General features: G+C 41.6%; 3 protein-coding genes across 8 annotated transcripts in view; all 3 read right to left on the bottom strand.

The window, feature by feature from the left end:
• SORT1 (sortilin 1) overlaps positions 1-34,954 on the bottom strand; it is a 92,698-nt gene extending 57,744 nt beyond the window's left edge. The window contains exons 1-4 of one of the 5 annotated variants that reach the window (XM_033198341.1): positions 34,571-34,845; positions 34,182-34,315; positions 4,480-4,539; positions 2,360-2,433 (exon numbers count right to left, since the gene is read on the bottom strand). In XM_033198341.1, the coding sequence (XP_033054232.1) occupies positions 2,360-2,391 (32 nt within the window). In that variant the 5' untranslated portion in view covers positions 2,392-2,433; positions 4,480-4,539; positions 34,182-34,315; positions 34,571-34,845. Of the gene's footprint in view, positions 1-2,359; positions 2,434-4,479; positions 4,540-24,534; positions 24,689-34,181; positions 34,316-34,570 lie in introns of those variants that run through there. The other 4 variants (XM_033198339.1, XM_033198338.1, XM_033198337.1 and 1 more) reach the window with 4 other exon arrangements.
• Positions 25,144-26,946, bottom strand: LOC117075730 (protein SET-like). The gene has a single exon (XM_033198342.1). The coding sequence runs from the start codon at positions 26,866-26,868 to the stop codon at positions 25,999-26,001; it is 870 nt and encodes a 289-aa protein (XP_033054233.1). The 5' UTR covers positions 26,869-26,946; the 3' UTR covers positions 25,144-25,998.
• A 3,850-nt stretch (positions 34,955-38,804) lies between the features above and the next one.
• On the bottom strand, positions 38,805-65,016 carry PSMA5 (proteasome 20S subunit alpha 5). Of its 2 annotated transcripts, XM_033198343.1 has the most exons (9): positions 64,859-65,016; positions 60,096-60,162; positions 53,140-53,266; positions 50,854-50,921; positions 49,847-49,954; positions 49,648-49,706; positions 48,156-48,258; positions 47,089-47,175; positions 38,805-39,046 (listed from the first exon to the last, which is right to left on the bottom strand). In XM_033198343.1, exons 1-9 carry the CDS (start codon positions 64,885-64,887, stop codon positions 38,969-38,971), a joined length of 726 nt encoding a protein of 241 aa, XP_033054234.1. In that variant the 5' UTR covers positions 64,888-65,016; the 3' UTR covers positions 38,805-38,968. The 2 variants fall into 2 exon arrangements, with proteins under 2 accessions (XP_033054234.1, XP_033054235.1); XM_033198344.1 differs by lacking the exon at positions 60,096-60,162 and having other exon boundaries at positions 64,859-65,001.
• Positions 65,017-72,089: the final 7,073 nt, after the last annotated feature.

Here is a 72,089-nt window from a genome sequence, read left to right as displayed (position 1 = left end):
AGGGGAAGGTCAAGATAAGAAACGACAAATGAATTAAGATTACACTTGGCTGTATGAACTTTTTTCTTTCCTTTAAAATTTTCAAATGTCCTATAATATGATTATACTGCTTTTATAATGAAACACAGGTTGGTAAGAAAAACTATCATGAGGAGATATTTTATTTTTTTGAGAAAGGGTATCGCTCTCTCACCCAGGCTGGAGTGCAGTGATGTGATCATAGCTACTGCAGCTTCAACCTCCCGGACCCAAGAGATGCTCCTACCTCAGTCTCCCAAGTAGCTGGGACCACAGGTGTGCGACACCATGCCCAGCTGGGGAATGGGCAATTGTGAGGAGGGGAATTTATAAGAGCAAACATTCTTAAACACTGGAAAGAGTTACTGAAGCAAAGTTACACATTTAAAAATGCATTTTTCTCTCCCCAAATAGGATGCTTTTCATCTAAAATGGTTCAACTACTGTTCTGATTGAATAAACAAAGTCACCTATTATAGCTCTTTCTAGCACCAAGACTCTAAAATATAGTCGATCCTCTATCAAAAAAATTTTAATTATCCATCCAAAAATTATAAAGAAGCCAAGACATTCATTCATTTATTCGATTATTATTTACTGCCTGCCCACTACATGTTAGGCATTTGGCTAGATTCTGGGGAACCCAGTTAGTCAAGAACCTTGCCTTCATGGAATTTGCACTGTAGTTCTAAGATAGCAATTCCTTGTTGGCCTAAAGGTATTTGTTGCCTCTCTGGGACAACATCATTGTACTGAAGGGCAGAGACTTCTTGCTCCATGCCCAGGAGACGTAGTCAAAGTTCATACCTCATGGGGAAGAGAGGTTAGGCTAATCCATTTCAGAGCTTGAACGTGGGTTCACTCCCACTTGGGCCAAGAACAGCAGTCAAATAAAGAACCTTGAGAAAGTACCATGACTCCTGGGAGATACCCTGACCCTAGGGTAGTTTCTATATCATCTGCTGGGAGGTCATTATTTCTTTAGGTCCCTAGGGGAAAATGAGACAGACATAAATGATTGAGAAGACACAATCATTCAGCAATCTCTAGGAATTAGTTGGTCTTGAATCTTACTGTTAAGGAATGGAACCTATGTTTTAACCAAGTCATACCTTTAAGAAGACAACTCTAAAACTTCACCAATGTCACAGTATAGGTTGTGGTTCCAGAACACAAGTTACCATCATTATCACCAGTGTGAACACTACAAAGCATTTTGGTAGGTCTGACCTGACAGCCTCCTTCTTACGTAAAAATAATCTGCTTAGGCCTCAAAATGCTGTATAAATAATATTTGCTGGGAAAGTACAATGAAGATTTTTATTTCAGGAATATAAAAAACCATTTTGTGCTCAAACTTAATAGACTTTTTAAACTCCATACTACCTTCCCACAAATAAATATCCATATAAATGAACACAAACACACAGCACTATAGACTCTTTCTTCATCTTCCTTTATTGTTCTGCCCCTCAGTCAGGTCAAACCAACCTCCTTGGAACCAGGTCCCTTTTCATACTTATTTCAGTTGCTAATTAGATGTTAAGGCCAGGCACTGTGGCTCACACCTGTAATCCCAGCACTTCGGGAAGCCGAGGTAGGCAGATAGCTTGAGCCCAGGCGCTCAATACCAGCCTGGGCAACATGGTGAAACCCTGTCTATCCAAAATACAAAAATTACCCAGGCATAGAGGTACATGCCTGTAATCCCAGCTACTTGGGAGGCTGAGGTGGGAGGATGGCTTGAACCTGGGAGGGAGAGGTTGCAATGAGCCATGTTTGTGCCACTGCTCTCCAGCCTGAGTGACAGAGCCACACCGTCTCAAAAAAAAAAAAAAAAAGTAGACGTTAAAAAGTGTGCTGGGGGCTGGGCACAGTGGCTCCCGCCTGTAATCCCAACACTTTTGGAGGCTGAGGCAGGCAGATCACTCGAGCCCAGGAGCTCGGTACAAGCCTAGGCAACATGGGGAAACCCCATCTTTACAAAAAAATACAAAAAATTAGCTGGGCGTGGTGGCGTGTGCCTGCAGTCCTGGCTACTTGGGAGGCTGAAGTGGGAGGACGGCTTGAGCCAGGGAGGCAGAGGTTACAGTGAGCCAAGATGACGCCACTGCACTCCAGCCTGGGAGACAGAGTGAGACCCTGTCTCAAAACAACAACAACAACAACAACAACAACAACAACAACAACATGTGCTAAGTGTGACAGTCTGGTGAAAACTTAAGATGGCTAGAAGATCTTTTTTATCAACTGTTACACGCCATCATGTCTAGAAAAGGGAGAATCTACATTCTCAATATGTTACTTAGTCAAATGCTCCAACGCGTGTTATCGATCTCACCTTCGATATAGCTTGGACTGTCCGAAAGTCATAATTACCAGTGGTACATGGAAGGTAGTCAAGACTAGAATGACCTGGAGAGAGAAAAAAGCATTCCATAAATCAAAAAGATACTCCAATCACATGCTGATATGTGTTCAAGATTAAGCCAACACCTAAAAGACTTTTGATATCCCTACTTTGTAGTACTCCCCAAAGTCTAGAAGGATCTAGGTACTAGGGCTGAGAATGATGAGAAAGTCCTCAGCTCATTTTGTTGGGATGATCCCCATCACCTCCACTGAAGCAGTGAGGCTGACTACTCAAATACACATTAAAATAAAAGAAGGCTTTAACTATTTTGTATCCATACTATTGTAAGATACTCTCAGGCAAGAACCCTCTCCCTTTTCTCCTTACAGAGGTTGGAATAGTGTGGGTGTTCTCATAGAGGTCACTGTGTCATGTCTGTCTGTCTTTTTCTTCTCCTTGTTGTTGGTTCTTCATGAAATTCATTTTTTCAGTACTTTATCTACCAAAAACTGCATGAGGAAACGATTCTGGATGGATTACTTACTATAAGAGTCTAGGGAGTCTCAGAAAGCCATATGATAAATCTTGAAGACGGCTGGGCATGGTGGCCCATGCCTGTAATTACAGCACTTTGGGAGGCTGAGGTGGGCAGATCACTTAAGGTCAGGAGTTCGAGACCAGCCTGGCTAACATGGTGAAACCCTGTCTCTACTTAAAACACAAAAATTAGCTGGGCATGGTGGCACATGCCTGTAGTCCCAGCTTCTTGGGAGGTTGAGGCATAAGAATTGCCTGAACCTGGGAGGCGGACGTTGCTGCGAGCCAAGATTGCACCACTGCACTCCAGCCTGGGTGACAGAGCGAGACTCTGTCTCAAAAAAAAAAAAAAGAAAAAAAGAAATCTTGGAGATACCAACTATCTAAGATAAAAGGGTAAATCATGGAAATTAGGGTACAACTCAAATTCTAGAAAAAACTGAGCTATGCTTAAAGAAATTCTACTAGAAGTTTAAAAATTAATCAAAATAAATTTACAATTTGCTTTTCAGCACCAATATTTTATTTCTTTAGGCTTCTAATATAACTATCATGTGCCTCAATGCTATGACACATGCATTATGGAATACCAGGAGGCAGGAGATGTTGCCTCCACTCTTGTTCAAGCAGGATAATAAGACAGCCAGGCAACAAGTCCTGATTTAAGACCAGAGGCCAATGTATCCTCAGCATGCCCTTGTAGTGGAAGCCCAGCTGTATATCAGGAGGGATAAGGAGCTGACTGATCCTTCTTCCAGTCCCCCAGTCCTGACAGTACCTCCTTTGTGGTAGGGGCAAGGACAACAGATGAACAATCATGAGCCCATGGGCACCAGAGTCCCTCAACACACCTGTGGGAAAGGACACAGGAAGAATACAGTTTGGAGGAAAAGTGCCAGGATGTTTTTAATGGACATTTTCTGTTTCTATATAGGGGTTTTCCCAAGTATTGTGACCTTCCCTTCTCAATACAGAGCATTCTCTTTCCTCTTCCTTCTTGCTCATCTTGATGCTAAGCAGCCACCAAGGACTGAAAAGGTGTCCATCTTCCTACTGTGGAAGAAGGTGATTAGAAGACGTTCCTGGCCAGGCGCAGTGGTTCATACCTGTAATCCCAGCACTTTGGGAGGCTGAGGCGTGTGGATCACCTGATGTCAGGAGTTGGAGACCAGCCTGGCCAACATGGTGAAACCTCATCTCCACTAAAAATACAAAAAATTAGCTGTGCATGGTGGTGGGTGCCTGTAATCTCAGCTCCTTGGGAAGCTGAGGCAGGACAATCGCTTGAACCTGGGAGGCAGAGGTTGCAGTGAGCCGAGATCGCACCATTGCACTCCAGCTTGGGCAACAAGAGTGAAACTCCGTCCCCACCGCACCCTAAAAAAAGATGTTCTCAGTTCTAAAGCAAAACCAACACAACTACAACTTCCTGAAAGTCTGTCTTGCGGCATTTCCTGTGATTGAGGCTAAAGACAGTTTCAGGAAGAAATGATATTAGGTGCTTAACCGCCCCCCAAATCTGTTGTCATCTTCTTGCTGGGTTGAAATAACAGACTCAAAATATGACTTACCCCAGTGCTATCTCCAACCCAGGACAAGGATACTGAGCCTCTGAGATCATCAAACACATGCTATAAGGGGAAAAAAAATTAATTTAGAAATGACAGTACTCTCCTTCAATCTTTGGCTTCTTTAAATATCTGAACTTTATTACTGTTCAGAGTAATTAAGTTCATAATTATAAAGGGGATATGGATTCCCAGTACAAAATTTGGGAGAGATGAGATTTAACTACTTAATATGAATCACAAATAACCTGGAAATTTAAATTCTCTTTTACACAAAGTAAGCCAAGCAGATGAGTTTTCTTTACTGCACCAGATGGGGAGATGGGATAATCTAACTGCTTTCTCCAACAGAACTAAATATAAAGGTATAGCAAAGTATTTTTAGGATGCTTTAAAACAAGAGATCATAGCCCACACTGGCAAGCGTAATTGTAACCAAATCAGCATAATTTAAATTTTTCTGGGCATCTTTTACAGTATAGCTGAGAAGTTCATAACTGGATTCCTTTTACTTCTAGGCTAGCTCACTCAAAATGACAAGGGGCAGAAGCAAGAAGCAAATGCCTTTGTTTCACCTTTTTATTTAATAACCATAGTAATAATGATAATAATAAAACAACCTCACTAGAGTTGCAGTGAGAGTAAGGAGGTAAAAAAGGGAAAACTGGTATGTTATATTCAAAATATAGTAAGCATGTTAAAATATAGTTATAATCATCATTGTAGGTGGTTTTGGGTTTTGTTTTTTAAATACTTCCTTTCTCTACTTATACAATAATATATATTCATTAAAGGAGATGCAGACAATTATAACAAGGTATAATAAAAATAAGTCATTCACACAGAGCGAGACTCCGTCTCAAAAAAAAAAAAAAATAAGTCATTCACAATTCTACCACATAGAGATACTCAAGGTTAATATTATATGTATTAATACAATCTTCTGTTCTCTATCATTTTTGTAACTGATTAAAAAAAAAAAAAAACCAAAGAGGCAATAACTGCACTTGGCAAAAATTTCAAACCATATAGAAATTACATACTATATAGAATCTATATAGCAAAAAGTGAAGATCCTTCTCTTTTCCAGGCCACATGCTCACCACCCAAGCCCCATTTCTTGGACGGTTTAATAGTTCAGTATATATTTCTAATAATTGTTGATGATTACGCTTTTTTCTTAAGACTTATAATCTTACTAAGATTTTAAAATCTTAAACATGCCTTGCCCTCCCAGATATGAGAAGCTCCTTAGAAGCCAGGGAATGTAACTTTATACTTCTTGGTACTCCCTGTGCCTACCACAGGAATACTTTGCACACTCAGTAAGCATTTGTTGAAAATGATTACACATCCTTCCCAAACCACAAACTCAACCTCAAAATAGAACATGTCTAAAAATGGTTGGGATGTCAGCTACTCGGTCACTCAAGCCACCAATCCCAACATAGAAATCTAAAGAAACAGAACTCAAAACATGAACTGTTTTGTTTATCTTGGAATTTTCTCTTGTAGTCTTGAACGGGCTTCTGAATTCACCTATGTGATTTCCCCTCTGGACCATCAGTACCTTTGATGTCAAAAGAATCTCACACAATTTCTGTAAGTTAGTACCATCAGTGCCTCACGCAGGTCTTGCTCCGTAAATAATGGTTAACTCTCAAATGCTCGGCAGAGCTTCTCACAGCCTCTGCAGGACAGAAGGGTTATTCAGACATGCAGGCTTGCCAGGCATCTGAGAAAAAGTAGGGCTGCTAGAGCTTCTGAAACCAGAAGCTTAAAAGTGACAAAGCAGCGTGTCTTATACGATATTTCACACATAGCAAAACCACACATTCTCTTGAGTGAGCATAGTGTCTGAACTGACATCAATGAGGTCCTTCAGGAAAAACAGGAACATCCAGAGCTACCACAAGCACCAGGCAGATCACAAAGGCTAAGATCACAGTCATCTAAACATAGGTTATCTTTCCAAGGAAGGTCCTTGTCATAACTGACTAAGAGGAAAGAAAAAGTCCATCAATTATGGCACTGGAATTCGTGGTTGTCTTCACCAGGCTGTAAGATATCAGTCGTGAACCAATCAGAACTGCAACTTTTACTTTTCAGGCAATGTTCTACACAGCTGACCCAGTCAATGCAGACTGGCATTACCCACATTTTCCTATTGCTCAACTATAGAACGAGGATTATCACGTGTCACTGGCAACTCTCAGCTTCACTGAAACAACTGAAATGGTAATGGACCTCATTCATCATCCAAAGAGTTCCTTTGGAAATGTAGGCCAGATTTACTAGCAAAACTGTGGTTTTCTACTACCCTTAAGCTTCCCTCCCATCCGCTCCAAATAACCAGTGGAGATTTGCTTTTGAAAATGGGCAAACTCACTGAAAAACTCATCTACCTATAGCAAATGCAACCAATTTTTTTAATATTTCAGTCTCTAACATTCTTACACTGGTGAAAGTTTAAAAAGAAAAATGAAATGAGATGTTACAGCAGGCCCAAAGGTTAAGCAGAAAGAAAAGGTCATATGGAAAGGAGATAAATCCAGGAGAACTAGGGACCCAAGAGTACAGATTCAATCCTGGCCTTTCTATGGGAGAAAAAATATGGATGTCCAGGAAAGGGCGGACAACCTGGTCATGGTTAGGAGACAGAATTCACAAGTCAGCACAAAGCCATCAATCCTAATCCAGAATCATTTCTAATATTTAAGACAACATACATGTCATTCTACACTGCAGTGGCATCTTAGATCTTTCAAAATATGTATTACAGCACTTTTAATTGTAGCCACAAGAAACTTGCCTGTCCTCCCCACTAGACCTGACGTCCATCTGGTAAAGGAATCAAGCCTGTACATTTCAGCAGCTAACACACAGCACAGTGCACAGTGGGCACACACAATAAGTATTGAATTCTTGAAGAACTACTTATGAAGTTCTGAAAAAGAGGATGATGAAGTAAAAAGATAAGGCCAGGCCCACTTAACTTCCCCATGACAGACATGGGTATGAAATGCAAAAGTTCATTTCAGAGTGGACTTCTGCTTCTGGTCAAGATAGAGTGACAGGGATCACATTTACCTTTCTACCGGAAACAGCTAATAAAAAAAAAAAAAAAAACACACACACACACAGAATAGGCTGGGCGCGGTGGCTCATCCCCGTAATCCCAGCACTTTGGGAGGCTGACACAGGTGGATCACGAGGTCAGGGGTTCGAGTGAAACCCCGTCTCTACTAAAGATACAAAAAATTAGCCAGGCACGGTAGTGGGCCTGTAATCCCAGCCACTTGGGAGGCTGAGGCAGAGAATTGCTTGAACCCAAGAGGCGGAGGCTGCAGTGAGCCAAGATCGCGCCATTGCACTCTAGTCTGTGCGACAGGGTAAGACTCCATCTCAAACAAACAAACACACAGAATATATGAAATGACTGTTTCCAAGATATTGAACACCAGGCACAAAGGATGACGATTCCTGAAAGAAAAGGAACTGAACGAGGAGTACCCTACAGCTTACTGGCTTACTGCCTGGAGAGAATTTCAGGCACAGTACAGGGGAGGGGCAGAGTTCTCCCTAAACTGAAGAGAGGAAGCTGATAGTCTGGGGAGGCCAAAGAGGTTCACAGGGCAGAAGATTAGAGTAGAAAGACTTACAAAGAAAAAAATTTCTGGAGATCTGAGTAGTGGGTCTCCCCTGTCACCCCACCAAGTCTTCCGCTGAACACCGAACAGCACATGCATGTGAGGAAACTACCTGAGGCCAGGAAAATAATTACCTGAAAGGATGGCAGAGAACAATATTCAGACCTCATACAGGAACAGGAATAATCCTTGTTCCCAGCAACCATAATAGGAAACCTTGTATTTCAAGGAAATTGGGTAGAGTACTCAGAAACATTTACTCTGTGGTAAGGAAAAATAACCCCAGACTTAACGCTGTGCTAGTCCCGCCTAAAAAAAGCTTAAAAGCAAGACCCAAAAGGATCAAACTGTTTCCAGGTAATCAGTGTTCCAGAACAAAGTTCAAGAATATTTATAAGAATATAAAAATATCTAGCATCCAACAAGCAAAAACTCACAATATCCATCTGAAAAATCATCAGGTGGGTAGGTGCAGCAGCTCATGTCTATAATCCCAGCCCTTTGGGAAGCCAAGGTGGGAGGATCACTTGAGGCCAGGAGTTTGAAGCCAGCTTGGGCAATGTAGCAAGACCCCCATTTCCACAAAAACAATTTTTAAAAATCAGCTAGGCATGGTTACACATGCTTGTTAGCCCTCGCTACTTGGGACGCTGAGGCAGAAGGATCTCTTGAGCCCAGGAGTTTGAGGCTACAGTGAGCTATGATTATACCACTGTACTCCAGCCTGAGCAACAGAGCAAAACCCTGTCTCTTAAAATAAATTTTTAAAAATAACCAGGCGCCAGGCGCGGTGGCTCACGCCTGTAATCCTAGCACTTTGGGAGGCCAAGACGGGCAGATCACGAGGTCAGGAGATCGAGACCATCCTGGTTAACACGGTGAAACCCCATCTCTACTAAAATACAAAAAAAATTAGCCGGGTGTGGTGGCGGGCGCCTGTAGTCCCAGCTACTTGGGAGGCTGAGGCAGGAGAATGGTGTGAACCTGGGAGGGGGAGCTTGCAGTGAGCCAAGATCGCGCCACTGCACTCCAGCCTGGGCGACAGAGCGAGACTCCGTCCCAAAAAACAAAAACAACAACAACAACAAAAAAAAAACAAAAAAAATAACCAGGCATGCAAAGAAGAAATCAGGACCCATAATGAAGAGAAAAATCAAACTGACTCAGAAATAACAAAGCTAATTAGTAGATAAGGACACTGAAACAGTTGTAACTGTACTCCACAAGAAATTAGAGAATGAATTGAGAAAAAGAAAAAAAATTTTTGAAAGACTTAAATCAGGCTAGGCGTGGTGGCTCATGCCTATAATCTCAGCATTTTGGCAGGCCAAAGTGGGCGGATCACTTGAGGTCAGAAGTTCAACCAGCCTGGCCAACATGGTGAGATCCCGTCTCTACTAGAAATACTAAAATTACTAAAATACTAAAAATTAGCCGGGTGTGGTGGTGGGCACCTGTAATCCCAGCTACTCAGGAGGCTGAGGGAGGAGAATCACTTGAACTCAGAAGGCAGAGGTTGCAGTGAGCAGAGACTGCACCACTGCACTCCAGCTTGGGTAACAAGAGTGAAACACTGTTTCAAAAAAAAAGAAAAAGACTTAAATTAGACTTGTAGAAATGAGAATTACAATGTCTGAGATGAAAAGTAAGCTGGATAGGGCGCTGTGGCTCATACCTGTAATCCCAGCACTTTGGGAGGCTGAGGCGGGCAGATCACCTGAGTTCAGAAGTTCGAGACCAGCCTTGCCAACATAGTGAAAACTTGTTTCTACTAAAAATACAAAAACTAGCCAGGTGTGGTGACATACACCTGTAGTCCCAGCTACTCACAAGGCTGAGGCAGGAGAATTGCTTGAACCTGGGAGGTGGAGGCTGTATTGAGCCGAGATTGCACCACTGAACTCCACCTGAACAACAGAGTGAGACTCCGTCTCAAAAACAAACAAACAACCAAACAAACAAAACAAACAATGGATAGGCTGAACAGGAGATTAGACACTGTAGAAGAGATGAGTGTGAACCTGAAGCCACACCAACAGAAACTATCCAAAGTGAAACACAGAAATAAGAAAAGACAAAAAACGCACAGAGCCATCAATTTAGAAGATGTTCTAGTTTCTACAAATGTTCTTGAAGTTGTTCTACAGCTCAGCGATGGCTCTGTCATTCTTTTTGAAGTAGAACAACTTCAGGCAGCTGATTATATATGCAATCAGGGCATCTATCTAGAGGAGGCTGGGCTGGAGACAGAAAAAAAAGTTAAGATATAATAGCCAAAATTTCCCCAAATGTGATGAAAAGGATAAACCCAGAGATCCAAGAAGCTCAGAAACCCTAAGCTCAAGAAACATGGTGAAAAATACACCAAAGCACATCATATCATAGTCAAATAATCTAAAATCAGCAATAGAGAAAAATCTTAAAAGTATCCACAAAAAAGATGACATTACATACAGAGAAACAAAGAATGATAGCAGACTTTTCCTACAATACAAGCCAGACAGTAGAGTAACATATTTAAAGTACTGGGTAAAAAACAGTCAAACTGTAATTCTATAGCAAGTGAAACTATTTTTCAAAAATGCAGGTTTCACAATGAGATACCATCTCATACTAGAAAGTGACTACTATTATTAAAACATCAAAAAAAAAAAAAAAAAAACAGGTACTGGTGAGGCTGTGGAGAAAAGGGAATGATTATACACTGTTGGAGGGAATGTTCAGCCACTGTGAAAAGTGATTTGGAGATTTCTCAGAGAACTTAAAAGAGAACTATGATCTGACCCAGCAATCCCCTTACTGGGTATATATCCAAAAGAAAACAAATCATTCTACCAAAAAGACACATGCACTATGTTAATTATAGCTCTACTGACAATAGCAAAGACATGGAATCAACCTCGGTGCCCATCAGCAGTGGACTGGATAAAGAAAATACGGTCTATATACACCATGTAATACTACGGAGCCATAAAACGAATGACATACATCCTGTCCCTTGCAGCAACATGGATGCAGATGGAGGCCATTACGCTAAGCAAATTAACACAGAAACAGAAAACCAAATACCACATGCTCTCGCTTATAATGGGAGGTGAACACTGGGTACTCATGGACTATAAAGATGGCAACAATAGAAACGGGATTATTAGAGAAGGGACAGAGGTGAGTATTAAAAAACTAACCGTTGGGTGCTATGTTCACTACCTGAGTGATGGGAGCATTTGTATTCCAGCATCACACGATATACCCAGGTAACAAACCTGCACATGTACCCCTAAATCTAAAAGTTGAAAAAAACACACGTTTCAAAAAGGAAAAGTTCTGTGTTTCCGTCCATTGCTCCTCAGCATTCTACGGTGGGTGTTTCTTTTTGACAGCCACAGGGGACAGACTACACCAGTGCAAAAGATCTGAAAGACAGCCAAAGTCCCATTTTTCACTGCAAAACGAACCATTCTGGTTTGTAATTATCACAGCTCAAAGTGATCTCCTCTTCCTAAGCATTACCCTCACAGCATTTACGGACACTCCTTGTACTATAACTATTTATATTTATATATAAATGTAAACTATATGTACACATAAACTATACATGTAGAACTATTTACATATTTGTCTTCCTCTCAAATTATGCTATAACTTCTTAATGGCAGACACTATAATTTGGTATTGCCCATCAGACCTAGCACAAGGTCTTATACATATTAGATGCTCCACAAACATTTCCATAAAAGTCTATTCACAAACTCCTGCTACTAACATTCTTTCTTTTTCTTAGTATTTTTTTTTTTAACTCACGATAGCTGTTTGTCCTGAACTAACATTATTGATATGTGTGTAATCTTCCTTCTAACACGGTTATTGCTGTCTCAGTAAATAATGGTTGAATAGTTATTCCTATGCTCTTCCAGCCAGCCAAGACACTCTTATACACTGGTATGTGTTCTTAGCTGTCCACACATGATGGTGACCTTACTCCTCTCCTTCCCATTGTAGTTACCATTAGCTTCATGTAGCTAAACATTGGTAAAGATGCCCTGAACACATCTAAGTGTTTACAGGCATTGAGCAGGGGTAGTCTATATAGAAGAGAAATTCAAATTTCAAGTGAAAAAATAAAGGTATGAATACTGAGATTTAAGCAGAGTTTACAGAGTTAGGAGGCAGATATAAGCAAGAGCAAGGCAATGAGAGAAGGCAGCGGTGCAGGTAGAACATACAGGAAGATAACATGCAAGTATCTTGAAAATTTTCAAAGAACACAAAATCTATTAATATCACCCTCTAGTAACATGCTGACTATACAGTAAATGCTATTAAGACTTGTTATAACAAAAAAAGAATTTCAGGCTGAGTATGGTGGTTCATGCCTGTAATCCCAGCACACCGGGAGGCTGAGGTGGGAGGGTCACTTGAGTCCACAAGTTCAAGACCAGCCTGGGCAATATAGTGACCCCCATCTCTACAAAAAATTTAAAAATCAGCCAAGCATGGTGGTGCACACCTGTAGTTCTAGCTACTCAGGAAGCTGAAGTAGGAGGATCACTTGAGCCCAGGAATTCGAAGTTGCAGTAAGCTATGATCATGCCACTGCACTCTAGTCTAGACAACAGAGAGAGACCCTGTCTATATTTAAATAATAATAATAAGAATCTCAAGGTCAGAATAAAGAAAGTTAAGGTTGAAATAGAAGGAAAATAAAAATGGTGAAAAGGAAGTATCTTTAAGAAGACATTTTAGAAATAGTACTCCTGCTTGAAAGACCAAAGAAAGCTGAGAGAAGCCACTGGATCACTTAGACAAGAATGGTGTCTGACGATATATACAGCTGAAAATAATGAGTCAATAAGTTATGGCTCAATTGCTCTAATCAAGGCAAAGTAAGAAGAATAAAAGAAATATGAGCAGAGGATAAAGCTTTGTTGCTAGAAAGAACTGAAAGGCAGAATAATTCCTATAGGAAGGGAAAACCCAAAACCTCTGACACAATATTACCAAAGAATGTTCTATAATATTAAAATAATGAATCATACAAAAACATCTAGTACTATGTTCCAGAGTCCATCCAACAGAAGGTAGAGTGAATGTTTTATATATATAGCACTTTATATACACATAGCATATATATTAATATTTTGTCATATTATATTAATATAAATTTTTATATATAGCATATAAAACACTTTATATATATATATATAAATATATTATGTGTTAGTTGTATAAATGACAATTCAAATGGAGAGTGTGGGGAGAATTGAAGCATGTTTTGTTTCTGGTAAACAACAGCTGCAGCTGTAGGCCAGGCATGATGGCTCACACCTGTAATCTCAGCACCTTGGGAGGATGAGGCGGGTGGATCACCTGAGGTCAGGAGTTCAAGACTAGCCTGACCAATACAGTGAAATTCCATCTCTACTAAAAATACAAAAATTAGCCGGGCATGGTGGCACGCACCTGTAGGCCCAGCTACTCAGGAGGCTGAGGCAGAAGAATCACTTGAACCCAGGAGGCAGAGGTTGCAGTAAGCCGAGGTTGTGCCACTGCACTCCGGCCTGGGCGACAAAGCGAAACTCCATCTCAAAAAAAAAAAAGCTGTGTTGCTTTAATGTAGCACGCCTAAGAGGCAGATTATTTAGTACAAGGGTGTCCAATCTTTTGGCTTCCCCGGGCCACACTGGCAGACGAATCGTCTTGGGCCACACATAAAATACATTAACACTAACAATAGCTAATGAGCTTAAAAAGAAATCATACAAAAAAACTCATAACGTTTTAAGAAAGTTTATGGATTTGTATTGGGTCGCATTCAAAGCCACCCTGGGCCACATGTGGCCCGTGGGCTGTGGGTTGGACAAGCTTCATTTGGCACAAAGAGAACATGATCTGGTAACTACATATTGCTAAGGAGTCAGCTAAATGTATGATCTAGAAACACGTCAAAATTAAGGAAAACTATGTAAATATGTTGTTTCTCTGCTCAACAGTCCAAAAGCCAGTACCCTGAGGAGCCCAGAGCAAATACTGTAATTCAAATGACCTAATCCTACCCCAGGATAGGAAGCACAGAAGCCAAGAAGTTTAAGAGTAGTTGGGTAAAATGTCAGCTTGATTCTACCAGGAGCAGATGAGCACGAAATTATTGCCGCTTTTAGAAAAATTTATTAATCCTATTACAGAGTTACTGGAGCAGGAATAGACAAATCAATAGAGCAAAACAGATCCAGGAATGGATGAGGTTTCTTTTAGCACATGATAAAGCTAGCACTTCAAGTTAGTGGTATAAGAACACTGGAAAAACTGGCTATTTGGAAAAATAAAAAATAAAAAGCTGAATTCATAACTCCCTTCTTAAAATGCCTAAATTCCATATAGAGAGAAGATTTAAATGTAAAAAAACTAAATTATAAAAATACTAGAAATGACCAGGCACAGTGGCTCACACCTGTAATCCTAGCACTTTGGGAGGCCAAGGTGGGTGGATTGCTTGAGCTCAGGAGTTTGAGACCAGTCTGGGCAACATAGTGAGACCCTGTCTCTACCAAAAAAGAAAACAAACAAACAAAAAACAATAGCCAGGTGTGGTGGCATAGCATGTGTTTGTGGTCCCAGCTACTAAGGAGGTTGAGGTGGGAGGATTGCTTGAGCCTGGGAGTTCGAGGCTGTAGTGATCTGTGATGGCACCACTATACTCCAGCCTGGGTGACAGAGTGAGACTCTGGGTCAAAAAACGATACCAGAAGTGTAAGTGAATATTTTTATAACCTTGGAAATAGGAAGACCTTTACAAAAATGCTACAAAAATCAGAACCAATATTTAAGGATTTACTTTGACTACGTAAAAAGTTTATGCAAAACACCAAAGAGAAAGCTGAAAAAAACTGGGGAAAATTATTTGTAACATGACAAAGTATTAATGTAGAAAGGGTTTCAATTAATATAAAAGGGTTTCAATTAATATAAAATTATTTGTAACATAATAAAATATTAATATAGAAAGGTTTTCAAATCAATAAGAAACAGGCCAAAACCTCAAACAGGTTTTTGGAAAATAGGCAAAGAACATGAGCACCCAATTCATAGAAGGACAAAGAAATGGCCAATATACATATGAAAAGCTATTTAATCTCTTAAAAAAAAAAAAAAAAAAAAGGGCCGGTGCAGTGGCTCACACCTGTAATCCCAGCGCTTTGGGAGGCCAAGGCGGGAGGATCACTTAAGCCCAGGAATTTGAGACCAGCCTGGGCAACATGGCAAAACCCTGTCTCCACAAAAAATTAAAAAAAAAATTAGCCGGGTATGGTGGTGTGCACCTGTTGTCCCAGCTACTCAGGAGGCTGAGATGGGAGGGTGGCTTGAGCCCAGGAGGTAGAGGCTGCAGTGAGCCAAGAAAGAAAAAGAAAAAGAAAAATAATATGACATTTTTGCCTTTCAGACTGGCAAAGATTAAAAGACTTGACAAAATGTATCCAGTGACAGCATAGGGACCACAGTACCTTCTTCTATGGTGGGTGGGAGTACATAAATTGCTGTAATTTTTCCGGAGAGCTATTTGGTGATGCAAATAAAAACTGAAAACATCCATATCACATGACCGAGCAAATCCTATTCTTAGGAATTTGTCATAAGGGGATAATCACACACCTTTATAAAAGATGCCATATATTGGGGTGATTACTGCAGCTAACAACTACTGAACATTCCCTACATGTCATCTTCTGTGTTAGGTATCTTATACACGTTATTATTTAATCCACATAACCCCATGAGATATTACTATACCTGTATATTGCAAATGAAGAACTGGAGATTTGTTAAGTAAATTATGTTATACCATATAACAATTTATCAGGTGCTATTAAAAATGTTTCAAGAACAAGGAAAAAAAGAAACATTTAAAAAAATTTTAAAAAACAAAAACAAAAATGTTTCAGGTATTTACTGACATTGAAAGATATTCATAGCGCGCGGTGGCTCAAGCCTGTAATCCCAGCACTTTGGGAGGCCGAGACGGGCGGATCACGAGGTCAGGAGATCGAGACCATCCTGGCTAACACGGTGAAACCCCGTCTCTACTAAAAAAAAATACAAAAAATGAGCCGGGCGAGGTGGCGGGCGCCTGTAGTCCCAGCTACTCGGGAGGCTGAGGCAGGAGAATGGCGTGAACCCGGGAGGCGGAGCTTGCAGTGAGCTGAGATCCGGCCACTGCACTCCAGCCTGGGCGACAGAGCGAGACTCCGTCTCAAAAAAAAAAAAGAAAGATATTCATAGCATATTACTAAAAAGTAGGCTGCAAAACAGCATGTGACAACATATGTGCATATTTATGGTTAAAATGATATCTGGGACCGGGCACAGTGGCTCACACCTATAATCCTAGCACTTTGGGAGGCTGAGGCAGGACAATTGCTTAAGCTCAGGAGTTTAAGAACAGCCTGGGCAACATAGTGGGACTTTGCCTCCACAAAACCAACAACAACAATAGAAACTACCCAGGCCTGGTGGCAAGCACCTGTAGTCCCAGATACACTGTTTGAGCCCAGGAGGTCAAGGCTACAGTTAGCCATGATTGTGCCACTGCACTCTACTCTGGATGACAAAGCAACACTGTCTCTAAAAAAAAAAGATATCTGGAAGGATACCCTTTAAAATATCAATAGCAACCGTCGTATTATAGAATTGACACGGGTGCACTCTTCTTTATAGTTTTTCTAGAGTGCATGAATTACTCTCATTCTACCTCCAATTGGCAGAAATCATTTTTAAAATAAAACTATGTAAGTAAGCTATTTTTAGTTAAAAAAAAAAAAAAAGAAAAAGTATAAAGGAAAGGGTGATATAAAAAGTACATAGACCATGTTAATTAATTAATTTATTTTTTGGGGGCAAAGTCTCACTCTGTTACCCAGGCTGGAGTGCAGTGGTGTGATCTCAGCTCACTGCAACCTCCATCTTCCAGGTTCAAGCAAGTCTCATGCCTCAGCCTTCCCAGTAGCTAAGATTACAGGTGCATGCCACCACGCCTGGCTAATGTTTGTATTTTTAGTAAAGACGGGGTTTTACCATGTTGGCCAGGATGGTTTTGAACTCCTGACCTCAAGTGATCCGCCCACCTCAGCCTCCCAAAGTGCTGGGATTATAGGCGTGAACCACCGAGCCTGGATGCATGTTAGTTTATTCTTATTTATATTACACTAGCTAACAGATATACCAGAAGGTTATAGGATAGGTCAAGAGCCCCTGCTACACTGAGGTACAGGAACATAGGTGGTCCTGATGTAAGGTAGACCTCCTAATATCATTAATCACTGATACACTAAGCTGCCTTTTCAGAGTCACATTCAGAGCCTTTTGTCCATTACCTATTGAATAGTGATTTCTGGTGTCCCAGATGGTACCAACAGCCATCTACTGCCCTCGGTAGGGGAGCTCCGAAGCAGAAGTAACTGGCTGGCATTTATAGCTGCCATCTGACTGTCAAATAGATTTTCAGGAATTCATTATGTTAGAAAGCAGGGGACAGCTTGTACTACCTTCTCTAAAAGGCATCCACCTTGAGAGCTGATGATATAAGACTCATCCAAGAATTTATTGCCTACCATCTTAAAGCAGGAGGCCCCCACACTTCAGAGTTCATGAATTAGCACAATGTCCATTTCTGGGATCATCTGAATACTCCCTAGGTTCTGTTCACAAGATTCTTCATGGAAACAATCATCTTCACATCTAATTAAACTAGAAGCCAAATTAAATTACTGTTACCATAAGCTTGGAAAATTTAAAGTTGGGCCCAAGAGTCACTGTAGCTTGGAAAAAAATCTAGTCATGAGAAACTTCTATCTTTAGTTACACACATAATCAAAAATAAAACACTGAAAAAACTAACACTGGCACTACTGCGTGTGGGTCAGTTTTCCCAAGGCAAGGTCCAGCTTAAAAGCCACTTGCTGACGGCCTGACCATGTACCCATCAGGAGCAGCCTTTTTGACAAGCAAAGAAGGAGGTGAATTCAATGATGGCATTCTTCACATACATGCCCTCTTTCAACAAATATGTCTGCATGCCTACCATGTGCTGTGATGATACATGCTCTGAGCTACTGAAGATTATACCCTATCAACAGGCATCTTATGTACAGAAATCTAAAAAGAAAGGCTAAACACACTAGACTTTTAATCTACAGAAGTCAGCCTGTCACACTGAAAACAAAACTACGAAAGAACGTTAAGCCTCACCCAGTAACTAACTGGCTGGGATGGTAGGCACAAATCATTTTCTCTGTTGGGAATCCATTTCCTCAGGAGTAAAACTGAGGATTACGAAGGCAAGGCATTGGTGATCCCACAAAGACTGGGGATCTAGGATTAGTCTTCCAAAGCCCAGTGAGGCTTAGAACACAACCTGAGTGATGCTTTTGCAGGCAGGAAGAAAATCCTAACAGAATATAGCTCTGTTAAATTAGGCACTGCTAGAATCATAAAACACGAGCCAGAAATAAGATCACAAATGTCCCAGTTCTCATGGAGTCTATTCTTGGAAATGAAAAAATTAACTACAAAATAATGTACAAGTTTTCAAATCTATTTAATTATTCAGTTTTCTGAGGGAGCATGATACAGAGGAGAGTACACCAGGCTAATAATCAGTCAACCCGAATTTTATTTCCAGCTCTGCAAAAAGCTGCGTGAAACTGGGCAGCACAACCTGACATCATTACCAAAGTGAGGGGGCTAGAACGACAATCTTTCTAGTCTTTCTAAGCTTTAAAATTCTATGACTCATCAACAATTCAGCCACTCAGTTTGCTTTTCAACTGCTATGTATCTGGGTTTTTGTTGTTTTGGAGATCGGCTCCCTGCTCCACAATAGGCCAGTGTTCAAAGGAAAGGGGCAACAGCAACCTCCATGATTTAGATGCCTCAGCAACCTAGATACGCACTGAAAAGAAGCAAGGAGACCCCTGATGCCACTATTATGCATTAAAAATCTGTGCATTTGACTTCTAAGAGAAATCTGCAGACCATCACTCTAATTCAATTTATTAAACTGGTTAGAATTGTCTAATGTTAGAAATCTGCTTTCTTAGCATACAGAGGAAGCAAATCAAATTTGAGAGTGATATATGTAGAGACAGACAGGGACAACAGCAAGAGGAAGAGGATATTACAAGAGGAATTATAAAGGGAGTATCATTTCTGCAGGAAAAAAGCAAACAGGCAGACAATGGCATTAAGTTTATAATCTAGGACATTTGAAATGGGAGAAGATAGCCCATATATCTCAATAGCCCCTGTAGGTATTAAATATTATACCACATTAAAATACTGTGAGTCATGTCTTAGTCCATTTTCAGTTGCTATAAGAGAATATCCAAGACTGGGCAATTTATAAACAAATGATGTTTATTTAGCTCACAGTTCTGGAGGCTGTGAAGTCCAAAAGCATGGCATAGGCATCTGTAGAGGATCATCCCATGGCAGAAACTGGAAGCAAGCACAGGAGACACAGAAAAGAAATAGGAACAGGCCAGGCATGGTGGCTCACGCCTGTAATGGCAGCACTTTGGGAGGCCAAGGCAGGTGGATCACTTGAGGTCAGGAGTTTGAAACCAGCCTGGCCAACATGGTGAAAATCCATCTCTACTAAAAATACAAAAATTAGCCAGGCATGGTGGCACAAACCTGTAATTCCAGCTACTTGGGAGGCAGAGGCATGAGAATCCCTTGAACCTGGGAGGTGGAGGTTGCAGTGAGCTGAGATCACAACTCTGCACTGTAGCCTGGACAAAAGAGTGAGACTCTGTCTCAAAAAAAAAAAAAAGAAAAAGAAAAAGGAAAAGGAAAAGAAAAAGAAAAAAATAAAAGAAATAGGACCAAACTCTCCCCCTACTATAATTAACCCACTCCTGGGATAAAGGCCTTAATCCATTCATGAGTTGGTGCCCTCATGATATAATACCTCTTAAAGACCCACCACTTAATACTGTTACATTGACAATTAAGTTCCTAAAACATGAATTTGGGGAGGCACACTCAAACCACAGCAGTCCTGGTATAGCATAATTTATTATCTTCTTAGTGACCTAGACTCATATTGTTGACCAAGAAGCAGAGAAGTATATTAGAATGATTTCCATTAAAAAAGCAAGCAGACAAAAACCCTTTGGCACTTACAAAAGGGTAGGCTTAGTTTTTGAAAGTCACTTCCATGAAACAATTCATTTCTCAATAAATAGCTACATTTCATAATTTTTTGCATTTAACGGCTATATCTTAGCTCATTTTAAAGAAAAGAAAGTGACAAAGAGATATGCTCCAGTTGCCAGCTGACTGAGCCGAGAGAACCATGAAGGCTGGCTGCTTATCCCTTGGGTGTGGGCGCTAACCCCTTCCCCCATTCCCTCTGCTACAACCACACTGGCCTTCTTCCAGATCCTGGAGTATGCCAAGCTCTTTTAGACCCAGGCCTTATGAACATGTTGTTCTCTCTGCCTGAGATACTCTTCCTGGCAAAATTCTATTCAAGTATCAGTTTAAATAATTTCTCAGTGAATCTTTCCTAATGCCCCAGACCAAAAAAGACCTGTCAATTATTCTCCTGTGGTTACTATTTTTCTTCTTGGTAGTTACCACATTTATAATTATATATCGTTTAGTGCCATTTTCTCTATTGGTCCATAAAGTTCCATCAGGATAGAGGTCTGGTGTTCTACACCAGTTCCCAGGACCTGATACAGTGAGTGCCTCATGTGTGTAGGTGCTTGATAAACATTGCTGAATTAAAGAAAAACAATAATATTTAACCTTTACTAAGCACTTATTATATTAGTATTATATATATTAAGGTACTCACTGTTAATTTATAAAGAAAGCAGCAGGCTCAGAGACATTAAGTAATTTGCTCAAAGTCAAAAAGTTGGTAAGTGGCAGAGCAAGGCTTCAATATCATGTCTGTCTGACTCCAGATTACACATTTCATGACTACTCTTTCTTCAGCACTGTGGGAGGCAAAAGTGATGAAGGACTCATAGTACAAGCTGGACCCTACCTTTAAAGAGTTTATCATTGAGGGAATAAAACTTCTATAAATGAAACTGAACACAAGACGGAAGTGTTGTATTACATGGAATAGTCCAAAATTATAGGGGAGAACAGGAAAAACTAACAAGGGCTAGAAGGGCATTCAGACAGGAACAAAGCCAGGAAAACAAAGATGGAGAAGCAAAAACCACACAGGGAGCTGGAGGGACTGGTTAGAAGGTCACTTTAACTGGAACAGAGCGTTAACATAGGCCAGGAAGTGGTGAAATAGTAGGTTAAATAAATATGCACACAGGCCGGGTGTGTTGGCTCACACCTATAATCCTACCACTTTGGAAGGCCCAGGCAGAAGAATCATTTGAGCCCAGCAATTTGAGAACAGCCTAAGCAGCATAGTAAGACCTCATCTCTACTTGTTAATAATTGTTAAAAGTTTAAAAAAGCAATATGCACATAAGAAAAAATAATTCCATGAACATTCTAGTCCGCTATTCTTTCAAGCAAAGTTCCTGCGAAGTACCTATCACATTTCACCAATATTTCTTGAAACTTCACAGAGGTCAGTAAAGCGCAAAGCTAATAGTAGCTGCTCAGTTAAAAGGGTGAAATATGCAAGGTGCTATTTCAGAGCTATCAACTTAAACCACAGTCATTAACTCTAACAAATTAAAGCTTAATGAAGAGGAAGAAAAATTGTTATTAAATTATAGTCTTTAAAAAATAATTTGGCCAGGTGCAGTGGTTCATACCTGTAATCCCAGCACTTTGGGAGGCTGAGGCAGGCAGATTGCCTGAGGTCAGGAGATCAAGACCAATCTGGCCAACATGGTAAAACCCCATCTCTACTAAAAATACAAAAATTAGCCAGGTGTGATGGTGCACACCTGTAGTCCCAGCTACTTTGAAGGCTGAGGCAGGAGGATCAATTGAACCCAGGAGGTAGAGGTTGCAGTGAGCTGAGATCATACCACTGTACTCCATTCAGCCAGGGCAACAGTGAGACTCAGTCTCAAAAAATAAATAAATAAAAATAAATAATTTTAAGTTATTTAAACCTATTTACTAGCCAGGCACAGGGATATGTGCCTATAGTCCTAGCTAACGCAGAGGCTGAGGCAGGAGGATCACTTGAGCCCAGGAATTCAAGGTTGTAACAAGCCATGATTACACCCCTGCATTCCAGTCTGGGTGACACAGTAAAGACCATGTCTTTTAAATTTTTAAATTTTGTTTTAAAACAAAACAAAAACTATTTAACCACATATGCTTGAAGCTATTATAACCAGATGACCAGGTATTTGATTACTGTTTTCTGGTTATTAATCTGATTATTTTCTTCTCCATCTCCCATAGCTTCAAGAAAGGCATTTTGGGCTGGGTGCAATGGGTCACGCCTGTAATCCCAGCACTTTGGGAAGCCGCGGTGGGTGGATCACGAGTTTAAGACCAGCCTGGCCAAGATGGTGAAACCCCTTCTCTACTAAAAATACAAAAATTAGCCAGGCGTGGTGGCAGGCACCTGTAATCCCAGTTACTTGGGGGGCTGAGGCAGAGAATTGCTTGAGCCCGGGAGGTGGAGGTTGCAGTGAGCTAAGATCACATCACTGCACTCCAGCCTGAGCAACAGAGCGAGACTCCGAAGACGGAAGGAAGGAAAGGAAGGAAAGGAAGGGCATTTTGAATAGATGATCTCTCCCTAACCCTACCTCCCACTCTCCCCTTTTTTATCCTGAGTCCAGTGATACAAGTAGTACTTTTTTTTTTCCTTTTAGATATGGGACCTCACTATGTTGCCAACGCTTGCGTATAGTGGTTATTCACAGATGCAATCACAGTGCCCTATAGCTTTGAACTCCTGGGCTTAAGCTATCCTCCTGCCTCAGCCTTCCAAATAGCTGGAACTCTAGGTGTGCACCACCACCTACCCCTAATAATTTTTTTTTTTTTTTTTGGAAGACAGTATCTCGTTCTATTGCCCAGGCTGGAATGCAGTGGTGCAATCATAGTTCACGACAGCCTCAAACTCCTGGGCTCAAGTGATCCCCTCACCTCAGACTCCTGTGTGGCTAGGGCTACCGGCATATGTTACCATACCAGACTAATTAAAAAAATTTTTTTATACAGATGGAGTCTCACTATATTGCCCAGGCTGGTTTCAAACTCATGGGCTCAAGCAATCCTCTCGCCTCAGACTCCAAAAATCTTGGAATTATAGGTGTGAGCCACCCTGCTTAGCCAGAGCTAATATATCTTAGTCCACATGTAGTTCTTGTGAGTACCTATAATAATTCTCTAGAAATATGAGATATGAAAAAAATTAAGCACATGTACAAATATTTAAGCATCTAACTGGTAATGTGTCAGAAGCTTTGTAGAGAAAATCATCACAAGAAATCCTCAACAAAAGAATATACACTAAATCCTATACCATCTCTTAATCTTCACAATGACCCTAAGAGGTAGTATTAGTACTCCCGTCTCATAGATGAAAAATCTAAGGTTCAGAGAGGTTAATTTCTCCATAGTCACCACTGAAGTTTGAATCCAGATCTAATACCTGAGATCCTGTTCCCCCAAACCACTGCCTCAAACCATCATCAATCATATTAACAAAAGTTTGACATAATCACAAAGGCTTAAAAAAAGAAGAAAACCACTACATACATGTCTTACACTTCTGCCAATCTTGACTCACTTTAATTCTTGCCACTCCCACTCAAGCCTGTCATCCAGCTCTGCCAAGTGATAAACCAAATGCATTTATGCCTCATCCATCTGCTTTAATATACACGCTCCTCAAGATTTGACTCGAGGGCTGTATCTATCAGGATCACCTGGCTGACAAGCAGGCCCTGTGGAGGCTGTGACACATCAACAGGTTTATTAAGGAATTATACGAATCACACTCATACAGTACTTCAAGGTTTCACAATATTTTAACATATATTTTCTCTTCAAAACTTCATGATAATCCTCCATTTTATGTGATGGGACGCGGAGGCTTAGAAAGGCTAGTTCAGCTCTGCTGAGGGTACTATGACCTTGAGGAGAAGAGTAGAATTCACAACTATATTACTTATAACTGGGATCTCATCACTTTGCCTTATCCCTGAAGCAAATGCATTGATTTCAACACTCCTACAAAACACTTTCAAATACAGCACCATGTTGGGACATCTACGTTCTACTCCCAGCTCTTGGCCCATAAGCAAGTCAGCCAGCCACATCAGCAAAAGGGCTCTGACCAGCTAATCGGCCCAATGATCCATGATTCAAACCGTTAAGCACATTATCAGCAAGAGTTCAATCTCATCCTTGTTCACAAATGTTGAGAAAAATCTGTTCATAGGCATCACTGACTTACAGCTCTTGGCTTCCTCATGCCTTGGCTCACATTCTTCAACAAGGTCCAGAAGTTTAGGAGTGTTTTTTGGAAACGTTTAGCACTTCAAGTATAAAGGATGGTCTGCCCCGCCCTCCGTTCTGCTTTCCTCTGGAACCTTCGCATCCAAGACCAAAGCAATGGCCGGCCTCTGAAAGGGGAACTCTTCTTGGCTCCCCATTTCTACCTGTGGTTCCTCCAGCTCTAGCCTCATGTCTAGTACTATCTGTTAAAACTCTTTCATAAGTAAGTCCTTTTGCCAAACTCCCTACCCACACCCCTTGTCTTTCCATCCACCACAAAAGAGCTACTTTTTTTTTAACTTCCCTGTATGTTTTCCTGGAAACCGTAGTCATACTTCCCATCAACTACCTCACCCTAAAATAAAGTTTCTGTTGACCATCCCTTGAACATATCTTGGATTTTCCTACTTCCTTCGTGTCTTTACAGATCTCCCTAAAAATCACCTCCACTTTGATTCTCTCTTCAGCCAGAGGGCTTTCCCAACACACTGCACTGCAGTGGTCAAGCCTTCTTCCAAACTCCCCCTGAGACATCTCTGAACACCTAAATTCTTTTTTTGTGTGTGTGTGTGTACACATTTACTTTTATTGTAACAAAGCAACTTGTACACTTTTAACGTTTAAAACTGAGCATCATCTTTCCTTTCCAGTGAAACAAAAAGAAAATTTAAAAATAAACAGGAACAAAATTACAATAGAGAATGTCAATTCCAAATAAGATCCTACAGGTTCTGCTGATTCTCCCATTGAGTGGCAGGGCTCAAGTCATCATTAGGAGAGAATTTATTTTTAAAAGTGTCATCTTAAACTGCAAGGATGTCTGTCAAATATCACAATTAAACATGCCAAAGGAGAAGCCATGTTGTCAAAATGCCCACTTAACCCACCCAAACATCTCAAACCCACCCTTTGCTGACCTTCTATAACCCCATTTTTTTCAGTATTTTTTCTTTTTTTAAACAAGAGAAAGTAGACAGATACATGTTGGTAAATGCTAACTGTCCATATTCACAGAGAGACACAGTGTACTCTCTGAGCCCAACATACCGAGAAAGGAGGAAAAAAGCTAGAATTATACACACTACTACACGGGGCCTGGCACCCTCCAGCTTCCAGCAGAGCGAAGGGAGCAGGGGTTTCTTTTTTCCCACAGAGCTCGGTGGTGTTGATTCCATACAGTTTTTGTTGAGACAGGAAGGGATAAAAATGAACTTCGAACAGAAAGGGGTAGAGACTCTTTTCCCATTGTATTCTGCTCAAGGTATTTCCCCCCAAATAAGTTGAGAACCATGGAGTAGAGAAAAGAGACCTCAAGAACAGGGTGACTGAGCACAAGAGGAAAAAAAAAAAAAAAGACTGCAACTTGCTCCCAGGGACTGGAGAAAATTTAAAAAAAGGAAGGTTGGAATCCATCAGTGTTCTATTAGTCGTCTTCTCCTTCATCCTCCTCTCCTTCCTCCCCTTCATCATCATCTTCATCTTCTTCACCTTCATCCTCATCCCCTTCTTCATCAATATCTTCTAATCCTTCCTCCTCTTCATCATCATCATCTTCTTCTCCTTCTCCTTCTTCATCATCTATATCAGGAACCAAGTAGTACTGTAATGGGTTTGGCCAAATATCATCTTTGATGACCTCTCCTAACTCATCAGCACCTGCATCAGAATGGTCAGTAAACCAGGTAAAGAAGCTCTCTGGTTCCTCACGCTGCCTCTTCCTGCTGGCTTTATTCTGCGTTTGACTTGAACGTTTCGTCAAATCCTTTCCAGATTTCCATTTGATTTCGGTGGACTTTGAAGATGGACCACCACTCTCATTCAGATAAAATCCTTTGGAGAGAACTTTATTTTCAAAGTAAGGATTTTCATCAAAATAAAAATCTATTCTGTAACCTGATTTAATATCTTCAAATTCTGTCACTTCAACTCTGGTCAAATAATGCAGTGCCTCTTCGTCTTCCTCCCCAAGCAGTGCAGACACTTGTGGATGGTTGACAAATGCTGTTACCCAAAAATTTGGGATTTTGGCAATCAATTCTGACCTCTTCTGAAAAAATGGTTGGCGGAGTTTGTTATATTTCTGTTCTACTTTCAAAATCTCCTCACTGGCTTGTTCATTAAGTCTGTCTATTTCATTTTGTACTTCATCAATGTGTTCAATTGCTTCTTGCTGTTCTTTTTCTCCCTTCTTCGGCAAGCCTGCAGAGGCCGATGTCTCCTCCGGTCCCAGAGCAGGCGGTGGTCTTGGTTTCTTCTTTTGAGGCAGGAGTGGAGACTGGCGTTTAGGGGCCATGCTGTTAGGGAAGTCCTAGAACCAGACCACGAGTCTCCTCACCCGTCCGGAAGCAGGCTGAACACTGAACACCTAAATTCTTAAGATAGCCCCAGTGCTTTGCTTTGTTTATGCACAGGTCTGGACTCCACTCAGTACATGGCAGGCTGCTCAGTAAGTGTCTAAATGAATGACATCTATATAGTAGTACTCTACCTTTAACTAAACACGTTGGTAAAACTTCTCATTTGACCCTCCAAACAATTCAAAGAACTGCTGCTCTAGTTTAAAAAACAACTGTAAAGATCACAGAAGTTAAATGATTTTCCATAATCACACAGCTATGAAGCAGCACAGCCAGGACCCAAATCTGGGTATTGAGACATCTCTTTGAAATTTTGTATACAACATATTTATGTTCTGAATCCTTTGTGACAAATAGCAAATACCAGATAAACATGATTTGAACTAACCTGTCTGGGAATTATTGAAGTTAATACAAATTTTCCTTCCCAGTTCAATTTCTCCTGGTCCTTCAGAGCAATTGTACTGTGGAACGAGACTTGCAAACTGGCTTAAGTACAATATTAGAAAGTGTGTGTGTGTGTGTGTGTGTGTGTGTGTTTTAGGATATACAGGAAGAACAAAACTGCTATCAAAAGCAAACATAAGATGGATAGTATTCATAAGCCAGAGAGGGAACATACATACGTTTTCTTCTGATTAAAATAAATGAAGCCAATTAATCACATGTGAGTTTCTACAAGTGAATAATTTATGGTAAGCTGACCATCTATTTTCAAACACACAGGCAGCCAGGATGAAGAAAAAAAGCCCAGTTTTGGCGGAGTACTATAGGAAAGGGAAAAAGAAAAATGAATTTACTGCTATCTATTGGGTTTGCTTTTGGACTATTCAAGATAGTAGCTTTTATTAGCATTACATTTTTCAGCCAACAAGGAACAAACAATAAAATATTACCCCCAAAATAAAAGAGACAAATGTCTTCCATAACTATATGAAGAAAAGCACTCCCGCTATCTTTAAAAACACTCATATTTCACTGAAGCAAGTCCTGGAGGGGGTAGTAAACACCCTAAATGTGAAATCCATGCTATGCTCAAGTTTGACTGGGAAGTCAAACAGCCACAATTTGCTTCTAAATTTGGAATCTGCCAGTAAACATTTGTGATCACAACCTCTGGCCTCTCTTCTTCCATATGAATCATAGAATTTTTAAAAGAAATTTTAAGGCTAGTCCAAAACTTCTCGTGTTGTAGATGAGGAATGGAGGACCAGAGACTAAAATGTAAAACAAAAAATAAACTACATTCACAGAAAACTTACTCAGCAGAACATGACAGGTTCTGAATGGAAGGATTTTGTTTTTACTGTGGTTTCCTGAGACTGAGATTGGGGATAGAGAAGGAAAAATAGCCTCCATCTTTCACCTAACAATTTTCATAGGTATGAGGAATCTGTCATGAACATTCATTCAACCAAACTATCTCAAAGCCACATGCTACTAATCCAGCTTCGACTGTAGTCACCACTGAAACAACAAAAAAACTGCCTAGAACTGACTGAAATTGATCAGCTTGTTCTTCAAGCCCCATTAATCCTCAAATCCACCTGCATACAAATCACTGAGACCACATAGTGGGAAGAACAAGTTTTCACCAAGTTTCTAAAAACAGAAGTAAAAGATGCAATAAAAACACTGATTACAAAAGGAGAGAAGGAACTGAAACTTGTAGAAATTTACAAATGCAGTATCTAGTTCATAATATTATCAGACTCATTGCCACAGTTTTGTTTTTTCTAGAAAGCTGTTATTTTTAATTACATGTCAAATGTGATGGGTTTGTCTGCCTTAATGTTAGCCCCTAATTACATAAAACATCTGAGCCTCATTTCTGCAGCCTCAAAACAGTTCACTTTCTGTTAAAAAAAAAAAAATGGAGGGGTAGGATTAGGTAGGAAGGAGGGAGAAAAACAAACATTACTCCCCCATTCTGACCACTATAACTTGGTGCTAAGCACTGCCCAGCATGTGATGGTCACACAAGGGTAACAGGCCAACTGGGACAAAGTTGGGGAGCGCAGACTCTGCAGTCACCCACTGAGAACCCAATGCCTGTTGACAAGAGTTGATTGGAAACTGGCAGAGTGCTGAAGAAACTGTTAATAGTACCTGTGACCCTGACATGAAAGATCTGATCAAAACAGCAGGATAGAAAGCCTATTATTGTTGCTAATATCACAAAAAGAAAATAGTCATTAGAAATTGAACAGAACATAAGCCTTCTTCCAATTATTTCCACAAGCAGACATGAGACTCAGATTTCTAATTAAAAATCACTGTGCACAGAGCCAAATATTTGAGTCAGCAGAGAACTTACCTAATTGTTAACACTGCATTCCCTTGGAGCCATCTGTCATACCTGGCTAGCTTTCTACTTTCATCCCAACCAAACTTCAGATGAAGACTAACCTTTCCCCAGATAAATCACATTTCATCAAATCTGCTGATACTTCTTACTGAAATATCCAATGCATAAGTGATTTTAACATCCCTCTAGGGGCTAAAGGTCTAACTATACATTGTATGAGAGAGGGCTCTTCCTGAGGGTTTTGCTCACTCTGCTCAACCAGGACCAAGAAGGAGACCCTACAGAGTTCCTACTCCTTGATCCAAAACTGAATGGAAGAAACAGAACTCAAGAGAATATTAAATAAGCTAGACAGCTGGGGGTGCTAGGGAAGGTAGTATGAAGAGAGGCCAAGTATTGGAATAAATGAGGCAGTTAGGAAGTTCCTGGGCATTAAAGGACTGATCTTCAGACTTCCGGGTGTTACAAAGGTCTGGTGATCCACAACAACAGGCCGAGGGCTTCAGAGGCAGCTCCCTGAAGCCTCTGACAGGCACACTCAGTCCTGTGAGCTTGGATTCAACCCTGCCAGCGCCAGCAAACAAACACACGCATTCTTCCCAGAGCTGACACCCCATACAACACGGCCTCTCTACAGGGCCTGTTTATTTAAGAAACCAGATGCTTTGATGTTGGAGTAGAAGTTGGGAAGTTATGTTTAAAGAAGTAGTTAGTGACAGGAGCAGAGGGAGGACAGCAAATAAGCAACAGTTCCTGGCTTTATTCATCATAAGTTTTAAAAGTTTTAAGGAAATTGTCAAATGGTCTGTACACAGGAATGAGAAGAAATGAGAAGTAAGGAAATTACATCAGCCACCACCACAACTCGGGCCAAGGCATTTCGTCTGTTCCTTTAAGACAGTTTCATGCCTACCCTCAAAGGGGTGCTTACAGCAGAAATGTTTTGAAGCAACCCAACTTAGCAACCAACATTAATAAAGTCTTCTAGGCCTGCTCAATTTCACGCATGTACAAAGGTTATACATGTCATGGATACTCCAAGCAGTTGAAGGGAACAATCACTTAAAAATGTGGCATGAAAACAGTTTTGAGTTCCAGGCAAAAGGAAGATTATTGAGACTAAGAAAAGAGCATTTATAAATGATAGCTAATTGCTGAGTGCTAATTATGTGTCAGACATTGTTCTAATGAGTTATTACATATGTATAGATTATACAACACAATGTGATATGTTGTAATACGTACTATAACTCATTACAACATAATACAATATTACATATATATTATGTAATACAAATATATATTATACAATACAATAATACACATATACGTATATATTATGTTTATATAATTTAACACATACTCATTTAATTCTCACAACCACCCTACAAATTAAGTGCTCTTATCTTCACTTTACAGATTAGGAACTGAGATACAGAAAACTTAAGTAACTTATCCAAGATCAGTGACATGGCCAGGGTTCAAATGCAGACAGTCCAGACAAGGCAGTGCTATATTGCCTTACCATGGTATGTCAAACCCTTAGAACAAAATTAGGGAGCATAATTTTTGGAATGGTATAACTATTTATCTTTCTCCTTTGTTTTCTTGTCATCCCTTTTGTTTGTTTTTTTAGTAACAGCCAATATTTTTTATTCCACTTTCCCATGAGTCTATCATAACTAACTTGTATTATTATAACTAGAAAGGAAAATGTTTTCTCCTGCCTCAACTCCTAAAATAGAGCACTTAATCATTAGAACTTCTATGTGAAAAAATATATACTGTGTGTAATAAACCCAATACACTTTAAATATATTTTAAATTAATAGACTGAAATGATATGAGAAAAAAATCTTAGAGAGAAAAAGGGAGGCTTGGGCAAAGAGAAAAACCTGTTGGATTTCATGTACAAAGAAGCCTGAGTGGTCATCAGGACACCGGTCTCCTAAAAACGTCATGTAAACGCACTATCATGCTTTAGCTTTACCGTGCTTTCTTGAGAAGACAGGTTAAATGCTAATATATTCTCACAAGCCACAGAAACAGGTCTAGTAGTTTGCTATAACCTTCTGAGGCTTTTCATTCTCCAGTCTGAATGATCTTTTCTCTGTATCTTGGCACCCCCAGCACCTAGCACAGATCTAGGCATTTGGAGGGCATTCACATACACTGATGATATGAATTACTGTGGCTTCAAACGAAACAGGACCAAGTTAAAAGAAATAAGAGAACCATGAACTTTTGCTTTTTCTTGGGACTCAAATCCTGTCATATTATGTAGGAAAAATGATTCTACATGTACTTTCCTTCCCTAGTTGTACAAAGTATACAACATCTCTGATAAAAAGTTGTTCTGTCATGCTGATGCTTTTATTTCACCCTGTTTTATAAAGGGTCCAAAAATGCTAGATCTCTTCAATACAGTTCAGGATTTTTTATGACTTCTAAAACCAAACAAATAAATAGAAGAACAGGCTACTACGTAATAATTCTTGGTTAAGGAAGTGCTACTTAACCATTTTTAAGGTAAAGGATATTAAACAAAGGCTCCACTTTTTCTTTTTTTTTAACCAGATACAAAAAGGATGAGATCTCTGAAGAAGAGACCACGGATGATTAACAAATGCAAAACTTTTTTGTTTGTTTGTTTGAGACAGAGTCTCACTCTGTTACCCAGGCTGGAGTGCAATGGTGCGATCTCGGCTCACTGCAACCTCTGCCTCCCGGGTTCAAGTGATCCTCATGCCTCAGCCTCCAGAGTAGCTGGAATTACAGGCGCATGCCACTGCGTCTGGCTAACTTTTGTATTTTTAGTAGAGACAGGGTTTCACCATGCTGGCCAGGCTAGTCTTGAACTCCTTACCTCAAGTGATCCACCTGCCTTGGCCTCCCACAATGATGGGATTACAGGTGTGAGCCACCATGCCCAGCCAAAACAGCTATTTTAAGTAAGGTCACTGAAAAAAAGACTAGGAGAGAAAAACTAAAATAAATAAATAAATAAATTATTGCCAACAGCCAAATGAAAGAAATAGAAGGAAATTCCTTTTTTTTTGTGAGACAGAGTCTCGCTCTGTTGCCCAGGCTGGAGTGCAGTGGTGTGATCTTGGCTCACTGAAAGCTCTGCCTTCTGGGTTCACGCCATTCTCCTGCCTCAGCCTCCCGAGTAGCAGGGACTACAGGCGCCCACCACCACACCCGTCTAATTTTTTGTATTTTTAGTAGAGACGGGGTTTCACCGTGTTAACCAGTATGGTCTCAATCTCCTGACCTTGTGATCCGCCCACCTCAGCCTCCCAAAGTGCTGGGATTACAGGCGTGAGCCACCACACCCAGCTAAAAGGAAATTTCTTTACATATGGACTTCAAAGAATGAGTGGTTTTAGGTCTACTCTTCTATAGATTTGACCTTAGAACCCCTGAGCCAGTTTTCTCAACCTCTTGCTTTGGAATCAATATATTACAAATGACATATCAATTCAAACTAACCAGTAAGACTCTGACTCAAGGAATAAATCCAGGCAGGGCATAGTGGCTCACGCCTCTAATCCCAGGACTGTGGCAGGCTAAGGTGGGTGGAGCACTTGAGCCCAGGAGTTCAAGACCAGCCTGGGGAACACGGCAAAGCCCTGTTTCAAAAAAAAAAAAAAAAAAGGGGAAAGAAAAGAAAAGAACAATTAGCTGGGTGCATGCACCTGTAGTCCCGACTACATGGGAGGCCGAGGTGAGAGGATCACTTGAGCCCAAGAGGTCAGGGCTGCAGTGGGCTGTGATCACACCACTGCATTCCAGCCTGGGCAACAGAGTGAGACCCTATCTCAAAAAAAATTTTAAAAAAAGGAATTATACAAAAATTAGCTAGGCACAGAGGTGCACACCTGTAGTCCCAGCTACTCAGGAGGCTGAGGTAAGAGCCTGTCTCCAAAAAAAAAAAAGAAAAGAAAAAAGGAGTAAATCTAAATCCAGGAGCAGAAGCACACCGAAAAGTTAGGTCAACCAGCGAGAGAAGAATTTGAAATATGGAGTAAGAATGCTGTGTCCAGCTAGTGGTCCAGTATAAATTAAGTATCACTGCTGTAAAGACTTTCTCAATCCCCCACTGTGAGAAGGAAGTCTATTTGATTTTTTTTTTTTTCTCATCAAGTAGGAAGACTTTCTAGAACTCATTCTACCCAACCTGTCCCACCCTCCAGCACTAGCTTGGCTACCTTTACACAGCTGCTGCTCGGGCTGCGCAAAGCACAGTTATTCTTGAATACTTGTGTCTTGTGTCCCCAGATCAGAGAATTCTATCACAGGTGACAAGTAGGTCCAGATAATTGGGCAGTCCAAAGGGAGACTGAGGCTTGGCTGGCGCTGAAATACGGTTACGAAAGGACAAGGGCGGGCACAGAACCTTGGCCATCCATCCCTGCCCCCAAGTGCAATTCATTTTCTTTGAAAGAGGAAAACAGGCAAGGGAGAAAATATATATAATTGAAAATATACTATGCAAATGTGGCTAGCAAGGATTAAATTGTTAAGTTTAGAGAAACAGGAGAAAGATGCCCAAGTTGTGCTGAAGCAAGAAACCAGGACTTTCTTAATAATTGGTTTTGTCAGTCCTTTAATGTGCGAAGGTTGAGCTGCTTGTCCCCACGGACAGAAATCCCATAATTCTGAAAGTCTTTTGACCAAGAGCTGGCTCAAAGCAGAATGTGTGCAATGCGTTTCTTAACTATTGAAAATCTTGTCAACGCGGGATATAGACATGCTAGTCAGTTCCACACCATGACAGAAGGTCAAATCTGAAGCAGTCAGAAAGATCACATAAATACTGCCATCTCATTTCCAATCTAGTCCCCTTAACTATTAAAACACGGTTACCAGACCGCTGCTTCGGGCCTCCTAAACTCCCGCCTCTCCCACCCGGAAAGTACTGACCCACGGAGGACACACCTTTGCTTCGGCGCAGCCCAACTTCTGCAAGCGCACAAGAGTTAATTACTCCTTCACCTTCCTGGGGCCTAACAGCGTTACTGGGTCCTGATTATTTATACAGACGAAAAACGACGTTCAAGAGATTCTGACAACTTTAAAAAAAAAAAAAAAAAAAAAAGAATGCGGTGGAAGTCTAAGATTGCCTCCCCTGTGACGAAACACAGCCCCGCCGGCCGCTCCGGCCCGACTCCGCCCGCCCGCCCGCCGCAGTTTCGGGGCTGCGGCCCGGGGGGCGCGGGCGCGGCGGGGCCGGGGTCTCCTCCGGGAGTCGCGGGGAGCACGGGCCGGGAGGGGCACGCGGGCGGCACCTCGCAGCCGAGCGGCTCCCGGGCCCGGCGCCCGCTCACCTGGTGCGTGTTGTTGGCCAGCTTGGCGACGAAGTCCCGGACCCGGCCGCACTCCTCGTCCTCGCCTGGCGCGCTGCGACGCCAACGGCCGCCGCGGGGAAACGCGCCCCCGGCCGCGGCCGCCCGCAGCCCCCAGCTCACCCCGATGGGGCCAGACCAGCGCAGCAGAGGGGCAGCGGGCGGCGGCGGCGCGTCCAGCCGGTCCTGGCCAAGGGTCACCGGCGGCAGCAACTGCAGGAGGAGGAGGAGGCCGAGGCCGTGGGGCCAGCGCGAGAGGCCGTCCGCAGCTCCCCGGGGCCGCTCCATCGCCGCCGAATGCCGCCGACGCCGACACCTGCCGCCCGGCGCGCCCGCCCACCCCCGTCGGCGCGCGCCACACCCCCGAGCCGAGCGCGGCGCTCCTTGGATACGCGCGGCCGGGCCTCTCCGCCCCATAGGCTGGCCGCCTGTCCCTCTTCCCCGGTCCACTCCTCATTGGCTCGCGTCGCCTCCGGCTTCGGGGGTCCTGGATTCGGATGCCAAGATGCGGGACTGATTGGCTGGAACGTGGCAGAGACTGCTGAGGTCAACCCCGCCTCGCCCGGCGTCTCCCGGGCCCGGCTTGTGGAGTTCACGTAGGAGCTTCTCCCACCTTCCCGCCGAGCCCTGGGCTCCTGGCGCCGCGACCCCTTGCTGCACTTCTAGCGCCCTCAAGTTGGGGCTGGGTTACGTCCCTCCTGTTCCCCAGAGACACTCCTAAAATTCCTTCGGTGAGGCAGCGCCTAGAAAACCTACCCAGGAAATCTCTGAGCTCGCTCAGCTGGAAAAGGGGGCTCCATCATGAACAGGGGCTTCAGGTTTTTATAAACCCCGCTCACTGGAGCGCCCATTGTCTGCTAAGCAGCTGCCTTGCTGCCAAGAAGGTGAATGCGAACTGGTGTGGGCCACATCCTACGGAGACAGACATCAGGACATCCGTGACTCGGGCAAGCCTGAATAGTCTCCACACGTTTGGCCTCTCTCGCCTTCCTCTTCTGCGGGGAAGCAGGCCAAAGGCGGAATTACTTACAGGTTTTCCAGGACTTCGAATGTAGCTTAGGCATTAGGGGCAGGTAAAAGGGGGCAAGAGAATGACCCAATGCCTACTGTACACATGATCATTTCCTAGATGCACATTTATTTTACCAAAGTGCCTTAACTCTGCAGTGAGAGCTTCGGACAAGTTTGGTTCCAGTATGTGATGTCCTCTAAATTAGCACCCCGATCCACCTCTAATGAATAAAATAAAACCCCTACGCTGTTCCCTTTACCGCAGAAGCTGCACATACAACTTCTACAACACGTAGCACAGGTAAAACCAGTTCTGAATCCTTAAACTTACTGACTCCATCCCTTTAGAAAGCTAGAAATTGTTCAGTAGAAAAGGTAGCAAATAGATACAAAATATGCAAATCGTTACAAAGCAAGTAAAGATTACTTTTAACTATAAACTAGCCATAAACTCAAATGAGGGTATAGTCATTGTAGAGCAAAATGATACAATGCACCCAACCCGATATTTACCTTAAAATACTTCGTCACATTAACTTTCAAACAAAAAGACTTACGAATTTACAAATATTCCCAAAACAACCATACTAAGAAGTGAGAAGAAAAATGTTTTTGAATGCCATCTGAGCAGGATAGTAAAATCATTAGAATAGTCTTTTAAGTTCTCAGTTACTGGCCTGACAAGATAAAGCTGATGAAAACTGGTGAACAATTTGTTCCTTTCCATAACTACTATCAGATTAATTTAAAAAATAGATTATTTTAAAATCTATGCCAACTATGGGAGTAGATCACAAGACAGTCTGTTCCAGTAGCATGTGATTAGGTGGGGGGAGGAAACGGGGTTATAAAGGAATATTTCTTTGTTTGGGTGACACAAAGATGAATGGTCTATTGTCTTACTGTCTGAAAAGAAAAATAACTCAACAGTGCCACCTCCTGGAGAAACTGCCAAATACACTTTTAAACGCTATTAAATTTGTTGGCAATTATCTGTACCTTCACTTTTTAATATGTTGCTTTATCACAGGCTTACAGTAGTTATATATTTCCTTCCTCAAACTATATCAGCTTCCAGGACATGGTAACTTGCATATGGCACTGAGAAAATGTTTGAGTGAATACATTTACTATTTCACTTTTTAAAATTGGAAACCCTAGGAACTATATTTCATTTTTGTCTAATGAGATTTACATTAAATATAAAAGTCACACTGTCAGTTCTCCTTTGTGAAATACTGGACATAAGATTTCACCTTATTTGCAGGACTAAAATAAGTAAATGTATCTTATTACTAAAAACCATACCTTTCTCCAGGAAACATTCTATAGCAGAAAGATAACATGAAGCAATTACACATCATGAAACCATTGCTGTTCCTAAGAAAGCTTGTTTTAATATTCTACAAAAAAAATCAAAGTTTTACCTCTTTGAAGAATGCCAATTATAGAAGGTATGAAATTTACTGTTTTACCAGGTAAAACACAAATACACTGCCCAGCCAGTGGGAGGGAAAACAATTTAAGCTGAGGCCAACGGAGATAGGCTGAGCTATCCTTAGTATCTGGGCATTTTTCCCCCTATGAAATGCATGTGATTCAGAGACACGACTCACCTCTCCCAAAAGCAACATTGGCTTTATCCATTTCTGCATTAACCTAGAGTTAAAAGGGAATATTGTTTACTGTTCGGCTCTGCCCACTACAAGTTTCACAGGAGCACAGATCATATCTACCATTTGAACAGCTCTCTCTGCCTGATGGCTAATACATTTCTTGGCATATAGTAGGTAGGTGCTCAATATATTTGTTACAGGAATAAATGAGATAGGATTTTCAATGGTATTTTCTATTAGGATTTAATAAAACAAAGTGATCTTTAGAGAAACAAATCTCCCAATCAACATGCTATACTTAATAACAGTGTTAAAATCACTAGAAGTCTCCGGAACATTAAGTAACAATATACTAGTTCTCTACTTTCCTTATGTGTTATTCTAGGGCAAAATCCCTTTTTCCAAATGTTTCCTGTCATTGCAGTTTCCAAATGTATATAAACACATTGTTGTTTTTTGCTGAATTACAGTGTGGATTTAGTATGAATTCAGCCTACCCAAATAGTCATAATTTATTAACATCATATAGTACAACTTCCTACACATTAATACACCCAGAGCCCAGCAAATAATTATGGGGTCCCTGTTAGTGAATTAAATCAATTCTGCATCATCCATATATGGATTAGCCATGTTGTGGACAGTGCAAGCACTTTTCAAATCTCCAGATTCCCTATTACAAGAGCTGGTGATCTGAAACAAAATCTGAGCTGTTCCAAGTCCCAACAGCTTAATTCTGTGTGTCCATGGGCACACAGCATTAAGATTCTTCATCTGTTAAGTAGTGATACAAATAGTGATACTGATACCATCTTCCCATGGTCATTTTTGAGGCTGATACAATGATTCTTCAAACCGTCTCCACCAGTCATATTATGGCAGCTCTAATGGGGAAAGTTCATCATTCATTCCAAAGTCTAATGTAAACTGCTTCTGAATTTTACAATTCTCTTACTGATATAGCTGAGATTTGTAATTGATTGCCAGTAAGGCCAAGGTCATTAATTTAGTTCTTAGTCCGTCACTTCGTAAACAAGGAAATCTCTTTCCAAATTGTCTATCAAAACCCAAGAACTGGTACAACACTGTTGATGGCTTATTCCAGCCCATCAATGTTTTGAGAAGGACCTCAAAACATGTTCTGATAGTCAATTAGTAGCATCTCCTTATAAGAAAAGCAGCAAAAATACATGTTTGCTCAAGAAATTACAGGGCCAAAAATGGATTTACAGTGCTGTTAACATCTATTAACCACTGGGAAGAGTTCATTTATCAACACCAAGGGATTAATGGATATAGTTGATTCTGTTATAGAGCATCACTAAAACAGTTTTAGAACAGACATCTTCATAGAATAGGGATATTAATAACGCTATCCTTTTGGCCCACTAACGTGCATTTCAAACAAAAGACTGTTATTACAATGGCTGGGTGCAGTGGCTCTCCCCTATAATCCCAGCACTTCAGGAGGCAGAGGCGGGAAGATCACTTGAACCCAGGAGTTCGAAACCAGCCTGGGCAATATAGTTAGACCTCATCTCTTTAAAAAAAAAAAAAAGACTATTAGAAGAGAACAGTCTATTAACAAATATTTTAAAATTTTCTTTATTTCAGAACTGCCTTTATGTACAGACATCATTAAAAAAATGCACATACAATGGAGATTTTCCAAGGATCAGGAGCTGGAAATAAAATTTACGGACATTATTAAGAACTGAAATTGTCCCAGAGAAGTTCTGAGAATCAGGCTTCCTTAAATGTCCTTGATAACCTCTTCAAGTTCTTCCTTTGTGAACATGTGGAAATTCTGGCCAGGCTGCACTGTGGCTAGCTGGAAAGAAAACAGAAGGGTTAATAAGCTGGGCTCAGTTACCCTGCAGATGGCCCTACCATGGTCAGGAGAAGCTGTGTTGGTGATGCAGCTATTCATTAGGAACTAAGGGATCTGCTGTCCCAAGGCCTTCCCAGGCAGCAGGTCCCTAAAATAGCTCTCTGGCTCCAAAATAAAAATGCTTATTGACCAAATTTTCTATTTTAAGGTTAACTCACCACATCATACTTAACCAAATGCCTGGCATCACTGTCACTTCTTGAAGTCATTTCAACAGGGATCACAAAAGCAGCGGCAAAGTACACGGAGTCAGTACTTTTTTCTGTTAAAGACTCCTTTAGAATTATATTTGAAGTATATTTAAATACTTAAAAGTTGAGCTTGTGTGTGTGACTTCAGGTTACTTGGCCACTCTGTGCCTCTATTTCTTCATCTGTACAATGAGGACAATAAGAATAGCTAATTCACAGAGTAGTTGTGAGGATTAAATGTTAATATATATAACGTGCTTAGACCATTGCCTACAACAAATAATCATTAACTACTGAAAGGTATTTTCTCTAAAATTGTTTATGTGGCAAAACTTATCAAAAAAGTTTGTTGTTGTTGTTGTTGTTTGAGACAGAGTTTCACTCTTGTTGTCCAGGCTGGAGTGCAATGGCATGATCTAGGCTCACCACAACCTCTACCTCCCAGGTTCAAGCGATTTTCCTGCCTCAGCCTCCCTGTAGCTGAGATTACAGACATGCACCACCACGCCTGGCTAATTTTGTATTTTTAGTAGAGACAGCGTTTCTCATGTTGATCAGGCTGGTCTTGAACTCTCAACCTCAGGTGATCCACCCGCCTCGGCCTCCCAAAGTGCTAGGATTACAGGCGTGAGCTACTGCACCTGGCCTGTTATGTTTTTTAAAAGGACTGGCCAAGAAAAGATTTTATTAACACTGGCACAGGAAATCAGTTGTGACGGCTGAAGATCAGTAACAACTGGAAGTCCAGATGGTTAATTTCAAATTTAACTAACATGACTAGGTTTTCCATTCTCTCTGCTGATTGTGTCCCAAAGTTTTAGGCAATACTGAGCAATAGGTGCCACATTTGCCTCAAAAGATTTGTGTTTTACATGTCATTTCCTCATAGTGTCTTTTTTTTTTTTTTTTTTCAGTTTTTAAAATTAAACACATGGCTAGAAACAGTAGCTCATGCTTGTAACCCCAGCACTTTGGGAGACTGAGGCGGGAGGTACACTTGAGTCCAAGAGTCAAAAACCAGTCTGGACAACACAGGGAGACCCCGTGTCTACCAAAAAAAAAAAAAACCCCAAAACTAGCAGGGGGTATAGCAAATGCCTGTGTCCCATGTACTCAGGAGGCTGAGGTGGGAGAATTGCTTGACCCTGGGAGATTAGGGCTGCAGTGGGTTGTGATCATCCCACTGCACTTCAGCCTGGGTGACAGAAAGAGGCCCTGTCTAAAGTAATAAATTAATTAATAATAATTTTTAAAAAATTAAAGATAGTAGGGCATTTTAAAGTAATTTTCAGTCCTGATATTTAATATAACTTGAAAGTTGCAAGACAGAATTAGCATAATCCAGTTATATGATGTTTAGTATCCTCTGCCTCATCTATAAGTAAAATTCAGAAAGACTGCTGCACATTTTAAGACATCCGATACCTGGAACAGACTTAAAAAAAAAAAAAATGTTCTCCTCTCAAAGCTTGTAGTCTCCTCTAGATTCTCCTAAAAGATATATCTCCAATTACGTGAAATGTCAGAAAAGTCCCAAATATATTTGCAAAATATAGGTAAACAATTAGTTTACCATATAGACCATGAGCTCCATTCCAAGGATATTTAAACATACAAATATTACTGCTTCTCTTGGCCAGACGTCGTAGCCTGTAATTCCTTTAATTCTGGCACTTTGCGAGGCTGGGGCAGGTGGATCACTTGAGGTCAGGAGTTCGACACCAGCTTGGCAAACATGGCAAAACCCCATCTCTACTAAAAATACAAAAATTAGTTAGGCACGGTGGCACGTGCCTGTAGTCCCAGCTGAGGCACAAGAATTGCTTGAACCTGGGATGTGGAGGTTGCAGTGAGCTGAGATCGCACCACTGCACTTTAGTCCAGGCAACAAAGTGAGATCCTATCTCAAATAAATAAATAAATAAATAAAAATGTTACTACTGCTTCTGTTAAGGTATATCTTTACTTGATGATCAATGACGTGAGGACAGAGAAATACAAGGGCAATAATCTAAAGAGTGAGGGCCTAAAGAATTTCACTTATGACTCAGGCTAGCCTTCTCAAAACATTACAGGGGCTAAAAAGCAGAAACTGGGAAAACTCTGAGTAGAACAGTCCTACAGAAGAACTGGAACGCAAATCAATACTATTAATAATAGAGTTTGAGCCAAGGACTGCCTTCAGGAAGTTGCTCATCACTAGATAAGTAAAAATAATCCCTTACATTTGCATAATAATAAATGTATTTGCATAATATGAAAGATATTTTTATATTTATTATCTCACTTTCAAAAAACACTTCTATGAGGCAGGTAGAACAGATACTGTCTTTCACTCTATTTCACCAATAATTAATTAATAAGCACCTGTGTATTAGTTACATGTACTTGTGACTAAGGATCCAAAGATGAAGAAAGTCCGTCTTATTTACTAAGTGCTAGATGCCAATGTGTTCAATGTCAGGTAAGTGTTATAATAAAGCTAAGCATATGTATAAGAGTGATCTGGGGGAGCCCAGGAAGGCTTCAGGGAGAAGCAACTTTTGAGTTATGTATTAAAGCATGGCAAGAATGGGTCAGACAATCAAAGACAGGAAGGGAAACAATGTGCAAATGCGCAGAACCACAAAAGAACATGATGTATTTGCAAAATTGAAAGTAATTCTGTATGGCTAGAGTGGAGGCTGCACATGGAATATGACATGAAAAGAAGAGGGAACGGGGGGGTCAGAGCCCATGGGAGACAGTACATTAAAGTGGTTAAAAGTATAAGACCTAAGACCAGACCTGGATTCAAATCCTGACTCTACCATTTACCTGTTGGCCCTACCCTCTCTCTCTTTTTTTTTTTTTGAGACTGAGTCTCGCTCTGTCGCCCAGGCTGGAGTGCAGTGGCCGGATCTCAGCTTACTGCAAGCTCCGCCTCCCGGGTTTACGCCATTCTCCTGCCTCAGCCTCCCGAGTAGCTGGGACTACAGGCGCCCGCCACCTCGCCCAGCTAGTTTTTTTTTTTGTATTTTTTAGTAGAGACAGGGTTTCACCCTGTTAGCCAGGATGGTCTCGATCTCCTGACCTCGTGATCCGCCCGTCTCGGCCTCCCAAAGTGCTGGATTACAGGCTTGAGCCACCACGCCCGGCTGGCCCTACCCTCTCAAAGTCAGTTTCCTCTTCTGTAAAATAAGATTTTCGGGATAGGAATATCTATCTCATAGAAGTGTTGTGAAGATTAAGAGAAGTAATTGCATGTAAAATGCTTAGCAAAGTCTCTAATAGATTAAACATATGACTTAAGAAATAGTGAATTATGCCATGGAAAGAATTTTGGAATTTATCTCACAGATAACAGAAGTCAGAAAAGTTTTTTTTGTTTGTTTGTTTTTGAGACAGAGTCTTGCTCTGGAGTGTAGTGGCATGATCCTAGCTCACTGCAACCTCCGCCTCCTGGGTTCAAGCAATTCTCATGCCTCAGCCTCCTTAGTACCTGGGATTATAGGCACATGTCACCGTGCCTAGCTAATTTCTTGTATTTTTATTAGAGACAGAGCTTTCACCATGCTGGTCTGGATGGTCTTGAACTCCTGGCCTCAAGTGATCCACCAATCTTGGCTTACCAAAGTGGTGGGATTACAGGCGTGAGCCACCATGTCCAGCCAGAAAATATTTTTTAAGCGGAGAACAATTAAGATTAGATGTAGCTTAGAAAATCCACTGTAGTAGCACAATGGGGAAAAAAGGGACTGAAATGGAGGAGGGCAAGATTAATTAGGAGGCCTCTGAAAATATACAAGGTAGAGGAAAAATGGGGACCTGAACAAAAGAAGGCACTGGAAGTAGGGATGCAGAAGGGACATTGACTTGGGAGTTATTTATAAGGGAGCAAAGAAATGATTGAGTAAAAGGGAAGGAAAGTCAAAGTCTTCCAGGTTTCTCATGTGCATAACAAGTGCACTGGGGGGTGTCATCAACCAAGATTAGAAATACGGGAAGATGAAACGGTTTTTAAGAAAGATAATGATTTTAATTTTAGAACCGTCAAATTCGAGGTGAATGCTTCAAAAAGGTCAAATGATAGTTCCAAAGAGTGACCATGAAATCTGACAAATAAGAGTTATCTTACCAAGGAGCAGTCTCATGGAAATAATAAAAGCTGAAACAAATAGTAATGATTGAGGAGTCAATGAGAGGTGAAGCAGTGGAGATAAGACAGGTTCTGTTTGGAGGAGACTTGGCAATAAAGGTGAAAAAATAGGATGGATGAAATAGCACTCAGCAATAAAATGTAACAGAATTGATGCAACATGGGTGAATCTCAAAATCGTGCCAAGTGAAAGAAGTATAGTCCCTATAGTCACCTACAGTCCCAGCTACTCAGGAGGCTGAGGCAGGAGAACTGCCTGAGGCCAGGAATTTAAGACCAGTCTGGGCAACACAACAAGACCCCATCTCTAAAAAAATTAAAACACATTAGCCAGGCCTGGTGTGTGCACCTGTAGTCCCAGCCACTAGAGAGGCTGGGGTGGGAGGACTACTTGAGCTCATGAGTTCAAGACCAGTCTAGGCAATATAGCCAGACCTCATTTCTTAAAAAAAAACAAACGAAAACATTTATATTAAATTCTAGAACACAAAACAAATCTATAGTGACAAAAAGTAGATCAATGTGGGGGAAGAGACTACAAAGTGACATGAGGGAACTTTTTGGGAGGATCGATATAATGACTGGGGTGACAGATATGGGGTAGTACATTTGTCAACATCTGCTGAATTGTAAACTTAAAATTGGTACATTTTACTGTATGTAAATTATATCTCAAAAAAGTTCATTAAAAGTAAGGACACTAGATAGAAGGAGGTATATATAAAGATTTTCTTTAAAAGAAAGATGTAAGATGTAACTTGGATCTTTTTTTTTTTTTGAGACAGAGTCTCGCTCTGTCGCCCAGGCTAGAGTGCAGTGACGCGATCTCAGCTCACTGCAAGCTCCGCCTCCCGGGTTCACTCCATTCTCCTGCCTCAGCCTCCGGAGTAGCTGGAACTAGAGGCACCCGCCACCATGCCCAGCTAATTTTTTTGTATTTTCAGTAGAGATGGGGTTTCACCATGTTGGCCAGGGTGGTCTCAATCTCTGACCTCGTGATCCGCCTGCCTCGGCCTCCCAAAGTGCTGGGATTACAGGCGTGAGCCACCGTGCCTGGCCGGATATTTTCCTTTTCTTAGGGGAAAAGGAGGGAGGCTGGAGCTCCAAGGAACAACTAATAGACTAAGAACTTAAAGTAGATGGGTTCTAGAGCAGTGGCTCCCAAATGTTAGCCCTCCTTAGACTGACCTTTCACAGCAGCCTATGAAAGCTGGTTCTATGGGTGAGACATTCACCAACAATACCCTCCAGTACTCTCTAATTTTTTGTCCTTAACTAGTCAATCCCCTACTACGGATTAATCCAACCATCCATTTTCTCATGAGTGTGGTCAACAAATATCCTGGTAAGTACTAATTGGTTTAATTACTGATTTATAATTATAGCCTTGGTTGGCCTTTACATTTTATTTATTTATTTTCTGAGACAAAGTTTCGTGCTGTTGCCCAGGGTGGAGTGCAATCTTAGCTCACTGCAACCTCTACCTCCCAGGTTCAAGCAATTCTCATGCCTCGGCCTCCCGAATAGCTCACCACACCCAGTTAATTTTTTGTATTTTTTTTAGTAAAGCTGGGGTTTCACTATGTTGGCCAGGCAGCTCTTGAACTTCTGGCCTCACGTGATCTGCCTGCCTTGGCTTCCCAAAGTGCTGGGATTACTGGCCTCAACTAGGATTTTAATATGGCCTAGCAATCCTTTTACTCTTCCCTGTCTTCTCTTTTCCCTAGCCATAATGACTTTTCCAAATATTTCCCATTCTCAATTTTACTGTTGCATTCACCCACCCTCAGCAGATGACCTTACAATCACTAGGAAAATTCCGGGGAAATGTGGGACATCTCTCCAGTTTACCGCCAAGCCCACCTATCTTTACTCGTCATTACTTCCTTTCCTCCTGTCTACTCTTAGCACACTAAAAAAGGACATTCCCAAGCTGGTCCATACCTCTCCAGTCCCATCCCTTATCATCCCCCACATTTTATATACATCCCACACCCAACAGACAAAACCTCAAAGTTTCCTTTACCCACAATGTTATTTTTACATCTTGAACCCTTTGCATATGTTGTCCCCTCTTCCTGGGATACCTTTCTGCTCCCTTTTCCAGACATCTCCTCTTCCAAGAAGCTTCCCTAATGCTTTAGTCTAAGTTACACATACGGGAATCTGTTCTTACTGATATTATAGAAGTATCACCCCAGGTTGGTTCTTATTATCTATATGTTCCCCACACTACACAGTATACTACTTGAATAGGAATTGGATTTTCTGTGTCTGTATCCCTGGGCATCCAGCATAATACCTGCTATATAATGGGTACTCAGTATGATGCTGAATGAATTTTACTTTTCAAAACCAACTCTTTCATGTGTACCATGCCTTACCTCTTCTATAACTTTTCCATCACTATCCTAACCTCTCCTTTTCTTTCTTTCAGCTTTTTTTTTTTCTTGAGAGAGTCTCGTTCTGTCGCCCAGGCTGGAGTGCAGTGGTGAAATCTCGGCTCACTGCAACCTCCACCTACTGGGTTCAAGCGATTCTCATACCTCAGCTTCCCAAGTAGCTGGGATTACAGGCATCCACCACCACGCCTGGCTAATTTTTGTATTTTTAGTAGAGATGAGGTTCCACTATATTGGGCAGGCTGCTCTTGAACTCTTGCCCTCAAGCGATCCACCTGTCTCAGCCTCCCAAAGTGCTGGGATTACAGACAACTGCGCCCGGCTCTTTCAACATTTTTCTATAAGCTAGTTTCATCTCTGTATTTTCAAGATTTTTCCCCATCCTTAAAACGGCACAATCCTTTTATTGAATGCTACCTTCTGCCGACACAAATCAAACTTCTTAAGAAAGCAGCATACTCTTGTTTTCTCCACTCATCACCTCCCTTTCATTCTGTTTATTTTATTTTTGAGACAGAGTCTCCCTCTATCGCCCAGGTTGGAGTGCAGTAGCTCACTGCAACTTCCAAATCCTGGGTTCAAGCAATTCTCATGCCTCAGCCTCCCTAGTAGCTGGGACTACAGGTGCGTGCCACCACACCTGGCTAGTTTTTGTATTTTTGGTAGAGATGGGGTTTTGCCATGCTGGCCAGGCTGGTATCAAACTCCTGGTCCCAAGTGATCTGCCTGCCTTGAACTCCCAAAGTGCTGGGATTATAGGCGTGAGCCACCTCGCCAGGCCTCATTCTTTAACTCAGTGAATTCTGGCTTCTGCCAGCACCACTTTACTAAAGCTGTTTATTATTCAAAGGCTGTTAATAATTTCTTAGGAACTAAATATACAAAAATGTGATTTCTATGATCTATGTAGTCTTCAGCAATGCCAGCTATAATATCTGAATAAAAAACAATAAAACAGCCAGGTGCAGTGGCTCTCAGCTATAGTTCCAGCTACTTAGGAGGCTAAGGCAGGAGAATTGCCTGAGGCCAGGAGTTTAAGACCAGTCTGGGCAACATAGCAAGACCCCATCTCTAAAAAAATTAAAACACATTAGCCAGGCCTGGTGTGTGCACCTATAGTCCCAGCTACTCAAGAGGCTGGGGTGGGAGGACTACTTGAGCCCATGAGTTCAAGACCAGTCTAGGCAATATAGCCAGACCTCATCTCTTAAAAAAACAAACGAAAAAATCCAACAATAAAACAGAAAGTACCTCAATGTTTGTTGCATTCAGCTTCTCCTCCATTACTTGTTTGAGGATGATGAGTGAAGACTTGATGGCTTCTTTCAAAGTCATAGACTTGAAACAAAGAAGGCAAGAACATGCCTATTAATTATATACAATCCCTCCTTCCTTCAAAGATTTTCCCTTTATCTCACTGAAAAAAGTATTTAGCAAGTATGTCAAACATCTTACTATGGTGCATTACAAGTATCTCCAGAACTCAAGTAAATGGCAAATAAGTAGAATACACTTTTTCAGGAAAAAAAACCCAAAACCTTATTGTGAGCCACAATAAAGTCACCAACCAAAGTAATCTTTGAAGAAGGGGAAAGGGATAGACTTACCTTGTGTACATTTGCATTCCTCTTTTAATTTAGAAGATAGTATTATTGGTAATACCCTATGAACAATAATGCCCAAATGATCTAAGAGGTAGCCCAATGATCTAGAAAATTCATATTTACCCTGTTTTGTACCTAATTTCCTCCACATGTAAAATCAGTATTACTAGGAGCTAATGTAGGCAGGCTTCCCTGTATGAACCACCTGAATAAGTAAAGCAGCCTTCAGTCACACCAATGAGTTACCCAAAACCAAATCTTCCCATCTACAAAGAAAATACCAAATGCCCACTTGCTTCAAGAACCAATTGTAAAATGCTAAGTAAAGCTGGAGATAGAGGATAAACATATTGTGGTACACCCATACCACCGTATATTACTCAGCCTTCAAATGGAAATACTGGTACAACATGAATGGATCTCAAAAACAGTGTTAAACAAAACAGATACAAACTGACTAATTGTTTAATTCCATTTATAACAAAGCACAAGAACAGACAAAACTAATGGACAGTGGTAAACATGGTTGCAAAGGAGGGAAAGAGATTGACTGGAATGTGGACGAGCATTTTTTTGGCGGTGATGAAAGTGTTACCTTGTTTTGCAATTGTCAAAACTCATAGAACTGAACTCTTAAGGTTTGCACATTTTATTATATGTCAATTATACCATGATTTAAAAAAAACAATAAGGGTTGTGAGAATACTTAATTACCTTGTGGTAAACTTCTTGCAAGGAGCTTTGGGCGCCCTCTGAAGCAGAGCCAATTGCACGAGCATCACACTGTACAAAGGTCCCAGATGGATCCATATGAAACCTGCAAAACCCCCAAAATGAGGACTAAAATGCTCAGGAGTGGTGGCACTTTATGTAACAAACGTCTCACTAAAACAAAGCATAAATGCTTGGCCCTGGAGCCAGGAGACACCACTGAAATATTGAGGCGGCCGGGCGCAGTGGCTCAAGCCTGTAATCCCAGCACTTTGGGAGGCCGAGACGGGCAGATCATGAAGTCAGGAGATCAAGACCATCCTGGCTAACACGGTGAAACCCCATCTCTACTAAAAAATACAAAAAACTAGCTGGGCGAGGTGGCAGGCGCCTGTAGTCCCAGCTACTCGGGAGGCTGAGGCAGGAGAATGGCATAAACCCAGGAGGCGGAGCTTGCAGTGAGCTGAGATCCAGCCACTGCACCCCAGCCTGGGTGACACAGCAAGACTCCGTCTCAAAAAAAAAAAAGAAAAAAAAAAAATTGAGGCACAGATCTAAAAGATGTTCTATGTCTGGAGAAACCAGACATTTTAGAAAGTGTTTAAAAAAATTAGCAACTTCCTTAGGGATTCAGAAGTATACTATGTATAAATATGGTACTTGTTTTTTTTTTTTTTTTTTTTTTTTTGAGGCGGAGTCTCGCTCTGTCGCCCGGGCTGGAGTGCAGTGGCCGGATCTCAGCTCACTGCAAGCTCCGCCTCCCGGGTTTACGCCATTCTCCTGCCTCAGCCTCCCGAGTAGCTGGGACTACAGGCGCCCGCCACCTCGCCCGGCTAGTTTTTGTATTTTTAGTAGAGACGGGGTTTCACTGTGTTAGCCAGGATGGTCTCGATCTCTTGACTTCGTGATCCGCCCGTCTTGGCCTCCCAAAGTGCTGGGATTACAGGCTTGAGCCACCGCGCCCGGCCAAATATGGTACTTGTTTATGCCTTTCTTAGAAATATCTGAGGATGAGGATCAGATCAACATTCCAGAGCAAAGCTCTAAAATATACCCTGACTATAGTAACAAGTTACTTCTAATTCCTTCCAGAATTAGCACTGGTTCCAATAGGGGAATTCTTCATGGAATCCCCAAATTTGGGCAAACGGCATAGAATCACTAAACTGTAGTATTAGAAGCCATATATATATATACACACACACACTCTACAATAGCCCTTTTTACAATAATCTTTTTTAAATATGTTTTTTAAAGAGATGGGGTCTGACTCTGTTATCCAGGCTGGAGTGCAGTGACATAATCATAAGCTCACTACAGCCTGGATAACAACTCCCGGGCTCAAGAGATCCTCCTGCCTCAGCCTTCAAGTAGCTGGGACTACAGGTGTGTGCTAATACCTGGCTAACAGTCTACAGTAATCTTCTCAGTCCCCACCCCAAATTAAAATAACTCCCCACAAAAGCATGGGGGAAAATTACAAAATGGTACTTACAGTTGAGGTCCTTTCTCATCAACTCCTCCAAATAACAATGCTACTCCAAAGGGACGAGACTAGAACCAAAAAGTAAGAGATATTAAGATAAATGGCTATGAAGTAAGGAGTGAGAGGGGCTGGGAATGTTATGTTTACAGGACAAATGTCCTAAGTCCCACAGAACAATAAAAAAACTCGACACAAGTATTACACTCACCATGGCACCTGGATCTGCATCTTCTTCTCCAAACTGGAGAGCCAGATTGGACACAGCTTGGGTCACACTCTCCACTGTCATTGTCTCATTGTAGGTGAACCAGTGGTTCTAGAAGAAGAGCAAACCATGGTACACCCTTCTAATAAGGACACTGAGGCAGCCCACCATCTGCTACGCATATTCCTTTAAACTGGGATTGGAAACTGAAGGCTCAAATGTGGTTTTCTTAATTAACATTAACCCTGAGTACTTGGGAGTACATGAGAGGAAGAGAAATAGCTCTGGAAATAAACATTATCACAAGGACTCTAAGCAACGACGGACAAGAGAATTATTGCCTTGAAAAAGAGGGCTATGCCCTGAAAGCACCAAGTTTACTCTTGTCAAAAACTAAAAGTGCCTCTTTCCCTCAAAGACTCTAGCTTATTCTGTTGATGTTTAGGTTAAATGACTTATTCTTACATAAGTACAGACAGCAAACTTGCAAGTAAGTGCAAAAAATTTACCGTGTGATATATTTTTCTTACTAGCTTATCTCCAAGCAGCAGCTACAAAGTTTAAAAAAACAAAAAAAACAGTATCCCTGACCAGTATTTGTCAGCTGGTACAAGTTATTACTCACCAGAGGAGGGCTGTTATTTGCAAGCCTGGCAACAAAGGCAGTTGAGGTGAGAATATCCTTTAACTATGTCCACCTCCTGCCATGATGCTCCCACAGAAAGTCAATTAGGAAACAATGCATTGCAATGCATGCTTTATATAAGGCAAAGCCAAAAAAAAAGGAAGACACTGTCAGCACTACTGACCAGAGCCTCTTTAAAACTGCAATGATCAGACAGCTAAACTCCAAGCCCCAGAAAGTTCTAACTGGGAATTCTACCCAAAATTATTCCCAAGAGCCACATCTAATATTGACACAGATACCTGCATTATAGCCCAGGCAGCTACATAATCACTAAACAAGGAACTCAAGCATCCTGGTAAAAGGGAGATAATGCCAATTTTACCTGTGTCTCCACTCTGGCTTTATCAATTAAAGTCTTAGCATCAGCAATTAGCCCACTCATGGCACAACCTGCAAAGTAAAAGCGACAGTGACCCAGTGGCCAAATCCTTGTAGAACTCTTTCATTCACTCAGGAAATCCTGAAATTCTGGAGTGGAACCATGGCAGCCATTCAGCTATCCCATGGCATTTTATACCCGAAAGTTTAGACAGGAAATGATCTGCCCTGAACCCAAGTATTAACGATGTTAGAAACAAAAAACCATCCACAATGACACAGAAGTCCAGATGATAAAAATAAGTCCAGAGAAAAGCAGCTAAACAAACATGAATTTCCACATATTACATCCCTAAGCATCCCTTTAGCACTCTTTGTAGATGATGATACATTTTCAAACTAAGCAAACACGAATGTCCCAACCTGGGAGACAGAGAAAAGAAAATCACCTCACTATGGACTACAGTGGAGGACTCTCGAATACATCAAAAGCCTTTTGCCTCTCTGTCCCAAACACAAAACAACTAGTTATATCAGAGAGAGTTTGCCTGATGGCCAAGCCGCCACAATTATGGCTATAACTGTTATTTTACGCACCATGACTCAAATCTAAATCTCCAGCCTAAGTTTCTCTCCCAAGTTTCAGACATATAAAGCCAAATAACTTCCTTAATATATCTACTTGGACATATCACACACTCATTTCCCTTCTAGACCCCGTCTTCTTCGTTGGCCCTCACAACCAATCAGATCACAAGTTCTGTCAATTTCTATCTTCCTCTCCATTCTCTGGCTCCTGTGTTAGTTAAAACCTCCACCATCTCTTTGTTTGGACTATTACAAGTTTTTAACTGGCCTCCCTGCCTCTAGTCTACCTTTAATATCATTATCAGAATGGCCTTTCTAAAATTGTAATGGGATCCTATTACCTCATTGCTTAAAATCTTTCCCATCCTTGCAAAAGGATTACATTGAAGCCTTTGGTGTGGTAAAAAAGGAATTCCACTCTCTGACCGACTCATCTGTTGCTGCAGTTCATGTCCCAGTCCCACAAAACTGCTTGTGCTATGGTATTTTATATTTTACACCATGACGGCTTCAGTCATTTCTATTCCCTCTGACTAGAATGCTCTCCCTTGCTATACCCAGACACTTGTTTGCCTTGTGTACACTTCCTTATCTTTCAGAATTAAACTCAGCTCAAAATCACTTTCATGGAATCCTTTTCTGAAAGCCCCACTATCACTGACTCCAGGCAAAACTAATTATTTCTTCTTTTGTACTCCTACTAAGAACACACTAGAGTCTTTCTTAATACTTTTGTCACTTAATTGCATTGACTTACTGACATGTCCACCACCACAATTAGACCGTATGCTCCTGGAACACAAGGACTACGTCTTATTCCTTTCTATTCCCTGGTATCTAGCATAATGTCTGGCACATTGTAGGCTCTCAATTTGTTGAATGTAGTGACACTGAGCTACCTTCAAAAGACAAGTGACTCGAGTTAAAGCAGACACAATGTTCCAATCTTAAAAGATAAAATCTCAGTTTCTATATCTATGAAAGAGATAGTATCAAGCTTCCAGAGTCACCCCGGCATTTGGTTCTGATGCCTCCAAGCAATTAATTATTTTACCAATGCTTCATTAATTAGATGACTAGACAGGTTAAGAAAATTTGGATAGCCAAACAAAATGCCATTCTATAAGTAAGTAGAACTACTCACCCTGTAATACTATTATACAATGATGTCAGAAGTCAAGGCAGGGGAATTAAAGACCAAAAAAGTGGGTAGAGGGAACAAGGAATACAAAGATAATCTGAAAACAAAGGAGGAAGACTGATGTAGTCAAGTCTATATTATTCTTATAACTTGTAGTCACTCCAAAGATCTTTGAGAATTCCTCTTTTCTCAATGGACACTCCAGCTTCCCATACATAATCCTGTGCTCTAGTGGCCTCCTACTAGAGCAAATATTATGCATCAGTAAAGACCCAACCATCGTAAGGAGCTGGCCTATGATTCAACCTTTGCATATTTCAACAACCATCACATTTACCAAGTCTAAATTTGAGGGGAAAGGTACTTCTAGGAGTAGGTTAAACATAAATGAGCCCTGCAACAGCCTCCTACTCCTACATTTACGCATTCTGGCCTACCGCCTGGAAAACAATAGCGAACAAGGGGATAACGTGTTCGTTTCATAAACCTTCCTTGGAACATCATAAGAGGACTAATTAACCCAGACCAGGTCCTACAGAACAGCTTTCCTCCACTCCTTACCTATGTGAGCATCAATCTCTACAATTTTCTCAATGCTGCTGGGCTCCATCAGTGGGGAAGTAATTCTCTTCTCCACAGCTAGGCACACACCCTCTGATGTCTGGATCCCAATGGCTGTAGAACCAAGCTAAAGAGAAACATCTTATGATTACCATATACAGATCAAATAACTGTCTCACATACTCACCAGATAGCTCTCTGTAAATCTTCACATGATAGAAACTTCAATTGGCCACATCTTATAGGCAGAGAGAAGAGCACCCTAATATACTCTAAGTAATTAATATACTATTCCTGTCAATAGCAAGAATATTGATTTACAGAAAAAAGTTCTTTTTTTTCTCCCTTAATTTTTTTTTAGGTTTTTAATGTTTTCTTTATAATTTACTCAGGTAATTTCTAGAACCCCAAAAGACTAAGTTCAACAAAGTCTTTCAAACATTGGAAAAATCCATTCTCTAATGCCAATATTTGGAGGAGGGAGGATTCAAAAGTTCTAAACATAGTGGGCAAGAAAGTAATAAAACTCTTAATGTCTTTTCCGGACCCGGTCTCTTTTCACCTCTTACATCTATCTTGGTCTGTTCCAAGAGGTGATATTCCCCAACCTACCTGACCTCCAAAAAAGTAATAAAGGAAGGTACGGAGGGACAAAAAGAACCACCACCATCATCACCACCAACAGCGTAAAACTATTAATTATTTAAGGTCGCTAGAAGTCCACAATATCCCTGGAATTCATCTCTTTATGTAACACCCAGCCATCTACTACTCCTCTATGCCCATTTCCTGCAAAATGAGGATGACAATAACAAGAAGGGTAAACACATTATGTATTACAAAATGCTTAAAATGGTGCCTGCCAAATATGAACAAATGTTATTCATATTCCATGCCTAGATTACTTCAATAACCTCTCTCATCTTTAATCTCTCTCAATGTATCTCTCATGTTATAGCCTGACTGATCTAATAAAATGCTATTATCATTATATTTCTTCTCTCAAGAATTAACATCACCCTATACTGCCTATAATATCCAAATAAACTTCCAGAGCCTTCATATCCTGATGCCACTTTTCCGTTCCAACTTCAATACTCGTTATTCTCCAACAAAATCCCTCAGGTATAGCCCAACCCACTTGCTCAAGCCACATTATCTCCTATTCTTGCACCCCTCTGCTCATGCTGTCTCCCCTGGAATACATTCTTCATTTCCCCTATCCAAATTTCACTCATCAAAGCCTTCCATGACTATGTTTTGTGCTTTGAATTTCCATTATATTCAGTTATTTCTACAAAGTAATCACTGCCAAGTGTGAGCATTGCAAAGGGTTCCAAAGAATCCCATGAATCTTTATGTATAACTTGCTTAACATGTCTGCAGACTGATCGTTTCACACACATTATATTATTTTTCAAATGTGTTAAGTTGTGACTTTATTTAGAAGTGTTATTAAATGTATACCAGCTTTTTGGCATGTATTTTCTTAATCAGTGGATACCTGCATAACTACAGGAGATGAACTGTCAAAAAATTTTATGTAAAACAATGAGTATTCAGGTTGGGCACAGTGGCTCATGCCTGTAATCCCAGCACTTTGGGAGGCTGAGGCGGGCAGACTGCATGAGTACAGGAGTTCGAGACCAGTCTGGGCAACATGGTGAAACTCTGTTTCTATGAAAAATACAGTAATCAGCCAGTCTTGGTGGCATATGCCTATATTCCCAGCTATGCAGGAGGCTGAAACAGTAGGACTGCTTGAGCCCAGGAGGCAGAGGTTGTAGTGAGCCAAGATCATGCCACTGCACTCCAGCCTGGGCAACAGAGTGAGACCCCATCTCAAAAAATAAATAAATAAAAATGAATGCTCATATTTCTAGTTAAAGGTGTAAACTAACGACATACATTCGTTCTACGCCTTCCTTAAGTCTGTTAATGTAAGATTAAAGGACTTTTAAAAAGGCATAAATCCACTATAACAGAGAGTGGGAGAAGACACAGCAACATAACTTTGAAGCTAAAAAGAAGACAGGTTAGTGATACCCGAGTAATCCAAATCCTAAACCAGCAGTAAAGAAAGTAAAGAAACAACTTGATTTTTATCACAGGACCTCACAAAAGGAAATGGTGGCAAAAAGGACTTCTGGAAATGGAAATGAACAAGGAGCTAAAAACTGCAAGATGGTCCAGTGTTTAAGAAACAGATTCCCAGATGCCCTCCCCTATGCTATAAAGCTAGATGACTGCACCTCCCCCACTCCTGCAGAAGACTCCAGGCTTATTCTCTGGAGACCGTAAAACAGAGGGTCTTTGGATTGGGGACACCAAGCACAGTCTAAGGCAGGAATCATGTACTGAAAACAGGGTAAATATGTAAAAATTTACAAACTGAATGTTAAGAACCTCAGCCTTCTTTCCCTACTCAGCCCTCAGAAGCCAGCAGCCAGAAATACCCTCCCAGAATGAAATGCAAAGAGGCAGTTTTCTCCTCAGCAATGTTTTTCAAACTTTTTGACCAAAAGCCACAGTAAGGAATACATTTTATTTCATAACTAAAACCCACAAATAAATACAAATACATAACAGAAACAAAATTTCATGAAAAAAACCACTCACCACTACTGTGGGCAAGGCATTTTGATATCTACACTTAAAAAAGAAATCTGGGCCAGGAGTGGTGGCTCATGCCTATAATCCTAGCACTTTGGGAGGCTGAGGCAGGAAGATCACTTGAGCCCAGGAGTTTGAGACCAGCCTGGGCAACATGGCAAAACTTTACCTCCATGAAAAATTTTAAAAAATTACCTGGGTGTAGTGGCACGTACCTGTAGCTGGGGGCTGAGGTGGCACGGTCACCTGGGAGCCTGGGAGGTTGAGGCTGCAATGAGCAGTGATCACACCACTGCACTCCAGTCTAGGTGACAGAGAGACACTCTGTCTCAAAAGAAATGCTCCTCATGACCACTAAATTTATTTTAGTATCTCCTAATAAGCCTAGACCTACAGTTTGAAAAACATAGCTCTAAAGAATCTGACCAGTTCAAAAGGAAAAAAAAATATTTTAGACAGGGTCTTACTCTGTCGCCCAGGATGGAGTGCAGTGGCACAATCACGTCTCATGGAGTTCCAACCTCCCAGGCTTACGAGATACTCCCACCTAAGCCTCCAAAATAGCTAAGACTACAGGTGTACAGTACCACACTCAGCTAATTTTTTTTTTTTTGAGACGGAGTCTCGCTCTGTCGCCCAGGCTGGAGTGCAGTGGCCAGATCTCAGCTCACTGCAAGCTCTGCCTCCCGGGTTCCTGCCATTCTCCTGCCTCAGCCTCCCAAGTAGCTGGTACTACAGGCGCCCGCCACCTCGCCTGGCTAGTTTTTTGTATTTTTTTTAGTAGAGACGGGGTTTCACCGCGTTAGCCAGGATGGTCTCAATCTCCTGACCTCGTGATCTGCCCGTCTCGCCTCCCAAAGTGCTGGGATTACAGGCTTGAGCCACCGCGCCCAGCCATTGCTAATTTTTAAAATATTTTGTGAAGACAAGGTCTCACTATGTTGCTCATGCACGTCTTGAACTCCTAGACTCAAGCAATCCTCCTGCCTCAGCCTCCCAAAGTGCTAGGATTACAGGTGTGAGCCTTACCCAGCCTAATTTTTAAAATTTTTTCTAGACATGGGCTATGTTGCCCAGGCTAGTCTTGAACTCCTAGGCTCAAGTGATCCTCCTGCCTCAGTCTCCCAAAGTGCTGGGATTATAGGGATGAGCAACAATGTCCCACAGGGAAAAAAAATTTCAAGAAAAATTAGAAAACGGTTGAAGAAAAATAAGACATTTCATCCATAAAACAAGAACAGGATGCTAAGAAGACGAAAAGAAACAAAAGAAGTTGGAAATTTAAAATTATTTCTGGCCAGGTGCGGTGGCTCATGCCTATAATCCCAGCACTTTGGGAGGCTGAGGCGGGCGGATCACCTGAGGTCGGGAGCTCGAGACCAGCCTGACCAACATGGAGAAACCTCAACTCTACTAAAAATGCAAAATTAGCTGAGCGTGGTGGCGCATGCCTGTAATCCCAGCTACTCAGGAGGCTGAGGCAGGAGAATCTCTTGAACACGGGAGGCGGAGGTTGCAGTGAGCCAAGATCGCGCCATTGCACTCCAGCCTGGGCAACAAGAGCGAAATTCCAACTCTAAATAAATAAATAAATAAATAAATAGTTTCTATAATACTATTGGAAAATGGGTTCTACCAAATTGAGCAAATAAATCAAAAAAGGTGACATGGGGCCTAACACAAGAGGGAGTTAAAGGGAACGCCTAGAATGATCTCACAGAAAATGAAGTCCACAGCTATGCAGGAGGCCCAGAGAACGACCAGTCCAGATTGGAGCAGGTTAGAAGGCTCCAAGATTTCATTAAGAATCCTTAATAGGGCACTGTGGCTCATGACCGTAATCCCAGCACTTTGGGAGACTGAGGTGGGCAGATCACTTGAGCTCAGGAGCTCAAGACCAGCCTGTGCAACACAGTGAAACTCCATCTCTACAAAAAATACAAAAATTTAGGCCGGGCACGGTGGCCCACATCTGCAATCCCAGCACTCTGGGAGGCCGAGGCAGGTGGATCACACGGTCAGGAGTTCGAGACCAGCCTGACTAATATGGTGAAACACCATCTCTACTAAAAATACAAAAATTAGCCAGGTGTGGTGGCATGTGCCTGTAATCCTAGCTACTCAGGAGACTGAGGCAGGAGAATTGCTTGAACCTGGGAGGCAGAGGTTGCAGTGGGCTAAGATAGCACCACTGCACTCCAGCCTGGGTGACAGAGTGAGACTCCGTCTCAAAAAAATAAAAAAATAAGCCGGGCATGGTTGTGCACACCTGTAGTCCCAGCTACTTTGGGGGCTGAGGTGGGAGGATCACTTGAGCCTGGGAGATTGAGGCTGCAGTGACCTGAGATGCACCACCGCATTCTAGCCTGGCTGACAGAGCAAGACCCTGTCTCAAAAAAAAAAAAAAAAAAAAAGGAATCCTTAATAGGACACTTAATTTGCCTGAATGTTTTGAGAGGATACATGTAACCTGGAGAGACTTTGGGATGCATTATTGATCATACTAAATTAAGCAAATATTTTTAAAAAGAGAATTATTAACTCCAAGAAAAACAATGTTGTGCAGAAATAGAAAAACAATTATAAAACACAAAATGGCTCAGCTGTGAAAAGCATTTACGGTCATACTAATGTAACTATTGACTAATGATCTAACAAAATTATGATATTCATGATATATATGGAGAGGGTCACCCTGTCCCCACCTCAGAAGACAACTGTGTGTGGTGGGGACTAGGGGTGTGGGGTTGGGGCAGAAATCTTCATCCTTCATAATGAAAAGTCCATGGATAATGTCTAATAAAAAAACCATAAACCTGTGTTGTAGAGATATGGAAGTACATGCCTAGAACATTACCAGCTGAAACAATTTGAAGTGTTGCCTCTGAAAAGCTGAACATACATGATGCAGGCCTCAAGAACTGCTATTTTTGTTACAAGGTTTATAGAACTACTTTGCCTTTTGACTCTGAAACTACATGCATGTATACCTTAAAAATCAAACAAATATATAATCAGCAACCATTGCCAGAAAACTTAATTTAGCACTTAATTGTTCTCTAATTGTTTTATTTATAGTATACTGATCTTGAATCCCCAACTGAACAGAGTAGGACAGAATTCATATATACTTTTTATCTAGAAGAGTGATTCTCAATTGGGGGCCCTTTTGTCCCCACCAGACATTTGGCAAAGTCTGGAGACATTTTTGGTTGTCACAACTGAAAGAGTGCTACTGGCATCTAATGGGTAGTATCCAGGAATTGATACACATCCTAAAATGCACAAGATGGCCCTCCACAACAAAGAATTATCCAGTCCAGGCCAGGTGTGGTGGCTCACACCTGTAAATCCCAACACTTTGAGAGGCTGAGGCAGGAGGATTGCTTGGGCCCAGGAGTTTGAGACCAACTTGGGCAACATAGCAAGACCACATCTCTACAAAAAAAAAAAAAAAAAGCCAGGCATGGTGCACACATCTGTATCCTAGCTGCTAGGGAAGTTAAGGTGGGAGGAAAACTTGAGCCCAGCAGTTAGAAGCTGCAGTGAGCTAAGACGGTGTCACTGTACTCCAGCATGGGTGACAGAGTGAGACCCTGTTTCTAAAAAAAACTAAAACAAATCTCTTTAGTCCCTAAGGTGTCTTTACCAACAAGAATAAAAAGGTGGGCCGGGCGTTGTGGCTCACGCCTGTAATATCAACACTTTGGGAAGCTGAGACGGGCGAATCATTTGAGGTCAAGGGTTCGAGACCAGCCTGGTAGTAAAACCCCATCTCTACTAAAAATTTTTTAAAAATTAGCCAGGCGCGGTGGCACATGCCTGTAATCCCAGCTACTGGGAGGCTGAGGCAAGAGAATCACTTGAACCCAAGAGGCGGAGGTTGCAGTCAGCTGAGATCACGCCACTGAACTCCAGCCTGGGCGACTGAGCGAGACTCCATCTCAAAAAGAAAAGAAAAGAAAAGAAAAAAAAAGAATACAAAGGTAGTCAGATACATGATTTGCTAAAGAAAACAAAACAGAAAAAGTAATACAAGTGCTAATTCTGGACTTCTGTATCCCTCTTTATAGCTAAGAGGATCAAAAGCACAAATATGTCCCTCCACCCCCACTGAGAAAAAGCTATTAAGATAATTATGAAGCAGTTAACTGATCAAAAAGTTTTAAAATAGATATTAGGAATAGTATTGAAACTGTTATAAAAATGGTTAACAGTGGTTGCCTAAAGGGATGTAAGAACATTTTCTAAAGGAATGGTTAAACCACATTTACTCCAAGTGTTCTGCCAGCAAAATGTTAGGTAGCCATAAATTTCAGGAACTATGCTACTTGCTACTATACCTTGATAGCCTCAATGGCATACTCCACTTGAAATAATCTTCCTTCAGGAGAAAAAGTATTCACGCCCCTATAATTTAAAAAAAGTTATTAATTATACTCATAAAAACTAGTCATGTAGACACTGAATTCAAGTTCCTTGACAACTAGCTCAGATAGCTGCAGAATATGCATGCTGTCATTATTCTCTACTTCGCCCACAACAATCTGTAGCATTTTTTGTACGTTAACAGTTTCTCAAGGGAATGGAACCTATATATAGAATGCTTCTGCCCCACTCCCAGAAAGTCTTCCCAAACTGATGAAATGAGAGCAAGTGACTTTTCTGCCTCAATCCTGAATCAACCTGGGTCCATTTTGAACAGACTTATCAGTTCCTTCGGTAAGTTCATGCCCCAAAACTATCAGCCAATTTCCAAGAAAATGTGCATTTTTCCTTATCCTCTTCCCATAACATGCATATGATGTTAATATCTGGGGTTAACACTCTTCTTTCCATTCTCAATGCCCTCATTACTTTTCACCTAACTTTTGTAATAGTCTCCTAACAGGTATTGACTCGTGGAGCAAGTCCGAAGTGTTTTTCCCCTAATTCAGACAATCTCTATAAAAGTTATTACTTTTTTTTTTTTTAATTTGAGACAGAGTCTCGCTCTGTTGCCCAGGCTGGAGTGCAATGGCATGATCTCGGCTCACTATAACCTCCGCCTCCCGGGTTCAAACAATTCTGCCTCAGCCTCCCCAGCAGCTAGAACTACAGGTGCATGCCACCACGCCCAACTAATTTTTGTATTTTTAGTAGAGATATGAGGTTTCACCAAATTGGCCAGGCTGGTCTCAATCTCCTCACCTCATGATCCACCCACCTCGGCCTCCCAAAGTGCTGGAATTACAGGTGTGAGTCACCGTGCCCGGCCCAATTTCTTTCTTTCTTTTTAGACTGAGTGTGCTCTGTCACCCCGGCTGGAGTGTGGTGGTGCGATTCCAGTTCCCTGCAACCTCCATCTCCTGGGTTCAAGCAATTCTCCTGCCTCAGCCTCCCAAATAGCTGGGATTACAGATGCCTGCCACCATGGCCGGCTAATTTTTGTATTTTCAGTAGAGATGGGGTTTCACCATGTTGGCCAGGCTGGTCTCAAACTCCTGACCTCAAGTGATCCGCCCACTTAAGCCTCCCAAAGTGCTGGGATTACAGGCGTGAGCCACTGCGTCCAGCCCTAATTATTACTTTTTAGTAAAAGTTAGTCACAGGTACATTTCTCTACTTATTTGTATGAATTACTATTGTTATCTTAACAGACTGAGATCCATGTAGTTCCTAATTCTAACCTAGTTAATTCACTCAACATTTATATAAATTACATGTCAGACTGCTTTTCTCTCTAAAACACTTCCCCTTACACTTAACACTTTCCACCTTTCCTTGCTCAAGTGTGCTGGAAATCCCTACGGAGAAGAGGCACCAAACATGGTCTCACCTATAAAAGCTTTGAGCACACAATGGACACAAAAAATATGTGAACAAATAAATGAGATGGTTGCAATCCGTGGTTTATGGAGTCTGGACTTCACAACAGGTAACATGTCATATAGCAGTGCTTTTGGCCTGGCGTGGTGGCTCATGCCTGTAATCCCAGCACGTTGGGAGGTCGAGGCGGGCGGAACAGCTGAGGTCAGGAGTTCGAGACCAGGCTGGCCAACATGGTGAAACTCCATCTCCACTAAAAAAACAAAAATTAGCTGGGCGTGGTGGCAGGCGCCTGTAATCCCAGCTACTTGGAAGGCTGAGGCACGTGAATCCCTTGAACCCAGGAGGCGGACATTGCAGTGAGCCAAGATGGCACCACTGCACTCCAGCCTGGGTGACAGAGTGCTAAGCACCAGTTACTTCCAAATCTCTATTACCAGTTTTACCTCTTTCCTAACTAATTTAAATGTTTGCTGAACATTTCCCCTAGCATATCCCATTAGCACTTAACACTTAACATTTTTCAGTTTGAAATATTATCTCTTTAAATCCAGTCACCTTGCAAAATTGACTTTATCTCCTGCCATTCCTATTTCAGTTTTATTTTAAAACACCTCCAATCTTCCAGTGTTCCCAAGATAGGAAGTTCTGAATGATCTGACTCATTCCTCATCTTTTCCCATATCCAACTATATGCTAAGTCATACCAATTCATATCAATTCCTCCTCCACAGTAACACATCACTCTTCCTTCTCAATGCCCTCATTACCTTTCACCTAACTATTGTAACAGCCTAACAGGTATTGACTCACTTTTCCCTAATTCAGACAATTAATCTCTGTAAAACACAACTATTATTTAACAGCACACAGTTGCCTACAGAACTAGGACCCAAACTCCTTAGCCTCGTATTAAAAACCATTCAATATCTAGCAGCATCCTGTTATTCCCATTATCTCCTGCTGTTCCCATACATGTATCATATGTGCCAGTCAGACTGGACTTTTCCCAAAATGCTTTGCTTTTCCATTGCCCCTCCTTCATTTATCCCATATTCTCCAACTCAAAACTAGTGATCTCACTGTCTTTATTAAATTCCTACTCTTTCAAGAGACCAAGTTTAAATGTCAGCTCCTTTGTGAAGTTTTCCAAGATCCTCTCATATTGCATGCAATCCCTCATCAAAAATTCGATGGTATTGATTTGAGTTTCTCTAATGGCATTAATATATTTCTGACTCACACTATAGTTACTTCTATAAACAAATTTTTTTTTTTTTTTTTTGGAGACAAGATCAGCACCACCACACCTGGCTGATTTGTTTTTAATGTTTAGTAGAGACGAGGTCTCACTATGTTGCCCAGGCTGGTCTCCAGCTCCTGAGCTCAGGCAATCCTGCCTCGGCCTTCCAAAGTGCTGGAATTACAGGCATGAGACACTGTGCCTGTAAACAATTCTTTAAGAGTCTCAGGCTGGGCGAGGTAGCTCTCACCTGTAATCCTAGCACTTTGGGAGGCCAAGGCAGGTGGATCACAAGGTCAGGAGTTCAAGACTACCCTGGCGAAGATGAGGAAACCCAGTCTCAACTAAAAATACAAAACTTAGTCGGGCATGGCGGCACCGCCTGTAATCCCAGCTACTCAGGACGCTGAAGCAGAGAATTGCTTAAACCTGGGAGGCGGGCCAGGCGCGGTGGCTCATGCCTGTAATCCCAGCACTTTGGGAGGCCAAGGCGGGTGGATCACGAGGTCAAGAGATCAAGACCACCCTGGCCAACATGGTGAAACCCTGTCTCCACTAAAAATACAAAAATTAGCTGGGCGTGGTGGCGTGTGTCTGTAGTGCCAGCTACTCGGGAGACTGAGGCAGGAGAATCGCTTGAACCCGGGAGGCAGAGGTTGCAGTGAGCCGAGATCATGCCACTGCACTGCAGCCTGGTGCCAGAGCAAGACTCTGTCTCGTCTCAAGAACAAACAAACAAACAAAACCCGGGAGGCGGAGGTTGCAGTGAGCCAAGATCACATCACTCCACTCCAGCCTGGGCGACAGAGCGAGACTGTCTCAAAAGAGTCTCCTATATGAGAGCAAGGAGCTTGATTTTGTCCATTGCTGTAGCATCAGCACCTAGGAACAGTGCTTTGTTCACAGCAAGCACTCAAGCACATTAACTAAGAGAATAAAAAGGGATGTATTTTAGGTCGTCTTGGGAAGACAGAAAAGTAAGTAACAAAGCAGTCAATACATATGTTAAGTAAATGGCCACAAAATTTAATAAATGATTTCTGATAATGATAACAATTTCTATCATACACACCCTAACTCAAAATTATATGTCACCCGAAGATGATTCTCTTCAATGTTCTAGAAGTTAAATATCGACCAACAAAGTCACTTTGTAGGACAGTGGGGAAATATGTCAAAACTTCACACACATCTTCTATGAGTCAGTAAAAAAAGATGAAAAAGTGGTAACTGCACGTGGTCAGCATATACTTGAAAGGATCAGCATGTACTTGACAGGAAATGCAGTTTCTGACACCACTCAGTACAAAGAAAATGTCTGCCTTCCCTGACTTTAAAAAAAAAAAGTAGCTATGTAAAAACTTAACTCATGAAAACAGAAACTGAAAGTAAAAATATCTACAGCATAAATATGTACAACTTAATATTGCACGCATTTTTACACCACAAGTTTTTTAAAATTTGCTTTAAACTTTTAAAAAGTCAGAAAATTTTTGGTCAGTTGGAATCAGCATGATGAGAAATCTCTTGAAAACCACTCTAAATTCCAGTTCCTATAAAATCAGACTCCATACAATATATCCAGCCAAAGCTACGACTGCGTTCGCGCTTCTGCAGAAACTATACACCGCAGCATGCCCTACTACAAACCAGTTGCTTTTTCTGCCAGGAGGCACGTTTAACTTTTTGTTTGTTTGTTTAAGGTAGTCATACTAGGCGCGAAAAGATGAACGGGGCAAGGGGTGACCCTTGGCCCTCTCCGGGTTCAAGTTAGGAGTACCGGCTCCTCACGCCTTCTTTACCAAGCACAAGTCGGAGCTTCTCGCTTCCGCACTGAGTTAGGACCCAGGGGGTGACTCAGCGGTAGGACAAGTGCCGCCGATGTGGTCTAGCTTGGGAACCACGGCGGGCGCCTGAGGAGGGCAAGAGATCCCCAGGTCCGGCCAATCTCGGGTTCCTGGGGAGCCCCATGACACGGCAGAACCCAGGCCGCGCGGCCAGGTCCCCGGCCTGCCCACCCATAATTCCCACCCGACGTCCCCCAGCCGCACGGACCTGTCGTACTCAGACCGGGTGAGAAACATGGCGAGGGCAGGAGGAGGCAGCGGCTACGCGGGGATTCTGAGGATCAACACGACTCCACTGGCACTCAACTCACCCACACCGCCACAGTACCAAAGACCAACTGCGCGTGCGACCGCGACCTCTTTAGCCCGCCCTCTTGTGCCTGCTTCCTATTGGCTGGTAGTAGTTCCCGCCGAGGTGATTGGGCCAACGCGCTTCCTCACCAGGGCATGGTTGGTCCGGAGGAGGAGGACCAGTGAGGTATTTCCGCCTTAAATCTCGGGTGGTTGCTAGGGACGATTGGAACCGAAGGCGTGTAGTGAGTTCGCCTTTTAGAGAAGGTGTGAACCCGCCCCAAGACTGGCAGTTGAAAGGGCTTGCACGCAGAGCGGGGCTGTCTGAACCCTGACTTAATAGGTCCCTCGCCGGCTCCCGTAATCCCAGCTAGAGTACTTTGGCCCGGTTTCCTGCAAGGCCCCCACCTGCCTTCTCTTCGCAGGGTTCCCTCTCTTAGGGTTCCTCCGCGGTGTTCTCCGTGCCCGGTCGAAGGCTCCAGGACTTTGGGCGGCAACGGGTCCGCTATAGTGGGTCTGAGCCGGCGCCGCGGACCAATCCCTTAGCTTCAGCCAGTTTGGCTCGTATATTGAGAAAAGCGGGGGGGCGAGGGGTTAGTATGTAAGAAAGTCTTCGAGTTTCCATATGGTTAAGGTAATTTTATCAACTCTTTCTTGCACCCCTCCACCTAGTACAGGTTTCAGAGCTAAATAACCTAGATTTCAGGATCCGACTTCAAAATAGTCACTGCTTTTTCTGTTTGTTAAAAAAAAAAAATGTTTTCTGTGAGCCCACATCGTGCCATTGCACTGCAACCTGGGCAACAGCCAAACCCTATCCGAAAAAACAAAAAAAGCGCTTTATTTATCGACACTCCTTGCTTCCCTTCAATAAGTTGCTTAAGGAGCAACTTTACAGCTTCGAAATAACACTGTATTTGTTCAAGAAAGGCAAGTACGAACTCTTGGCACGGGGGTGGGGAATAGAAGGAAATGTTGGTCAAATGATACAAAGTTTCAGTCAGACAAGGTGGATGAGTTCTATAGTTAATAATCATGTATTGTGTACTTGAAATTGTGAAGAGGGTACACCTTAAATGTTCTCACCATAGGAAAGTATGTGAGGTGATGGATTATGTTGATGAGCTTCATTATTCGCAGTGTGTGTGTGTGTGTATATATGTATATGTATATCAAAACGTCACGTTGTATACCATAAACATGAACAATTTCTGTTTGTCTCATACCTTAATAAAGCTGGAGTCAGGGGAAAGAAGTCATTTATGCTAGAAAGGGAAATGGCAGCATCTCATTTCCGGTTATTACTGTGATACCACTAGTCAATTCCTTAACCTCTCAAGGCCTGTATCTCTCCAGTAAAGTTCATTCTTGGTCCTAGATTAGGTTTGTAAGTCACTAAGGCATTTCAAAGGTCCAGGAAATGTAAAAATATGCCTTTTGAGTATTAGCCAACATCTGTTTTCCCCACCCTTTATTTTCTGACTTCCTTCATGGATTCAGTAGGAATTTAGTTTGGTCATCCCTGGCCAATCAGATGTTTAGGACTAATAAAACTGAGGAAAAACTCCAAGTAGCAATCCTCAGGGATCTGTTAGATTTCTGAGAAAAGAATGGTAATTTTTAGCTTTCTTGTCAGTTTTCTGACAAGCTTTTTTTTGTTTTGTTTTCACCTTATCAGTTATGTTCTATGGAAAAGGCTTGGTCGTAAATTGACTACAGCTGCTCTTTACAAGTTCTTTTATGGCCAGGCGTGGGGTCTCACGCCCGTAATCCCAGCACTTTGGGAGGCCGAGGTGGGTGGATCATGAGGTCAGGAGTTCAAGACCAGCCTGGCCAAGATGGTGAAACCCTGTCTCTACTAAAAATACAAAAATTAGCCGGGCATGGTGGTGGGTGCCTGTGATCCCAGCTACTCGGGAGGCTGAGGCAGAGAGTTGCTTGAACCTGGGAGGCAGAGGTTGCGTTGAGCCAAGATCTCACCACTGCATTCCAGCCTGAGCGACAGACAGAGTGAGACTCCATCTCAAAAAAAAAAAAAAAAAAAAGGAGTTCTTTCACTACATAGGTACTTCAGTATAATATTTCCTGAGCACCCAGGGTTGCATGGTGCTCTGCAACCCCTATCGATGTCGGAGACAGTAGTGAATGACTTACGAAATGTTCTTGAATGTGGAATCTCCTCTGGGTAAATGTGTTTATGCTGTATATAACATAAATGAACGGGAGCCGCAGGTAATTGTGGATAGGAAGGAAAATCTTTTCTCCCAAGAGAGTGCATTGTAAAAATCTAACAGCTAACATAATGTCTCTTTGAAAGAAAGAAAATGAGAAATTAGCTGTTTAAAAGTAATTGAAGTTAAAATGTGTATATGCACAAAGGAATATTGTTCACTCTTTAAAAAGGAATGAAATTCTGATACATGCTCCAACTTGGATTAGACTTGAAGACTAATCTTTATTTACTTGAAGACTAATAATCTTATGCTAAGCGAAATCGCAGACACAAAAAGACAAATATTGCATGATTCTACTTATGTTAGGTACCTATAATTGTCAAATTCATAGAGACAGTAGAATAGTGGTTATCTAGGGCTGGAGGAAGAGGGGAATGAGGAGTTAATGGGTTTAATGGATACAGCATTTCAGTTTGGGATGATGATGAAGTTCTGGAGATGGATTGTGGTGATGGTTACACTACAATGTGAATGTACTTAATGTCACTGAATTGTGTACTTAAAAATGGTTAAAATGGTAAATTTTATGTTACGATATTTTACCACAACAGAAATAATTTTTTAAGTTAAAGGGAGGAAGAAGGAAGATAATGAAAATGTGATTTATTTGAGGGTCAGTACTTTGTCTTGTTTAGCCTAGCACCTGGCATATGCTCTAGATACATTTGTTTGGTAAATAAGTATTTATTTTTTTAACTTTTATTTTGAGTCCAGGGTGTATGTGCAGGATGTGCAGGTTTGTTATGTAGGTAAACGTGTGCCACGGGGATCTGCTGTACATACCATTTCGTCACCCAGGTATCAAGCCTAGTATCCACCAGTCATTTCTCCTGATCCCGTCCCTCCTGCCACCTTCTGCCCTCCAGTAGGCCGAAGTATGCGTTGTTCCCCTCCGTGTGTCCCTGTGTTCTCATCATTCAGCTCCCACTTATAAGTGAGAACATGTGGTATTTGGTTTCTGTTCCTACATTAGTTTGCTGAGGATAATGACCTCCAGATAAGGATGGGTTGATTGATTGATTGCTATAAGCATACTAGTTCCATAGACATTAATATATGTGTGACTTGGAGAAGTAGAGTAAGTAGAAAATTCAGAATTTCAAATAGCCACTTTAAAATGTTTTTAAGTACTGTAGTTTTTTATTTTTTAAATAAAAAGAATAAAAGTTTGTTGGCTACACCTTTTTAGGTGAAATATTAATACTGAGAGATGAGAAGGACTGTTCCTCATTGGAGAAATATGTTATTTAGACATTAATAAAAGTTCTGCGTTCACCCATAGAGTGAGAGTTCTCAGATATTTTGGTACTATTTTGCACATTTTTGCAAAGAAAGGAAAATCATCCCTAATTGAAAGCTGCCATGGTTATTTTACAGATGAAATAAACTGTATTGCAGTAAAGATACTTTTCAATTGTAGATTAGAAGCTTTGTCATTCCACTGGAAGTAAGTGTAGTAGTTTGGTAAAGTTAATAGCCTGATAAATGTTGAAAATACTCACATTTGTTAGCAAACATCATATACGTAGCAAACATCATATTGTGTCAGACATTCCTGGGTGAGGCAGAAAATATGTGGAGAATTTAAAAAATAATTCCAAATAAATTTAGGTCCCTTTTCTCTTTCTAAATATTACATTCCCCAAATCCATTTATCCACATTTATCTCTAGTAACTACAATTTGTTTACATAAAAAGACATTTTAGATTTGGCTGCTTCCCTGTGTATCATTTTTTACTTCAATCATTTTGTAGAGTATCTTTAAATAACAAAGGTTTTTAACTCAAGGATATAGAGAGGTTTAGCTAGCTTTGATTCTTGCAAACCCCTGAAGAAATAGAAATTAAACAGTTCTGGCCAATGACTTAGCATGGCAAGAGTACTAATGCAGGCCCATTGCTGCATAATTTGGTACTCCTCTAATGGGAAACTTTGGCTTATAGACCCCCCTATCAGCCTAGCTGAAACTTTCTTAGAACTGTGCTGCAGTTTGAGACCCTGCCTGTGCAATCCTTTTTTTTCTGTCTCCTTCATAGGTGCCAGACTTATAGCACAGTCTGTAGCATCTCCCACCTTCTCCTGCTCTCATCCCTTTTATCCTTCATAGACGTTTCTGCCGATTAATCTCTTACATGTTTTTAGGGGCTGAATTGTGTCTTCCCCCAAATTCAGATGTTAAAGCCTTAACCCCCAGTATCTCAGAATGTGACTGGAGCTAGGACCTTTAAGGAAGTGCTCAAGTTCAGTGAGGCTGTTAGGGTGGGCCCTAATCCATTCCTGACTGGTGGCTTTATAAGAAGAGGAAATTTGGATACACAGACACCAGGGGCAGGTGCGCACAAGAGAAATGACCACGTGAAGACACAACGAGAAGGTGGCCATCTGCAAACCAAGGAGAGTGGTTCAGAAGAAGCCAGACCTGCTGACACGTTGATCTTGGACTACTAGCCTCCAGAACTGTGAGGAAATACATTTCTGTTGTTTAAGTCACTCAGTCTGTGGTATTTTGTTATGGCAACCCTCGGAAACTAACACACATGTCAAATCTCACTTTGGCTTTTGCTTCTCAGAGGACACAAACTAACACAGATGGCGCTAAGGGTGATCCTGGAAGACATAAGATGAGGTTTCAGGACTGACTCACTCACTAGTTGGGCAAAGAGGGTGCCATCCTGCACAGTATAGGAGCTTGGGTAGTTCCTAGCACAAGGTGGTGACCCAGTTGCTAAAGATTTTCATCAATGGTGACCTGGGAAAATATCCCAGTGAAGTTAAAGACCTTGCAGATACAATTTCAGGCATTTGAACTATATGGAGGAACAAGGCCTACAAGGACAGTGGAGATGCCTGGATCCTGCTAAGTTATAGTGATACTCTGAAGAGGGATGAGAAAACAAAGCTTCCACTTGGTTAATGGCCAAATGTGAAAAAGACAGAGGGTCTCTTTAGTAGCCTACAAAGAGTCATTTATTTTTTGCAATGGAAAAGCTAACATGGATGAGTGACAGACTTCAGACATGATAGGGTCACATATTCCAGACACATTTAAATGTGCAGCCAAACAGGTCAGGGTCCTTATTGGGAGAGCCAGAGACTGAAACAAAGGATGGGACATCTGGGTGGACATCCATATGGATGTTTGCTCTGCAGACCTCTGTGTACTTTCAAAACTTGCAGAAGTGGTCTGCCCCTCTATATTAAGAGTTACTTCTTCCTCCAAACTGAAGGATAACTGCAGAGCTACTCTCCCACAAAGAAACACAGGAGTTGCCCCAACTTCCTCTCCTAGCCTCTCCAGGCCAATAGCTAGAGGTGAATACTAGCATATCCCAGCTAGGAACATGCTGGGCCTGACAAAGGAGGAAAGACAATAAGTTAATTAGCATATGCAGACAAGCCAATCCCTGAGGTTGCTTGATCAAGGGTACTAAAATATAAAACAATAATCAAAATTCATTGACTTGGGGGCACTTCTTGAGACACAGAATTTAACACCATAGCAAAGACTCAGAGATAAAACAAAGTCGCTTTTGGGGAATTCTTAGAAATCTGGAACAAGTGATGGCCAATGCTGAGCAAAGTAAAAATGAGTTACCCTGGCATATGGTAGAAGAATGAATTTAAAAATAATTTAAAATAATTTAAAAATTCATTCTTCTACCATATGGGGGAAGTGAGTGTTTTCAATTGATGTATTATATGAGAACAGAAGACCCTTTAGAGGATTATGGTCCACAGAAGGGTTGAGAAGATGCACCATTCACCAAGGCCATCAGAAGTGCTCTGTTAAGAGGAACAGCAACATCACCAAAGAGTTTTCTGTAGTCCTGGACTGACAATTGGAGAAGCAGTCACTGAGTTGGGCTTATTAATAACTGAGAATTATATCACCGCAACTCCCAAGTAATAGAGGCCAGATGGTGGTGCTTAGTCATCAGAATCCAGAAGGTCCAATTACCAGTAAAAGCAGCAAGATCTGGGAAGAGTAGCAAAGTAGAAATGTCTGAATTTTTCTGATGTATGGTAGGGGCCATTCCCTACTTGAGTCATATATTTCTGTAGACTCTGTTGTATTGTAGCTGTCAGACATGGAAAGATGTAATTTGGAGTTTGTGGTGATTAATTTTTTATCAGCTTCACTATAGGGTACCCAGATACTTGATCAAATATTCTAGGCTTGTCTGTGAGGGTGTTTCTGGATAAGGTTAACATTTGAATTGGTAGAGTGAGTGAAACAGATTGCCCTCCCAAATGTGAGTGAGCCTCATCTAATCAATTGAAAACCTGAATAGAATAAAAAAGCTAAGAGGGAACTCTCCTACCTGACTACTTGAGCTGGGACATTGGTCTTTTCTGGCCTTTGGACTGGGACTGGAACATCAGCTCTTCTTGGGTCTCAAGCCTACCAACTTTCAGACTTTAATTGGGCAGAAGCCAATGGTCTGGCCCTTTCACAGGGGTTCTGGAAGGCAAAGGACTGAAAAATCAAAGACAAGGAGGTCTGGGATAGAGTCATGTGAATGAGTATCCAGAAGCAGTCATGAGGTATGAAGTTTTTATATCATGTATCTACAAGAGAAGAGGCATTAAACAATCAAGTGGGCAAAATGAGTCAGTTGACATTACTAGGCTCAATCATTGGCCACCTTGGAACTAGCATCATGGACACTGTTATGGGCTAAATTGCTGTATTTGTTCACATGCTGCTTATTAGACATACCTGAGACTGGGTAATTTATAAAGGAAAGGTTTAATGGACTCACAGTTCCACAAGGCTGGGGAGGCCTCACAACCATGGTGGAAGTCAAAGGAGAAGCAAAAGCACATCTTACATGGCAGCAGGCAAGAGTGTGTGTGCAGGGGAACTCCCCTTTATAAAACCAGACCTTTTTAAAACCAGTGAGAGTTATTCA

The sequence above is a fragment of the Trachypithecus francoisi genome, unplaced genomic scaffold, assembly GCF_009764315.1.
Source record: "Trachypithecus francoisi isolate TF-2019V2 unplaced genomic scaffold, Tfra_2.0 Lachesis_group5, whole genome shotgun sequence".
NCBI lineage: Eukaryota > Metazoa > Chordata > Mammalia > Primates > Cercopithecidae > Trachypithecus > Trachypithecus francoisi.
The sequence above is the reverse complement of the archived record's forward strand: the minus strand, read 5'-3'. Positions and strand labels throughout refer to the sequence as shown.

Excerpts from the sequence above, each read along its gene's own strand:
- PSMA5 (XM_033198343.1), bottom strand. The coding sequence starts at position 64,887 with ATGTTTCTCACCCGGTCTGAGTACGACAG. Across the intron at positions 53,267-60,095 it reads ATGCCATTGAGGCTATCAAG|CTTGGTTCTACAGCCATTGG; the intron begins GTATAGTAGCAA and ends GTTTCTCTTTAG. Across the intron at positions 47,176-48,155 it reads TGCAAGAAGTTTACCACAAG|TCTATGACTTTGAAAGAAGC; the intron begins GTAATTAAGTAT and ends CTTTGTTTCAAG.
- LOC117075730 (XM_033198342.1), bottom strand. The coding sequence starts at position 26,868 with ATGGCCCCTAAACGCCAGTCTCCACTCCTGCCTCAAAAGAAGAAACCA.